At 41.8% G+C, this 72,089-nt stretch overlaps 1 protein-coding gene across 2 annotated transcripts; it reads right to left on the bottom strand.

Annotated features, from left to right (window-relative positions):
- Positions 1 to 46,084: 46,084 nt before the first annotated feature.
- Positions 46,085 to 68,551, bottom strand: ZNF280B (zinc finger protein 280B). Of its 2 annotated transcripts, XM_004088483.3 has the most exons (3): positions 68,434 to 68,551; positions 52,556 to 52,673; positions 46,085 to 47,998 (listed from the first exon to the last, which is right to left on the bottom strand). In XM_004088483.3, the coding sequence occupies exon 3, from the start codon at positions 47,928 to 47,930 to the stop codon at positions 46,299 to 46,301; it is 1,632 nt and encodes a 543-aa protein (XP_004088531.2). In that variant the 5' UTR covers positions 47,931 to 47,998; positions 52,556 to 52,673; positions 68,434 to 68,551; the 3' UTR covers positions 46,085 to 46,298. The 2 variants fall into 2 exon arrangements, with proteins under 2 accessions (XP_004088531.2, XP_030671811.1); XM_030815951.1 differs by lacking the exon at positions 52,556 to 52,673 and having other exon boundaries at positions 68,434 to 68,529.
- Positions 68,552 to 72,089: the final 3,538 nt, after the last annotated feature.

The following is a 72,089-nucleotide window of genomic DNA, read 5'->3' as shown; positions in this document are numbered from 1 at the left end:
GCAATTAGAATTTTACAACCAGAATTCCACGTTGTGAGTGCCACAGTGTATAGTTCTATTGCAAATAGTAGTGTGACTGTAACAATTCCCACAAGACTGGCATAGTAAATAATTTCCATTGAAAACGTTACTTGCCAAGATATAACATTTCCCTTTGGGAATCTACAAAGTTACAAATGCAATTCTATGAATAATCAAAATCTCCCTGCAAATATGCATTAAAAAGAAGTTCTAATATTTGGTGGCAAATTTTTAGAGGAAGGGATAGAAATAATAAAAAGTGGACAGGCGTGGTGGCTCACACCTGTAATCCCAGCGCCTTGGGAGGCTGAGGTGGGCAGATCACGAGGTCAAGAGACTGAGACCATCCTGGCCAACATGGCGAAACCCCAACCCTACTAAAAATACAAAAAAAATTTGGGAGGCCAAGACAGGTGGATCACGAGGTCAGGAGATCGGGACCACCTGTAGTCCCAGCTGCTCAGGAGGCTGAGGCAGGAGAATGGCGTGAACCCGGGAAGCGGAGCTTGCAGTGAGCCGAGATTGCGCCACTGCACTCCAGCCTGGGCGACGGAGCAAGACTTTGTCTCAAAAAAAAAAAAAAAAAAAAAAAAAAAAAAAAAAAAAAATCAGCTGGGTGTGGTGGTGCACGCCTGTAGTCCCAGCTACTCCGGAGGGTGAGGCAGAAGAATCGTTTGAACCCAGGAGGCAGAGGTTGCAGTGAGCTGAGATCATGCCATTGCACTCCAGCCTGGTGACAGAGCAAGACTCTGTCTCAAAAATAATAAATAAATAAAAAGCATCTGGTGAGGTAGAAGTGGGACTGAGTAGGATGAGTAGCCCTCACTCAGTTACTGATCTTTTATGATTTTCAGCTTAAGATCTTCTATTTCTCCACTTTGATATTCAGGACGTTCCTCTGGGCTGTCAGGGATTGCTCCCTCAGGCATTCAGGCTTTGACTTGAGTGTGATGTATTCAGAAGTTGATACCTGTAACTTTTGCTGCCAAGGGGGTTGAAAGAGAACAGTGTAGGGCCCTTCGCAGCTTGGCTTAGGGAAGGAGAGAGAGGTGAGAGTTTTCACTAGTACCAAATCTGTGTTAAATAAAGGTGGTTCTATTTCCTGGGGTTGGGCTTCTGCCAGTTGTGTCAATTTCTGTTGGAAGTGAGGTAGAGAGGTTACATGCTTAACCGATTTATAGGTTTTCTGCCTGAAAACAGTCTCTGAGCACATTGACAAATTTTATCCTTTCCTAAGTGAAAAGCTTGGTGAAGGATTTTAAGAACTTTCCATTGGCTGGAGGCTGGCAAATGGAGTTTGCCATCCTCTGGCTGTAGCCATCCTGAGAGATAAAAAGCATACCCTTGAGAAGTGGCCTATTCTGTTTCTGCAGGAAAATACTGAGGTTTAATTTCTGTTATGGAGCATTCCTAGATTAGAAGGGGCTTGAAGTGTGTTAATGCCTTGAGGCTTCCTTGCCTTTTACTTAGCTGCCTGATTAATCTATTTCCTTTGGCTACTTTATTTGTTGCCTTTTGGTGTTCCTATAATGCATCCCTGCTATTTCTCATGGAATAAAAAGTGAGGATAATAGCCTGCTAATTTTCTGGTGATATTTTACAGGAAATCCATTAGTGGTAAGACGATGTCTTTCCTTTTAAATGGCAGCATGAGTATGGAGAGCTAAGAAAGCATACTTGGAGTCCGTGTAAATGTTGGCTACCTTTCCGTTGCTTAATTGAAGTGTTTTTGTAAGAGCTATTAGTTCAGCTAATTAAGTGCTTGTGTCTGGGGAGAGATGTTATTTAGAGTGACTACTGCTTATCCTGCCTTATGTATTTCTTGCTTTACCGGCTGTTAGTTAAAAGCGCCCCCTGAAGGACAGTAATCCTGCCACATTATGTGGGGTGTAAACAGTTAAGTTCTTTCCCAGGATTAATTTGGAGGCTTTTCTAACTAGTAAAGCTATCATGACAATGGCTTGGAAGCATGTGTAAATAGGTCCTCCTAAATGCAACTAAGGTTGAGAAAAATATTGTACTAGAGTTTTTCCTGAGATGCTCCTTATGGTAATGCTATGAGAAGAGGGGAGGCCTGGATTAGAGAGGAGAAAAGAGAGATACTGGCTTTACTATTTAGAAGGACGTCTACTTTCCTTCCTTTAATTTCCAGAATCACCCAGGTCCTGGCACCCTGTTAAATGTGCCACCCATGGTTGCAAGCGTGACCTTCCAAGCCATGGCACCAGAGGAACTAAGCTTTTGGGCCTAGTCGCGCTACCCCAAGCAGCTCTAGTCCTCTGCCTATGATTTCCCTTTGACTTCCTGGACTTGTGTGATCTGTGTGTCTCCCCACTCCCCCCACCCAAAAAAAAGATCTTGGCAAAAACTATAGAAGGAAAGCCTCCTTTAATGGAGGGAATGTGCTAGATTGCCTGCCATTATAGCCTGTGCTAAAGCATTTACCCTTAGAAAAATGGTTCCAGTTAACTTCCAGACTTAAAATCTCCTTACTAATTAAGTACTGTTTTAATCGGAGAGAGAATGTGTGTCTTGAACACGAGGACCTAATGGCGATTTTCCTGTTGATGGGACAGTATCGGGGCACAAATTTGGCTGCAGAGGAATTTTACTCCTAATAGTTGAAAGCAGAATTTTCCCGTTCACAGGAGCAGCATAAATCCTGGTTTCCAGTAGAAAGGTGCAACAAGAAAAAATTGGGAAGCTGTGGTGTACCGCGGAGAACCAGCAGTGTGTCTCATGAAAAGGATTTTTATTTCCACTAGGTGGCGCTGTTGGCTTAGAAATACCATGTGCTCAGCAGCGGACCCTTTTTTTTTTTTTTTTTTTTTTGAGACGGAGTCTCGCTCTGTCACCCAGGCTGGAGTGCAGTGGCGCGATCTCGGCTCACTGCAAGCTCCGCCTCCCGGGTTCACGCCATTCTCCTGCCTCAGCCTCTCCGAGTAGCTGGGACTACAGGCGCCCGCCACCACGCCCGGCTAATTTTTTGTATTTTTAGTAGAGACGGGGTTTCACCGTGGTCTCGATCTCCTGACCTCGTGATCCGCCCGCCTCGGCCTCCCAAAGTGCTGGGATTACAAGCGTGAGCCACCGCGCCCGGCCAGCAGCGGACTATTAAGGAGCAACCTCACTGTGGGGGAAAGGGAGACTTCTGTTCCTAGAAGATTGCAGTGGCATTTCCCTGAGCTATCTCCCCGGTTACTACAGCATTTTCTGATCTTACCTACCAGGATTACTTTCCTACGCTGTAAAAACTCCCGCACATTTGACACACAGAGAGAGTAAGAGACATAACGACCACGGATAAAAAGGAAGAAAGTTTTGCGTCAGGATAGCTAGGGATCCTTTACCAACATCCAGAGCAGGCTGTTGGAAGCTGGGTCCAGTCCAGAAACCTTTGAATAACACCAGGGTGTGCCCTGGCCAGAAATTCTCAGTTGCTTCAGAACTTTTCCCAGCCTCACGCGATGGCTAAGTGTAGCTGGGACTGCAGGTGCATGCCACCACACTCAGCTAAAAAAAAAAAAGCATTTTAAAAGCACAAGAAGAAAGGACATTTAAAGCAAACCTTCTGTGTTGGAGATAAGATGGTTGATATCCTTCAGGTTAATATCGCCAGAAACACTGTTTATCTTCTCCTCTGACAGAAATATACAAATTAACAAGATTCTGTTTACATGAAATTTCCAAAGGACATGTAGATTTCGGAAGCTCTCCATGTTACACCTCCCATCTAGTCTTTCCTGAAGGGGGATCTATTTTCCCTCTTTCATTTTCTCAGGCATTGTTCACTCCACACCCTGTAACATAGGGCTTCAGCCCACCCTCCCTGCCAGCCCCAGCAGATCACAACCCACCAGTCAGCAAACTCCTTGACAGGACAAATGTCATCTTCCTGGATTACTAAAGCACTGGTCCTGCCAAACTCCTCTTTTCCAAATTCTAATTCCTGGGCTCCTGGTAGCCCCTTCACCTGGGTCTTATCATTCATCTCTGTGTTGCTCCATCTATACCCACTTCATGAACTTCTCATCTTCACTTGAACCCAATAATTATTCCTTCAACTCTGTTTGTTGTTTGTTTTCTGAATCCCTCCTCCACTAGTGGCCCCACTTGTCTCTCTGCCTCCAATGGTGAAGGTGAGGAACGGAGGCCTTCTCTATGACTCAAACCCTGTATTTCCTCATCAGGATCAGCTCTCTGAGGCAGAGACCAGACTATCTGGCTCAGCCTGGTATATCCACTGCTGAACAAAACACCCAATTCAAGATAGGTGCTTAATAATTATTTACCAAATACACACCTGTCTCTCACCACACTAGTCATGTGGTACTGGGCCCAGGATGGGGCTAGGCTGGGAGAGTCAACTGTGGACCTGCTCCTCTCTGTGCACTCAGCCCGAGAGGTGAGAGGGAGAGCACTCATGAGTCGGGAGGGGACATGGGTAGCCACATCCTGTGTGAGAGACACTGCTGAGCCTGTATAAATCCCTCTTTATGAAAGTGAGAGAAAAAGGAAAACATAATTCACTCCGAAAACCACTGCATCATCAAAGAGGAAGCAGTACTAAGAAAACACAGATTGTAGGCCAGGTGCAGTGGCTCACGCCCAAAATCCCAGCACTTTAGGAGGCCAAGGCAGGCAGATCATGAAGTCAGGAGACTGAGACCATCCTGGCTAACACAATGAAACCCCGTCTCTACTAAAAATACAAAAAATTAGCCTGGCGTGGTGGCAGGCGCCTGTAGTCCCAGCTACTTGGGAGGCTGAGGCAGGAAAATGGCATGAATCCAGGAGGAGGAGCTTGCAGTGAGCCAAGATCATGCCACTGCACTCCAGCCTGGGCGACAGAGCAAGACTCCATCTCAAAAAAAAAAAAAAAAAAAAACAGATTGTAAGCACATGTTTGTATTACATGTTTGTATTGAAGCAGAGGATATAAAAAGAAACACAAGTTTTGTTCCTTGTTCTGTTCTCCTAATTACTTTTGCAAGTTTTGTAAGTCCCTGTTTTTCCCTTCTGTGCAGCGACAAGGTCACAAGATACATTTAAGTTGCAAAACCTGTCACTGTTTGACAAACTGCCTTTGTTCTGGTTCTGTAAGCTTGCTTTCCTGCCCTACAGGTTTTGTGCCGTCAAACTGGCCAGTCCCCTTTTGGATGCATGTATAAAATCAAGTCCTGTCTTTGCTCGGGGCTCAGCCTTTGGATGTTAATCTGCTGAGCCGATGCACACCTCATAAATCCTCCTGTCCCACCCATTGGTCTCTCCTGTCCCTTGATTCCCAAAACACTACATGGTCATGAATAAGATTTCATAAAATACCACCTGTGTGCTTCAAACAGTCAAATTTTAAAACTGCCTGTTAAAAAATAAGCATGATTTAAAAATAATATTACAGATCAGGTTATGCTTACAAATGCAAAATTAAAACGTGCCAGATTTTCTTTAAGATAAATATTTAGACCTACTTTTAGGTGACTACTTTAGATATTCACTAATTTGTTTTTTAAAAATATAAAAACAGTGAATTTAAAATCTCACAGTACTAGGACTGCATTGTGACACACTCATCAATAGAGATGTCAAACTGAAAATCTAGCTGTTCTTCTCTAAGTCATGTGACTTCTCAAAACAAAATAGGTTATACACTTCTACAACTTTTCTAGTCATACCTTTGTTTCTTCTTGTGGTTTTGGTAAATGGATTTATCTTTTTGCAGAAGCTTGAATTTTTTGATAAAATAGTACCTACTATATTTTGAGGGTGGTCAGATATTAATGTTTTCTCATTTTTAAACAGATTGACAGCACTGATTCTTGAGTATGAACCTTTTTTTTTCCCTTAACCCTCTATTTGGAGTGGTTGAACCTAACAGTTCTTACAAATCAGGTTCATCTGGGACCAGGCACTGGTACAACTAATTTAAACTTTTAACTCATTACATCGTCAAACCTTCTGTGTTTACCACCCTTACTGGTCCTAAGTAAAATACTGAAAATAATGCCATTTCACATGACTCTCTGCAAACTGTGTTTTGTTTTGTGTTTGGAATAGATTACTAAGAATCAATCACTGGTCACAGTACAAAGATGACCATTGTGTTCAAGTACGTGGAAATAGAAACAGTAATGATGTCCACACCATAACTCTCTAGGAATGCACACTTGGCTTCTCCCCCATAACTTCACCATCCATAGGCAGAAAAGCTCTTTCTCTTCAGTGCTGCAGGGGATCCACCAAAGAAGGAAACCTCTGGCCACCAGAGAGGAATCACATGAAAGGAAAGAACCTGGCTTCAAGTGCAGCCATGGAAGTGTCTCCATGAAAGCCTCTGTCCTCCAGAACTGACCTTGATCTAGGAAGATTTTGTATATGAAACACCACTTCATTCATAATCCAATGAACAGCCAAGACAGCCATGGACACTTTTACCTGTGAGCAATCCAGTAGAGCATGAACTGCCCTGAGGTAATGGGGAGGTCACATAAGGGGCCTCCTAGCCTGATTCTGAGGCAGAGTGCAGTGGACAGAGCAGTGGGGAGGCAGGGCTGGTGCTGGGGGGCTCTGGCCACCATGTCAGAGAATGGTATTTCTGGGTCTGGACATCATGGGTTACTCAGAACCCATTCCTAAGGGTCTAAGAGTGATCAGAGAAGGTAGCAGCCACCTACCCTGTCTGGTGCCTTCTGCTCAGGGCTCACAGCTGTGATCTGCCCATCCCTGGGACCACACAGCCCCATCCCTGACACCCCTGCTAACATCCTCAAGCAGAGGAGCCTGACCCAGGGCTTAGGATGGGATCAGAAAGCTGAAAGGGTCTGATTTGTATGGGTGGACCCTCCTCTCAGGGTATAAAGAGGAGAAAGGGAAGATTTGGGGGCAGCTCTGCTTCAGCTTTGAGTACAGAAGGCAGGACTGGGGACAATCTCCAGCATGCCCTGGTCTCCTCACCTCCTCACCCTCCTGGCTCACTGCACAGGTGACTAGATATAGGGCTATAGTTAAAGTGTGTAATTAGTTATAATTAGATATATTTTGATATTTTATACATCTTAGAAAACATCAACACAATCAATATAATGAATCTACCCGACACCTTAAAGGCCTCCTTATGCCCATTTGTAACTCCTCCCTCCTATTCTTTCGCTGAAGCCCACTGATCTGCTTTCTGTCACCATGGTTTGTGCCGGGTCTGACCCACAGACACTGACCAAGCGACGGATGAAAAGATGAACTCAGACACAGGAATCCAGTGAAAGAGTGGGCTAGGGGTATTGGCTGCTCACAGAAAGAGTTGTAGCAGCCACAGCCCTGACAAGCCAGTGCTGCAGGCATTTATTCAGTACAGATTTAATGACAAAGGCCTTGAGTCAACACACTTGTAGGTAATTAACATGGTTTCCCCTACCCCCTGAGAGCAGTCCTGCCTGCAGATGATTAAAGGCCAGATTCCAAGGCCTAAGTAAACTAACTAGTCTAGATCAATTTCTTTACATCCCCTTGTTATCTAACCTAAGTTTTCAGGCACCGGATAAGAGAATCTGGCTGCCTTCAGCCAAATCCTTTTCCAATGCTTTTGTAAAACCTCCCAGCCTTCCAAGAAGGTTTGCATCTTTCTACAATTTTTCCCACCAACCTGACAGATCTCCTACATCTCCCCCTTTTCTGTTTTTAGCATCAGGTTTTGTTGATTGAAGAGTACAAATGTGTGCAGCAACAGGTTTTTCAGGTGTGGCAGTCATTGCTTGTATTCCAGCTTTGCATCCTAGAATTAGTAAGTAACACAAGACAAACATGGGTATAATTAGCAACATTCATTTCCAATCAAGAAGTGTCCCCCAAGGGTGGGGTTCTATCCAGGAGAGATGTTCTCGCACACCCTTCCATATGGCTATTTGTTGGGCATGTAGATCTATGGCATTTAGGGATTCTAGAATATTAGTTTTAAGTTGCTTTAAGTCTGGTGTTAAATTGTCATGAAAAGTTCCCCAGAGGTGTTGTTTCATCTCATCCCAACCATGTATTGGTTGATTCCATGGTAGAGAGGTGACACAGATGTGCTTATGCTCCCAGTCAAAGTTTAATTGCTGTCAGAATGCCAGTGCATCTTGTCACTCCCCCAAATGTTCCAAGGCAGCCTCGAGGGCTTGCAGACCTGCAAGAATCTTTTGATCTATACCCTGCTGTAAAAGAAGTTCATTAGACATGTTTCTGGCCAAATTATCTACAAAAGTAGTTGTTTGTACTGATTCAGTAATAGATGCTACAGCAATGCTAGCAGTTGCTAGAATGACTATGGCTGAGACTATAAAGGCTATAAGTGTGACTATGAATCTTTTATGTCTGACCTGGGACAGGGCATGTTCTAAGGTGGCAAGGGCAGGGGAACCTTGCCAATTGCGTGTTAAATTGACTGGTAGGAAAGCCTCAGATTGTCTCCTCAATACCATGATACTAGTAATATTTAAATTAGATATAATTAGTGATACAAGAGGCGAACCAAGCCTGTCCCTGCACTCGGGTCACAAACGTGGAATTTTGGGGTGACATGGAAATATTGGTTCCCATAAGGAAAACCTATGGATGAGTAGTGCAAATCAGGCACTGATCAGTGTGATTATGCAAGAAGGTCATATTATGACTGGAATTATGATATGTCCCATGCCAGGTGTTAAGGGGGGTGCTAAGATGTCCCAGGTACCATAAAGTGTCTTGGGGTGGCATGGACTGTACTTGTGGTCTGGGTTATCCCACACCCCTATTGGCCCAAATTATATGGGAACAAGATGTGGCTATGAAACTGTCATTGATGCCACAATAGGCACGAACCATCAGTATGATCGCCCTGCAAATGGCTGTGGGGGGCTCCAGTCTAAGATGTTGTAATTGCCTAACTGGAAGCTACGAGCCTGTTCCCCATGACAGACCTCCCAGCTAACGTGTAATCCACTACTTTCCCAGCTTTGTTCTTTAGCACCGGGAGGAATGTTTGGGAAAGTGGCATTGATTGCATTGCCCGGTTTGAGGCTACCTGGAACTAAGACTGTTAAGGCATTTCCTTTGCCACAATGTAGCCATAATTGTGTTTGGGCAGGTATACAGTAAGGGTTAGAACTTTTATAACTTACACACAGTGGGAGGATAGTGGAGTGATATGTAGTGTTGCCTGGCACCTTAGCCCAATGTGTGCGGACCCCACTGGGGGTAAATCTAGCCCTCCTAGACAAGCACTTACGTTATTAGAGGCTGGGAAGAGGGTGTCTGCCCAGGTGATGGGGTGAAAGAAAGGTGGATCTAAGATATTAGCCCAACTGAGTGTAGCAGGTACAGGTTGCGGACAAAGCAAGAGCATAAAAAGGATCAATACCCTATGCGAGTTGCAATGTACAACAGAGAGCATAGCAAGGAACAAATTATCTGGAGTGAATGGTGTCTGTGTCCAGAGCAGGATTCGCTCAGCCTCCTGGTAATGTCCAGGGCTTGTATTGTCCAAGAAAGCCGCATCATCTGGGGCTGTAGATCCTGTAGGGTAATTTTCTAGCCATGCCATGGTATGGTTTGATGCGTCGTGCTGGAATCCAAAGAGGACCTGAGGGGGTGTGAACACTAGCATATCCTCTTCCCCAGGTTAACAATTCATTTGGACCACATCACACATTACTGTTTACATCTTTCCATAAAACTGTGGGTTTTATGTCTTGAGAGGTTTTAGCAAAGTGCTTTTCTACAGCTGATTGACATTTATCATCTAAATTTTAAAAATTAAGGGTAAATAAGGCTTGTGCTAGTAATGTTGCAGGGTCCTTACACATATTGCCCCTTTTTTGTTTTTTGAGCATATTTTTAAGGGTGGAGTGGGTATGTTGTACTATGGGCTGTCCTTGGGGGTTATATGGGATGCCTGTGGAATGTTGGATCTTCAGTGTGTGACAAAATTGTTGAAATTGTGAGCTGGCATAAGCTGGACCATTATCAGTTTCAACTTTTATGGACTGCCCCATAAATGCAAAAGTTAAAAGAAGATGTTTAATGAAATATTGGGTGGACTCTCCTGGAAAGGCATGAGCGCTAATTAAGTGAGAATTGGTATCAACAGATACATGTACACATCTAAGTTTTCCAAATTCAGGGACGTGTGTAACATTTGTTTGCCATAACTAATTACGTTCTAGTCCTCCAGGGTTAACACCTGTTGAAGGAGGGGACGTGCCTGTGAGCTGTCCAGATTATTTATTCTAGACAACAATTGTATTATTAGGAGTCCAAATTAAGATCCCATATGAAACAATTGCAAGAATCTCTAAGTAGTATGAAAGAAAACTTCAAAAAAGGAGAAAGATAAAGAAATTAAATATCAAGAAGTCAAATCAAGTAGACAAATGGGGAGTTTATTTTTTGAATTATATTTATCAGGGTAGGATAAGAATGAAGAAGAAGAGGATCTAGGAATAAGGAGATCTAGGAACAGGAGGACCTAGGAATAGGAAGATAGGAAATCTCTGTGCATTGAGTATAAGGTGACTAGGTAAGTGACATTGATTGTAGTTTTGTCCTTAGAGCTTTCCTGGGAGATGCTATCTTGAATTTAACATTATAAATGGGTATGCATCTAACAACAGAGCTTTAAATACAGGCAAAACCCAATACAGCTATTAAACACTATTCTCTCAATAACTAGTAGAACAAATTGAAAGAAAATCAGTAAGGCTTAATGAAGTTGCCTGAACAATACAACCAACACACTAAACTTAATTTACTTTATAGAACATTCCACTGAACAACAGCTTAATACATAATCTCCTACTGTACCTGGAACATTCACCTAAAAGGCCTCACTAAATTTAATAGAAAGCAAAAGGTAATATTGTGAATGATAACAGAATTACACTCGACATAAATAACAAAGATATCTGGAAACAAATTTGGAATTGAAACAACACACTTATAAATTGCCAGTGAAGTCAAAGAAGATAAATGAAGAGAACAAAATTTATTTTTAACTGAATGAATATTAAAATGCAAAAAATTAATATTTGTGGAATTCAGTTGAAGTAGCACTTAGAAGGAAATTAATAGCATTACATGCTTATATTGAGAAAAAATAAAAACATAAAATTGTCAACCTAAGCTTCCACCTTGAGAAACTAGAGAAAGTGCACAGTAAGCCTAAAGTAATCGGAAGAGAAAAAAAAATTGAACTCAATTAAACTTAAAACAGATAAACAATAGAGAAAAATCAATACAACCAAAAATTGGTCCTTTGAAAAGATCAATTAATAAACCTCTGACCAGGCTGACTGAGAAAACAGAGAAGTCATAAATTTATCTATGTCAGGAATTAAAGTGGGGATATTACTACTTATTCCCCAGATATTAAAAGGGAATAAGAGAAATACTAAACACAACTCCATGGACATAAATTTGCAAACTGATTTGTAGTGGATGAATTCCTTGGAAGGTGCAAACTACAAAAAGAGAACTTTGCTGAAATTTTGATCACCATTGAATATAAAGATTAAATTGGTGATAATTGGCATTTTAGTAATACTGAGTCTTTCACTACATGAACATTTTCTCTCTCTCCACTCACTCAGCTCTTCCTGGATTTCCTTCATCTGTGTTCTGTAGATTTCAGTGTATGGTTTTGTAGATTTCAGTGTATGGTTTTGTAGATTTCAGTGTATGGTTCTTGAACATATTTTGTTAGATTTATGTCTAAGTACTTTATTTGTGGCTGTATTATAAATGGTAATTTTTTACTTTAAATTTCAATTGTTCATTACCATTATATAGGCTTTGTGTTTATCAACAAGATAACAATTGACTTACATTTTCACCTTGTACACTGCGATCTCTCTAAAGTTGCCTATAAATTCTAAGGGTTTTTTTCTCTAGATTCTTAAGGTTCTTCTTCAAGAGTACGTCTTCCTTTCCAATATAGGATTTCTTTTTAGTGCTTTATTACACTGGCCAGAATTCCCAGTACAGTGCTGAGTAGGAGAGGTGAGAGAGGACATCCATGCATCTTATTCTTCATTGAAGGAAAAACATTCAGCATAACACCATTAAGTATGGTATTAGCTGTAGGTTTTAAAAAGATATAATTTTCTATGTTAAGAAAGCTCCCTTCTATTTCTCATTTGCCGTGAGATTTTTTGTCATAAATGAACGTTAAATTTTGTTGATTTTTAAAAATTTGTTAAGATGATCATATGATTTTTAAGTTTAATCTGTTAATGTAGTGAATTACATTAACTTATTTTTGAATGTTGAACCAGCCTTATATTTCTGAATAAACACCACTTTTTTGATGTATTACTCTTTTTATATGTGGCTGGATTTCGCTTGGGAATGTTGTGTTGAGAATTTTTGTGTCTGTGTTCACAAGGGATATTGGTCCATAGTGTTCTTTACAAATAATGCATTTAGTATTGGTATCATTAAGAAAAAACCATGAGATCTGTGGAGAAAAAAAATGAAGTATTTTATTTGCTATTTTTTTTTTTAAATCAGCAGATTAGGGAGGTAAAGCCTTCAGTACAAGCAAACGTGCTCTCCAAAGAACAAGAATAAAGGAAGGGTTTGGCTTAAGTAAGGAAAGTTCCCACCCTGGTTCTCAATCAGGCGGACTTACGCAAATAAAGGATTCAAATATGTTCAGTTCTGATTGGTCAAAATAGTCAAGCCCTGATTGGGTGGCTTCTCAAGCCCCAAACCAAAAGTGTCTGTCAGATGCTTTCTTTTAAAATGAGCAGTGAGGGGGTTTCTGGCTGCAGTTTTTCTTGGCAGTAATCACAAGAACTTTTCTGGCTCAAGGGCATAAAGCAGGATGTTTGCCAGGAGCTGCCTTTTCCAAAAACAAAGGGCACATGACTGCTCTTCTCTCACCCTGCTATGGCTTCACGGTTCTGTTATCCAAAATTAGGTGTCTCTATTAGCCACAGGGAGTCCGTCTTGTCTGGAGAGCTTGGGGTCTTATTTGCAGTTTCATTTTATAGTATTAGAGTTAAAAAATGAGATAGAAAGTATTCGTATCTCTTCAATTTTCTGGAAGGGATTTTTATACAATGTTTATTATTCTTTTTTTCAGTGTTAGGTGGAATTTACCAATAAAACTATCTGAGCATGGAGTTTCCTTTCCTGAAAGGTTTTTGGCTACAAATTGAGTTTCCTTAGTAAGACTATTCAGATTATTATTTTTTACAGTTAGATTTAATATTAGGGAAAACTGGATGAAGGATATATATATGCAATATTTATGTATATTTAAAATTATTCTAAAATAAAATTGGCAGGGCACAGTGGCTTATGCCTGTAATCCCAGAACTTTGGGAGTCAGAGGCAGGAGGATTGCTTGAGGCCAGGAGTTAGAGACCAGCCTGGGCAACATAGTGAGACTCCGTCTCTACAAAAAATAAAAATTAAAAAAATAAATTAGCCGGGCATGATGGACCATGCCTGTAGTTCTGGCTACTTGGGAGACTGAGGTGGGAGGATTGCTTGAGCCTAGGAGGTCAAGGCTGCAGTGAGCCATGATAGTGCCACTGGTCTCCAGCCTGGCCAGGAAAGCCTGTCTCTAAAAAGTAAATAAATAATATAAAACTATCCCATTCCCTTTTCCTGAATGTAACCACTAACATCTGTACTGGACTGAATCCTAGGCCTGGCTATAAAACTCCACATTTGATCTTGCATGTACGTCTGTTTTCCAGGTAATATTCTCCAGAGAAAAAAATAAAAATAATTCCCACACTATGCCAATTTTTCATTCATTCAGCTTGAAGTTCAAAATAATTACCTTCAACCAAGGTTTGTGGTCAGGATTACAACATTTTTCATCGTTCAAAATAAACAAATGAAAATAGATTTAACGAATTTGAAAAACAGGCATTAGAGTGTGTTTTTGAAAAGAACTAGAAAAAGAAGTGAACTAGAAATAGGAGTGGGCAAATAACAAACTACCTTTGATATTGGACTGGCCTGAAACATACAGCAGAAAATGTCAGAAAGATTGAACATTTATTTGTAGAAAGAAAGGGATACAATTCACCTGCCTATTTTCTGTCACTACTCACATTCTCCAGAAGATGCCACCAGGGGGTGCTGTGGGTCTTCTTGAAGACAAATTGCGCCTGAAGCAAATTCATGGGCTTCAAGGATTCCCAGCCAGGGACGCTTAGTCGTTGATTAAGACTGTGAGAACTTACAGCAGCTGCTTCCTCTCTTGGGGCAAACTTGACAGCCATCTAAGGCAATGAAGCTTCTTTTACAGCTGAAAACTTAGAATTGGGTATGGATATGAGGGCAGGTAAAGAAATGAGATTTGCCTACAGATCCTTACCAACAAACACCACCCACACGCAGGTAACTCAGAAGAAGATAAAAGAGCCAGTAGAGAGTTCAGTACCAGCTGTGTGGCCAGGAGGTCTTTGGGAACATCTGCATCATGACCTAGACTCCTCTTCTTTTCTTTCTCCTCATTCACTGGCCAGCTTCATGGAGATTTCAGAGACTGACATTTCGAGGGACCCTCTGCTTCCTTTCTTATTGCTAACATGTGTCTGTTTTTTGTTTTAGAGTCCAGTTCTCAGGGTGCGGTGACTCAGGAGCCCTCACTGACAGTGTTCTCAGGAGGGACAGTGACTCTCACCTGTGGCTCAAGCACTAGAGCACCTACCAGTGGTCACTCTCCATATTGGTTCCAGCAGAAGCCTGGCCAAGTCTCCAGGACATTGATTTATAACACAAACAACACACACGTATGGACGTCTGCCTGGTTCTCAGGCTGTCTCCTTGGGGGCAAAGCTGCCCTGACTCGAGGCCCAGACAGAGGATGATGCTGAGTACAACTGCTGGCTGGTATACGGTGATGTACCACACAGTGGCAGATTCAAATCAGAGACTAGAACAAACTCAGCCTGAGTCTATGAATGAATTCATGAATGAAGGGTCAAATGATCAGTTGCCTAAGCTTTCTGGGCAGTCTAAATGAGACAAAGCTGAGGAAAGACACTCGAATAATTCTTACCCCACTTTGAGCACAAAATATGAGACATCACAGTGACTGATTTGGGAGGAGCTTTTCCAGAGAAACCAGAGCTCAGTTATTTTACAATCCACAAGGAATAGTAAAGTCTGGGTCAGCTGAAGGGACTGGTGTCAAACATTTTTCTTCCATTAAGAAGTTTCCAGTTGGGTGTGGTGGCTCATACCTGTAATCTTAGCACTTTGGGAGGCTCAGGCAGGAGGATCACTTGAGCCCAGGAGTTCAAGAGAAGCCTGGGCAGCATAGCAAGATCCCATCTCTACAAAAAATAAAAAATAAAATAGCCAGGAGTGGTGATACATGCCTGTAGTTCCAGCTACTCAGGAGGCTGAGGTTCGAGGATCACATGAGCCCAGGAGTTCAAAGCCACAGTGAGCTATGATCAAAACACCACACTCCAGCCTGGAGGAAAAAGAAAGACTCTATATCAAAAAAAAAAAAAAAAGTGAAATAAAGATATTCCCAAGTAAACAAAATATGAGTGGGGCCAGGTGTGGTGATTTATGCCTATAATCATAGCACCCTTGAAGACGGAGGCAGGAGGACTGCTTGAGGCCAGGAGTTCAACGCTGCAGTGAGCTATGATCATGCCACTGCACTCCAGCCTGAGTGACAGAGCAAGACCCTGTTTCTTAAAGAGAAAACAAAAAAGGATGAGTGAGTTCATTTCTACTAGATTCACCTTACAATAAATGCTAGAAGGAGTAGCTTCGAGTTAAAATGAAAGGACGTGGACAATATCTATATGAAAATAATTTTCCAGTGAATGTAAATACATGAATAAATATAAAAACCAGTATTGTAAGTTTGGTTTAAAACTCTACTTTTTAAATTTTTATAAGATTCAAAAGGCAATGAATAAATATAATTATAGATCTATGTTAATGGGTATACAATTCGTAATTATGGAATTTGTGACATGTATGACATGTATAACATAAGTGGAGGTAAGCTGTAAAGGAGTAGAGTTTTGGGTGTGATTGAAGTTAACTTTATTTATTTATGTGTTTATTTTTATTGGAGACAAAGTCTTGCTCTGTTGCCCAGGCTGGAGTGTAGTGGCACAATCTTGGCTCACTGCATCCTCTGACTCCTGGGTTCAAGTGACTCTCCTGTCTCAGCCTCCAGAGTAGCTGAGACTACAGGTGTGAGCCACCACATTGGCTAATTTTTGTGTGTTTTTAGTAGAGACAGGGTTTCACCATGCTGGTCATGCTGGTCTCAAACTCCTGAGCTCAAGTGATCAGCCTGCCTCGGCCTCCCAAAGTGCTGGGATTACAGGCGTGAGCCACAGTGCCCAAGCTGAAATGGATAATCATACTTTAGGATATTATATGTAATCTGCATGGTATACTGAGAAAACATCTCTAGAAAATACATAATAGAAAAATGAGAAGAAAATATAAATAAATAAAAATAAAACAGAAAAGGCTGGGGGTAGTGGCTCACGCCTGTAATCCCAGCACTTTGGGAGGCTGAGGCGGGTGGATCACAAGGTCAGGAGTTTGAGACCAGCCTGGCCAACATGGAGAAACCCTATCTCTACTAAAAATACAAAAATTAGCTGGACGTGGTGGTGGGCACCTGTAATCCCAGCTACTCGGGAGGCTGAGGCAGGAGAATTGCTTGAACCCGGGAGGCAGAGGCTGCAGTGAGTCAAGATAATATAAAAAAAGGACTTTTTGTGCCGTACTAAAATTTTCCTATATTCGCTTGTTTTTTTTATCTAGTTACAGTCTGTTGCCACCAGCAATTCTGACACTGCCCCACTTCTTCCAGATGCTATATTGTTCCTTCTACCACTGGCCTCAGGGTCCCCTGAGATGTGGTGCTGTTTTCTCTGTCTACTCAGGATTCACTTTACAAACTAGGAGCTCCTTGAGCAGTGGTCATTCTGAGCATGGTGGAAGGTGCAGGAGCAAATGACCTGCTAGCAGGCTTTCAGTGCCCTATGAGCCCAGGCAGAAACCTCTGGACTCCTCTGCTACAAATACAGGAGCTCAAAAAGCTTCAAGGATGTGGAGGGCTCAGCCCTGCCTCTGGTGGTTCCTCCCATTCCATGGGAACAAGATGACCTACGAGTCTAGCATGAACTTTCCTCTTGAAGAGGAGAGAGGTCCATAGATATATACACAAAACTTTGCCAGGAGCCTCCAATTTGTAATATCATTATTTTATGTATCACCCTATCCCAAGCTCTCCTCCTACTCAAAAAGAAAAGAGCCCTACCTATCCTTTTCCTCCAAGAACGAAGTGAATTGACATGTTAATATGACACCCTGTTCTCTTCTTCAAGACCAAGACTCTCCTTCCTCCAGCTACCAGGAATGTTGACTGCTCATGGCTCTCTTGGACTTCCCCAAGGATTAAATGAACTGACCTGCTCAAAATTACACCCTTTACCCAGGGGCAGCCACATGAAAGGATTGCTTGTTGCAAGAGTATAACAGACACTCCTGCCACAACTTGTAGTAAGTTTGAAGGACCCTCCCAGCTCCATAAATTCACATGGGGCCAGCATAGATCTCTATTGCAACTCCATTGAAGATCAACTTCGACCCTCTTTGCCATCCTCTTCCCTCCCTCCTTATAGGTCATTCTCAATAAAACCCCTGCAGGAAAATAACTCAGAGACTATTTCCTGAGGAACTCAAAGTAGGAGAGTTATATTACATATAGCCATTGATCTGGTGAAGGCACACTTTCCCATTCCTATCAAGAAAGAATATCAAAAGTAATCCATACACATGGAATGAGCAAAAGTATACTTTCAAGGTTTTGTCCCAGGGACATGTTAACTCTTCCACTCTGTCTACATACCTGAACCGTCTGGACATTCCATAGAACATCACACCAATCCACTATATTGGAGAAATCATATTAATCAAACCAGATGGGCAAGCAAGAGGTGGCATGCAGTAAAGACCTTGTGCTCCAGATGGGAGACAAACACTATGAAGTTTCAGGGGCCCATGACATTAGTGAGTTTTCCGGGGGACCATAAGTCTGTGGTATGACAAGGTATTCCCTCCAGCATAAGACAGATTCTTGTATCTCAAAATTCCCACCCTTAAGAGAGAAGCACACACTTAGTAGGCCTCTTCAGTTTCTGGAAGCCTGTATTCCACTGATGGGAATACAGCTCCACCAAATTACCAGGTGACACAGAGGCTACTAGGTTTGAGGAGGCCCAGAGAAGACAAGTGCTTTGCAGCTGATACATGCAGCCCTGACATTTGAAGCATACGACCCGACACACACACACACACACACACACACACACACACACACACACACACGAAGTATTCGGTAAGCCCTATGAGAAAAACCACAATATAGTCCTCTAGTTTTCTGGAGCATCAGCGAACTAAACATCATTCACAGATATAAACTATAAAATGCTCCTGGGCCCTGGTAGAAACTGAGCATCTGACCATGGGACAACCAACTGCCTCTGTGTCTAGATATGCACATTATGGTTGGGTTCCTGGAAAACCCACCTAAGCTAAGACACAGGAAAACCTAAGATCTAAACTCCTTTACTCAACTAAGATGTTGATGTGTATAAATTGGAGTAATGAAGAGAGGCAGAGATTCATTCAAGCCTCTCCTTCCTAAAATTCTTCCATCCAGTTTCTTGCCTGGCCATTCACAGGCACTGAATTTGACCTACCAAGAAAACTAAAAACTCCAGACCTAAGGGAAGAGGGGGTGTGAATATGGAAAGACCTGCAGGAGGGCATCCTTCCATCAGCGGTATTTCCACCATGGACACTAGATGGGGCTGTGGGCTGGGCATCGGAAAAGCAAGTCAGCTGTGAAATCGTTCTCTAGGCTCTGGGGTCCGTTAACACGTGGTCACCGATGTTACTCCTGAGATTTGGTAGCTTTCTCTTGGATTATTTGCCCTGGGGCTGGGGGAGGGGGTGTAAGTACTGTGTCCTGGGGCAACCCAGTGGAGAAGCACAAATGGTGAAGAACCAAAACCTGCCAATAGCCATGTGAGTGGGCTCAGAAGTGGATCTCCCCACCCCAGCCAAACCTTCAGATATATGCAGCCCCTGCTGACAGCTTGCCTGCAACTAAATGAGATATCTTGAGCCAGAATCACCCAGCTAGGCAACCCCTTTATTCCTAATTCACAGAAACTGTGAGGTAATAAATGTTTTAAGTCACTACGTTTTGGGATGCTTTGTTACACAACATAGATAATAAAGAGATTGACTAAGATATACAAGGTTACTTTAATCATGGAGAAGGAGACTGAGCCCCTGCCTGTGCATATGGACCACCTCCACCTCCACCTCCACAGGGACATGCTGGGACCTCTGCTAGGGTGTGTTGAAGGAATGGTTGTGACAACAAGGACTTCCCTGCCAGTCTCAGACATCTCCTTCGGCAGGTAAATATGTGTGGCAGTGACATGGGGAATACACCTTCAATGAGGCATGGACAGAAGATGAAGTTTTCCTGGCTCTTTCAGTTCAAAAGAAAGAAAGGTATTTACATTTTTTATACAGGACAATGGCTTTGAGGAACAACTCAGTCTATTGGATGTGTGGCTTTCAATTGTTGCAAAGGTATTAAAATGCGGAGACTGGTGAAAGATTCTAAGCTCCTCAGGCCCCAGCCTAAAAAAGGGGGGACTCTAAACGCTTGATGGGAATGTAGAATATTCAGTGAAAACAGATATGTAGTCTGCACTTTGAATTCTCACAGTCACCAGCTCCCTAACCCACACATACATGCACCTAATTTCCTGATCTGGGTTCCAAGATTGGGCTGAGAACCTCCCTTTTCCCATAGTGTTGTCTTTTCTTTTGCTTTTTGATTGGTACAGGTTCTAGTATTTGAGTCATGCTGACTTCAAACAATTCATTGAGAAACTTTCCATCTTTTTCTTTCCACCAGACATTCTTACTTTGAGTGATTTCTTCTATTCATTTGTATATGCACCTGTGTGTGTTGGGGGGTGGGTCCGATTATGTATGTACGTCTTGGTATGGACTTGGGCTCATAATAGAAATACATGTTGGTATCTTGCCTTATTTGTTTATTAGTACACAGAGACTGTTTTACATTTTCACTAAATACTCTTTGAACACAGAGTTTTCAAAACTACGTCAAATGGATACACCCCAATGTATTAAAATATTCCCTTCATGGTGAATATGTAGATAATTTTCCATTTTACTCTAACATAAAAAATAAGAGCCTCTAAAAACCTTTGAGAACTAAAGATGTTTATCATCCTCGTCAAGTTATTCACTTGAAAAATATTTATTGAGGACATAACTAATAATTATGCCAGGAAAATTGTGCTAAACAAGAGTGTCCTGGCTAAGTGGGAAATACTCAATGCATATGTTTTTTAATTAATTTAATTTTTAAATTTTAGGTTTATTGAAATGCATTTTACATACAATAAAATATATTTTTTTATGTGATCAGATCAGCGAATTTTAACAAATGTACTTAATTATACAGCCACCACCACAATCAAGATATACAACATTCTCTCTCTCTAAGATGTGCCCCCATGCCTCTTTGCAGCAAACCACCTTCCCTAAGCCCTAGCAACCATTAATTGGTTTTCTGTTGCTATAGCTTTGCCTGTTCTAGAATGTCATGTAAATAGACTCACCGAATATTCAGTCTGTTATCTCTGGCTTCCTAACATAATGCTTTTGATATTCTTCCATCTTGTCGTGCATGTATCAATATGTTTTTTCCTGAACATAATTACATTCTATAAATGTATTACCATATGTTTATTCATTCACATTGATAACCATGTGGGTTGTTTCCTATTTGGGGCTAGTATGTGTAAAACTGCTAGGAAAAAACACTATATGTCTTTTTGTAAACATATGTTTTTATTACTCTAAGGTAAATACCTCAGAGTGGGATTGCTGGGCCATTTTTGCATTTCTACCAACAACGTGATGAGAGGTCTAGTTGCCCCTAGTCCTTGATACAGTAAATATTTCACATTTTAGCCCTTCTAGTGGCGTTTACTGGCATCTCATTCTGGTTTTAATTTGCAAGTTATATTTATCAATATCTTCATCTTCCCTGAGGTAAAGCAAGCACTTTGGCAAGCTCTTAATTGTTTTTTATTCCATTCCCAACCCCAAAGCATCCTCACTCCATAGGTATCTTCTGTTATTTTAGGTCTGGATTGATATAAACATATTTTCCATTTTCTTCTTTCTTTCTTTCCTCCCTCTCTCTTCCCCTTTCTACTTTCCTTCCCTTTTTACTTTTTGCTCTTACTTCTTTATGTAATACATTTGGAAGTGAATTTGTTATCCTTAATTCCCATATTTCTTGTACCATCTTTATTTATTGATTCCATTCAAGCATTTTTTCAATACCCACTAAGAACTGACAACATTCTAGGTGCTGAGAATACAGTCAAATACAGACAAATGCCCTCAAGGAGAATATAGTCTTAGTAGGAAGAAAAAGATAAGAAAGATAATGTATGCAATATGTAAGAAGTTGGCAAGTGCTAGGGATAAAAATAAAGCAGAATATGGGAATAAGCAATAGCATGAGTATACAATTTTATTTTATTTATTTATTTATTTATTTGAGGCGGAGTCTCGCTCTTGTTGCCCAGGCTGGAGTGAAAAGGCACAATCTCAGCTCACTGCAACCTCCGCTCCTGGGTTCAAGCGATTCTCCTTCCTCAGCCTCCCGAGTAGCTGGGATTCCAGGTGCGTGCCACCATGCCCAGCTAATTTTTTGTATCTTTAGTAGAGACAGGGTTTCACCATGTTGGTCAGGCTGGTCTCTAACTCCTGACCTCATGATCCGCCCACCTCGGCCTCCCAAAGTGCTAGGATTACAGGCATGAGCCACCACGCCCGGCCAAGTATACAATTTTAAATAATCTGGTCAGTATTAGGCCACATGAAGACGGTATTTCAGCAAAGATTTGAAGAGGCGGGGGAGAAAGCTATGCAGGGCGCTGAGGATCACTGTCTTTTGGTTCAACAAATTCTTAATAGTTTATTACCATTATTCCTCCTTACATATTTGAGAATTATATATATTTTGCACTTCAGCCTGGATGACAGAGCCAGATCCTGTCTCAAAATATATCACCCAGGTTGGAGTGCAGTGGCGTGATCTAGGCATACTGCAAGCCCCACCCTGGGCTCAAGCCATCCTCCCACCTCTGCCACGGAGTAGTTGGGACTACAGGCGAGTGCCACCACACCCAGCTAAGCTTTGTATTTTTTGTAGAGATGAGGTTATGCCATGTTGCCCAGGCTGGTCTTGAAGTCCTGGGCTCAAAACGATCTGCCCGCCTGGACCTCTCAAAGTGCTGGGATTACAGATGTGAGCCACCTCGCCTGGCCTATTTTTACATATTTTTAAATCTTGATATTCTACTTCATTAATTCTGATTCATGGTAAAAAATGTTCAGTTGATGCCACTCTTTCTGTAGTCTGTGCATTTCTATAGGGGTCTGTTTACCTTTGTGGCCAATCCATAGGATGTCAGTTTATTCCAATTAGAAAGGTTTAAGCTTAAGGAGGCACTAAAACCCAAGCCTTAGTCTGTGTTAGTCCTGGTGAATTTAAGTAGTGGGAGGTGATCTGCCCAGGAAGAGAGGTTTTATGGTGCAGTGAAGTAAGTCCACACTCTTCTTTCCTTTGCAGATAGGCCCCCCACCCCGTCTTCCTTAATATCCTCCTGAGATTGATTTCTACAGCTTTTTTTTTTCCTGTAAACTTAGGACCTAGAGAGATATGAGGAGAGAATGAAATACAGAAACACTGCCTGCTAAGCCATTGATCCCTGCTGCCCTATTGTTATGCTGCAAACTCGATTTGGCCTGAGCTGCCCTTTTTTTTTCCAATTTCTGGCAGCCATCCAGCCAGGCAGTGAGGGAGAGAGAAAAGAGCCAAACTCAAAGCTCTTTTGCTAGCTATTGTCCTCAGAAGGAAGCCTGGTTTTCCAGTCCTGTGCCCCATGATACGGCTTTCCAAACGTAAACAAAGTCTCTAACACTCTGACTCCCACCTTGTCCCCTCCTCCGTTTTTGTACTTTCTTTTTACATTATTGCCACAAACCGATACCATGCTAGTTTGCTGTTGTACCCAGGGCTCTCCCATTCACTCTTCAGACCTCTGCCAAAGGACTTCCCCTTTCATTAGCTCCTGAAACGTTCTGGTTAGTATCAGGAAGGAGATTCTAATTGACGACTTCACAGGTGCATTTTATTTTTCATCTTACTTGCCTCCTCATCAGCAGTTGAAAGTACCGGAATCTTTCTCGTGGAAAGTGTCTTCTCCATAAGAAGACTCTCTTCCACCTTTCTCTCTGGCCTATCACCTTTACTCTCCTTTTCCTTTTTCCTATCCAGGCCCCTACAATCTGTATTTCATACCATATTGAGAATGTTTTCCTAAACTACAAATATGCTCCTGACTCTTTTTCTTTGAAAAGTCACATACATCAAGAATCTAAAACATCAAGTCCAAACTCCTAAATTGAAGCATTCTCTTCTGAGTACTACTCCATGGTTCAGCCAAGTTACTTTTAGTTATTCAGATAACTTTTGTTTTCTCTAATCCTTTATGTAGGATGATCTCTCATCCAGAATGCACCATCCAACTGACCAAAGTCCCCAGCACTCCCGCTACATCTACCTACATGCTAGTCTTTCTCAAATATCAGATTTCATTCAGATTTCACCTCCTCTAGAAAGCTTTCCTTGACCTCATGGATCACCTGAGGTCAGGAATTCGAGACCAGCCTGGTCAACATAGCAAAACCCAGTCTCTACTAAAAATACAGAAATTAGCCAAGCGTGGTGGCACATGCCTGTAATCCCAGCTACTCAGGAGGCTGAGGCAGGAGGATCACTTGAACCCAGAAGGCCGAGGTTACAGTGAGCTGAGATCGTGCCATTGCACTCCAGCCTGGGCAACAAGAGTGAAACTCCATCTCAAAAAAAAAAAAAAGAAAGAAAGAAAGAGAGAAAGAGAGGAAAGAAAGAAAGAAAGAAAAGAAAAGAAAGAGAAAGAAAGAAAGAGAGAGAGAGAAAGCAAGCAAGCAAGCAAGCAAGCAGGCAAGCTTTCCTTGACCTCTCCAGGCAGATTTACCCCCACTTACTCATGTGTCACAATAACATATTTTCTGACCTATATTTTTATACTCTCTATCTAACTCTAAATTTTTTCCAGTCTCTTTTCTCAAATAGACTCTAAATTCTAAGGGTAGAACTTGTTTCCAATTCATCTTGTATTTAACAAGTAGTAATAATTTTATAAAGTTTAGTGAGTGAGTGAATGAATGAATGGATAGGTCCTTTAGGTTCCTAAGGTTCTATTGTTGTATCATCTCCATGACTGGTATTCTATACCCCAGGAAAATCCAAGCAATCATAACCTCTCATTTCAGAGATTGTCTAATGGCAGTTGTGCTTCTAGACTGTGCTTCTAAACCCCTTCATGAGAGGAACTGCTACCATTCTGCTCTCTGATATATTCTTTTTTAATTTTTTTGAGACAAAGTCTCTCCCTGTTGCCCAAGTTGGAGTGCAGTGGCATGATCTCAGCTCACTGCAACCTCCACCTCCCGGGTTCAAGCGATTCTCCTGCCTCAGCCTCTGGAATAGCTAGGATTACAGATGCCCATGCCCGGCTATTTTTTGTATTTTTAGTTGAGACGGGGTTTTGCCATGTTGGCCAGGCTGGTTTCAAACTCCTGACCTCAGGTGATCCACCCACCTCGGCCTCCCAAAGTGCTGGGATTAGAGGTGGTGAGCCACCACGCCTGGCCCTTGCTCTCTGATATATTCTTCTGGTCCCTCAAAGAACACCTCTAGTATAGAAGCCAATGAGTTTTAATTGAATTAGTGAACTCATACCTTAATGTTTGCTTGAATGGCAGATTCTGCTCTCAGGGTGCACCCATGGATTGCTCCGTTTTAGTGGATGACTCTCCCCACAAGGGTGAATAAAGAGGCCAGAACTAGGTATGCGAATCCTGGGCCTCTGGAAGAATATTTATTTCTTTTGTGCCATCCTAAAAATATGATGATTAAGTCTTTTTTTTTTATTTTGTTTTGTTTTGAGATAGAGTCTCGCTGGGTCACCCAGGCTGCAGTGTAGTAGCATGATCTTGGCAATAAGCCTGTGTTTAATTCATGATAAATCTATCCTCTCACAGAAAGTGTCAGCTTAGGCTGTCATGGTTTAATGACTTATTGTTACATAAAAAGTAACATACACGTTACTGAAAGCTTCCTTCATAAAAAGCCATTAAAATGTACCAAGAAGATCTGCAAAATATTTTTATGTAAGAGACAAATTTCATCTAATATTCCTCATCGAGGTGAATCCTGAACTAAATCAGATATTTAATTTTGGTTCAAGTAAAGGACATAAAAATTGGAAAGGAAAAAGTAAAACTATCTCAATATTTGAAATATATTAAATATCTCCAAGTTAATATATAGACACAAACCAGTCCTGATCAAAATTCCAATAGGTTGGCAGAAATTAAGTGATTTTAAACTTTTATGGAAATGCCAAGAAACTAGTAATATGCGAACTTTCAATAAAGCTACACTAATTAGGACCATATGGGATTGGTAAAAGGACACAAATTGATCAGGGGAATATAATAAACAGTTCAGACATAAACCAACACATATACAGTCACCTGATTTTCAACAAAGGTGCCAATAAAATTTAGTGGGGAAAAAGTATTTTCAGTAAATGGTACTAGAGCCACTGGATATCTGTATGGAGCCGAGGTCGAGGGGCAGGAAGGAGCCTTGACACCCTACCTCATATCATACACAAAATTCAAGATGGATTATAGACCAAAATGTGAAAGCCAAAACAACAAAGCTACTAGAAGAAAAACAAAAACCGAAGAGAATTATCTTTCATGGCCTTGGCCTAGATAAGGGACAAAGATACCAAGGGTATAAGAAAAATTTGCTAAATTGAACTTCATAAAATGCAAACGCTTCTGTTCGTCAGTCGATACCAGTAAGAAAGTAAAATGGAAGGCACAAGTTGCTGCAAAACAATCAAACGCATTAAAACAATATTTACTTTATTCGTTGAATAAAAGAACGGGCAACCCATCACCATTCACGTTCTCTTGAAGAAGCCACCAGGGGGTGCTGTGCACCCCCTCAGAGGTAAGCATAGTCTGTAACTAAGGGCTTCAAAATCTCAGGCACTTTGAACTCAGTGACCAGTGTGAAAGGTTTCTTCATCGGGTAAACTCAGAGGTCACAATCTATCAACTTGTCTCCTGGCAATGGATCTGTTTTCTGAGCTGAGGACACAGTTGCAAGGAGTGGCAAAGCTAACAGATTTACATCACACACATACCCCTCATCCAGGGCATTCAGGAGAGAATGCAAGAACCAGCAGAGAGCTCAGCATCAACTCTGGGGCCACTGAACCCTTGGTACTTTGTACCATGGCCTGGACTCCTTTCCTCCTCCTCCTACTTCTTACTCACTGCCCAGGTTCATGGGGATTTCACAGACTGGGCTTTGGAGTGATTCTTCTGCCCTGGTTTCTCATTTCCTAAAATATCTGTTTTCTTTTCTTTTCTTTTTTTTTTTTGAGACGGAGTTTTGCTCTTGTTGCTCAGGCTGAAGTGCAACAGCGCAATCTTGGCTCACTGCAACCTCTGCCTCCCGGGTTCAGGTGATTCCCCTGCCTCAGCCTCCCAAGTTGGAATTACAGGGGCCCACCACCATGCCCAGCTAATTTTTGTATTTTTAGTAGAGACGGGGTTTCACCATGTTGGCCAGGCTGGTCGTGAACCCCTGACTTCAGATGATCCACCCACCTTGGCCTCCCAAAGTGCTGGGATCTCAGGCGTGAGCCACCATGCCCGGCTGTTTTCATTTCAGAGTACAATTCACAGGCTATGATGACATAGGAAGCCTAACTGACCACCGACCATGTCATTAGGAGGGACCGTTACTCTCACCTGTGGCTTCACACTGGAGCAGTCAACAGTGGTAACTATCCATACTGGTTCCAGCAGAAGCCTGAACAAGTCCCAGTACACTGACTTATGAGACATACAGGAAATACTCATAGACCCCCTCCTGGTTCTCAAGCTCCCTCCATGGGGACAAAGCTGTCCTCACCCTCTTGGGAAATCAGTCTGAGGTTGCTGAATATTACTGCTAGCTATACAAGTTACTGGTAGTAGCAGTTAGTAGGTTTGTTATACAAGCAGTATGAGTTAGCAATTATGAATCTATGTAATGTGCTCTCTAGAACTGAGCAAATAAGAAAATATAGTGTGGTTAATGGGAGCTAGTTTTCTCATTTTCTCACTAAAAGACAATATATAATATGGAAAAGCAGAAGGCCAGAATGAATCCAGGAGTGTTGGGATTAAATAGGGGATATCAGTATAACCCCTTTCAATAGATACTTACGGAAATACTATACACACATACACACAGCATACATGAGAACCCAATGACAGGGTTCTTCTCCAAGGCCAAGTACAGAATATAAAAATTTGCATATAAAGATTATGTTATTACCACCAGGAAGTGAATGCAGACACTAGAACCTAGAAGGGAAGTTTCCTGGCTTCTCTTGAGCATTTTGGTTCTTCCAAACCAAAGAAGTTCTACGTATAGTTATACCCTGAGACCAGAACACCAAGTCCTGACTCGGGCTTCCAGGGAGCATATTATGCACATGTCATGCTGTACTTACCCTATTGTAGCAGCTATCACGGTTCATTTAAATTGCCAATTTACCGATGTAGACATGGCTATATGCTCCAAGAATGGCATACCGGCTGGTTTAGTAGATTGAATTATTAGCTCCAAACATTACTCCTACCTGTGTCCGTGTATCTTTGTCATGTGACTTATCCCCCTTGACTTTGTGCTTGGCCCTGTACTCACTTTGAGTAATGGAACATTTGTGGACCTTATGCAAGCTTAAGTTTAAATGTCCTTGCACCATTTGGTTTGCCCTCTTTTGTAACTCTCATTACTAAGATCTTGTCCTGTATCCAGGACTATCGTGTTTGGCCCTTCATGCTGGGTTTCCAAATAAACACGTGTGAGTAATAAATGCTGATACTTGTAATTGTTACATAGCAATATATGAATTATACATCTAACATAAAGCAGACACTGGATGTTGGTGTGGTGAGTGAACACATGCAGGCTTGTATGTAGGTAGATCCCTCTCCCGCAGAGGGCAGTCATCAATATTATCAACTCAACTAAGAGGAAGATTCTTATTTGGTGCAGTTTCTCTAATTCCAAGAGCAGTGGAGAAGTCTAATACCAGGGCAGTGAGCATGAGCATCTGAACAACCCTTCCTTTTATGCTGGCCCTGACGCATCCTAACAGGCCAAGAAACTTGGAAGTGCCTCCCTGGAGGCAGCTGGGAGAGTGATGACAGATCGGGCTACGTGGGTGATTTATTTATACTCTTCTATTGTCTATGATGGATATGTTTATTTAAAATTGGAAATAACTGCTATTATTAAAGCATTGAATAAAACTAAAATTAAGAATTAAAAATTTATATATTCTTCAACATCCTGTCAGTCAAAGAAAATTACAGGTGGGTATTAAATTGTCAGATAAAAGAAAAACTTTCAGAGCAAAGGAAAGAAATGAATATTTATAATCTCCAAGCATTGCGTGTATATTTTCTCTAATTCTACCATTTGGCTACTTTTTAAAGTGCCCTAAAATTTGCTTTTTTGAAATTTTTTTTTGCTTTCCAATTCTATCTCATTATCGCCCATGAAGTCCCATCTTTAATTTTTTTAACAATAAAATATTAGGAGAAAATTGATCATCATTTAATCTATTTATTTTTATTTATTTATTTTTGAGATGGGGTCTTGCTCTGTCATCCAGGCTGGAGTGCAATGGCACAATCACGGCTCACTGCAGCCTCTACCTCTGGAGCTCAAGTGATCCTCCCTCCTCAGCCTTCCGGGTAGCTGGGACTACGGGTATGCGCCACCACACCTGGCTGAGTTTTTAAAATTTGTATAGAGATGGGGTCTCACTGTGTTGCTGAGGCTGGTCTCAAACTCCTAGGCTCAAGCAATCCTCCCACCTCAGCCTCCCAACGTGCTGGGATTATAGGTGGGAGCAATAATCATTTAACCTAAAATTCTCTCAGGTAAGTAGGTATGGGAACATTTTTTAAAAATAACAATAATATTAAAATAATAATATAATCTAAAACCTTCTTTTCACAAATATATCTCAGGCCCAAATTTTCATCCATCCATCCATACATTCATCAATTCATTCACTCAACTATCACACATTTATTTATTTATTTATTTTGAGACAGAATCTCACTCTGTCACCCAGGCTGGAGTGCATTGGCTCAGTCTCCACTCACTGCAGCCTCTGCCTCCCAGGTTCAAGTGATTCTCCTGCCTCAGCCTCCCAAGTAACTGAGACTACAGGTGTAAGCTACCACACTTGGCTAATTTTTTGTATTTGTAGTAGAGACAGGGTTTCACCACGTTAGCCAGGATGGTCTTGATCTCCTGACCTCGTGATCTGCCCACCTCTGCCTCCCAAAGTGCTGGGATTACAGGCATGAGCCACCACACCCAGCCCATCAAACATTTATTAACAGCCCATTCTGGGTGACATATTATGTTAGGTTGGACTGTGAGGGTATAAATACAGGACAAATGAGAAGGGCTCCTTTTGTCAAGGAGAACACACTCGAAGATACTAGAAATAAAATAGAAACTTCTATGCTAATTACTATTACAGAGAATTACCAGATTTTTGAAAGCTCAACTAATAAAGCAACTACTCTTTTCTGGATATATCGGGAAAGTGTCTGCCTTGGATATGGGATCTTAGAAAAAGAAGAGTAAGTATGGAGAAATGAGGTCATCTCCAACAGAGGGACCATGTGATAGTATGGACTGCATATTTCTGTCTCCCCCAAAATTCTTAGATTGAAACCCTAACCCCCCATGTGATAGTATTTGGAGGTAGAGCCTTTGTGAAATAATTAGGTTTAGAAGAGGACATGAGAGTGGAGCCCTCATAATAGGATTAGTGTACTTATAGGAAGAAAAAGAGACTAGAGCTTTCTGCCATGCCAGGCTACAGAGAAAGGTGCCATCTACAAACCAGAAAGTGGACCCTCACCAAGAACCAAATCTGCAGGCACCTTGATCTTAGACTTCCCAGCCTCCAGAGCTATGAGAAATAAAGGTTTGTTGTTTAAGCCATCCAGTCTTTGCTATTTTTCTTATAGCAGCCTGAACTAAGACAGCCTGGCAAACACAGGAAAGGAAGCTACAAAAGGGCACAATGAGCTGGGTGCAGTGGCTCACGCCTGTAATCTCAGCACTTTAGGAGGCCGAGGCAGGTAGATCACTTGAGGTCAAGGAGTTCGAAACCAGCCTGGCCAACGTGGTAAAACTCCATCTCTACAGAAAATACAAATATTAGCTAGGTGTGGTGGTGGAAGCCTGTAATCCCAGCTACTCAGGAGACTGAGGCAGGAGAATCGCTTCAGCCAAGGAGGTGGAGGTTGCAGTGAGCCGAGATTGCTCCACCGCACACCAGCCTGGGCTACAGATTGAGACTCCATCTCCAAAAAAAGAGGCACCAATGCCTGTGTGCTGAGTGACTAATTGTGTTGAGCCATAGAGGAAAGATGTAGGCACAAGTGACTTGTCCAGGATCAGGGATGACACACTTCTTTTTCTTGATAGCTATTCTGTCCTCTCCCAGACATGTTTTTTTTTTTTTTTTTTTTTTTTTTTTTTTTTTTTTTTTAACACTGCTGTCACCCAGGCAGGAGTGCAGTAGTGCAGAGGTGGCTCATTGCAGCCTGAACCACCTGGGCTCAAATCTCCCACCTTAGGCTCTGAAAGAGCTGGGACCACAGGCATGTGCCACTATGCCTGGCTATTTTTTTTTTTTTTTTTATGTTTCATATAGGTAGGGTCTCCCTATGTTACCCAGGCCAGTCCTGAACTCCTGGCCTCAAATGATCTTCCTGCCTTGGCCTCCTAAAGTGCTGAGATTACAGGCATGAGCCGCCTCACCTGGTCCCTCTCCCAAACTTTCTTTTGAGGTTAAATAATGTAAAAAGGAAGAGTGTGTAGAAAAGTAATAGCCAATGTAAAAAAAAAGTTTAAGGCCGGGCGCGGTGGCTCACGCTTGTAATCCCAGCACTTTGGGAGGCCAAGGCGGGCGGATCACGAGGTCAGGAGATCGAGACCACAGTGAAACCCCGTCTCTACTAAAAATACAAAAAAAAAAAAAATTAGCCGGGCGTGGTGGCGGGCGCCTGTAGTCCCAGCTACTCAGAGAGGCTGAGGCAGGAGAATGGCGTGAACCCAGGAGGCGGAGCTTGCAGTGAGCCGAGATTGCGCCACTGCACTCCAGCCTGGGCGACAGAGTGAGACTCTGTCTCAAAAAAAAAAAAAAAAAAAAGTTTAAAACAAAAATTATCCATATCTCACTACTTAGAGGTAACCATTACATATATTTTGACAACAAATACCCTTCCAGATTTCTGCATTTGCTATGTGAGATGTTAGTTGAGGTGGGACAGAGGAAGGGGTTAAGGGAGGAGGCAAGGAAAGAAGGGTTCAGACTGCAATTTATCTTGCAATCCGTTTTCCCATTTAGTAATACATAATCAACATCTCTGCATGTTTTCAAGTATATAAAGCTACTTAGATCACTACTTATTCATGTATTACAGGGATTCTATATTTTCTCTATTATAAACTACATGTTGTTGAACTTCTTCCAAACTACATCTATTCATACAGCAATCACCTACTTTGTAAAAATTCCTAAACTTAAATATCTGGTTCAAAACAAGTGTGCAAAATTTTGTACAGATTTTATTTACCATAGAACTATGGCTACAAATTAAATGAAAATAATAGTAATAAATTATAATAATATAGGAGTCACCTCACAGATGTTTCCAGTCACAAAGTAAGGCTTTTCCTGCTTTGTACTTAAGTTGAAATCCCCCCAAAGTGCATAAAGGCGGATACATCCTTTCTAGGGTCCTCTTTTCACCCTGTAGATGAACCCTGACGTGGCCAACTGATCTCCCGACAGTAGTACAGTCTAGATGTCTTTTATTAAAATAATAGATAATAGAGTAATCCACAAACTAGGACCTTACACACATACACACAGAGCAAAAGCTCCTGAGGTGCAGAGCCTACAGGAAACCTCAGCAAAAGCTCTGATGGCTCCTATCGATGAGCACCTTTAGGAGGGGCTGCTATTGTCTTAAGTCAGAACAGATAGTTTGTGCCTCTCCGTTTTGAAGTGCTCCAGATTTCCCTTCCCTGTCTTGGTCTCTCAGAACCTAATGTCCGTGCTGGACTAGCATAGTCAGTCTTTGGTTATGTGTCGGTATTTTCTATTTAAAGTATTCTAGGCTAGGTGCAGTGGCTCACACCTGTAATCCCAGCACTTTAGGAGGCCGAAGTGGGTGGATCACGAGGTCAGGAGTTAGAGACCAGCCTGACCAACATGGTAAAACCCCATCTTTACTAAAGATACAAAAAATTAGCTGGGCGTGGTGGCGCATGCCTGTAATCCCAGCTACTCAGGAGGCTGAGGCAGGAGAATCGCTTGAACACGGGAGATAGAGGTTGCAGTGAGCTGAGATCACACAATTGCACTCCAGCCTGGGAAACAGGGCGAGACTCCATCTCAAAAAAAACAAAAAACAAAAAAAAAAACTAGCCGGGGTGGCAGCGGGTGCCTGTAATCCCAGCTACTCAGAAGGCTGAGGCAGGAGAATCACTGAACCCAGGAGGCAGAGGTTGCAGTGAGCTGAGATCGCACCACTGCACTCCAACCTGGGTGACAGAGGGAGACTCCGTCTAAAAAACTAAAATAAAATAAGATACTCTAAAGTAAATTATTTAAACAATTCTCATCTTAAGCAAGCAGTTTATTCAGCATGAGGTTCAAAGTAAATAACTTCAAATCAGATGGTCATGAATATAACTTCTTCAGTCATTCAAAACACTCAGACAAACAAGACGGATAACACCGAAATGAAATACAGACAATGCAGTGGATTTTCAACAAAAACTATAAAAAGGACTGAACAAAGAGACAAACAATGAATGTGGGCTTGCCTAGGAAATACAGTAGAAATGTCAAAAAAAGTTAAATGAATGAGAGGGGTACTACAATCCTCCACCCCAGGAAACCACAGCAAGGTGCTGTGGATCCTCTCTGAAGCCTGACGTTCAAGTGGTTCATATTTTAGGTACCCTGGACACTTGCTCATAGGTCCTGCAAGAGGTTACAGCAGCTGTTCCCTCCCACAGGGCAAAGCCAGAGCTCACAGCCACCTAGGCCTCCCCATGACAGTGGAGTTGCTCCCTGGGACAAAGACCAGAATGGGAGGAGGAGGGAGAGATAAAAGGCTCAGATTTGCATAATGTGTCCTACAAATACCTAATCTTTATGCAAGAGGTGAGGAGGGCATAAAAGAGCCATTAGAGAGTCCAACACTAGCTGTGAGGCCAATGGGCCCTTGGAACTTCAGCACCATAGTTTAGACTCCTCTCCTCCTCCTCACTCAGTCACTGCCCAGGTTTATGGAGATTTCAGATCAGCCTTTAGAATGATTCTTCTGCCTTCTTTTGGGAGAAAGTGGGTCTAGGAAAAATAGAATGCAAATATTTTTCCAATCCATAGGGAACAATAGGAGGTATACTAGACGAAGAGTTTATGGTCAAATATTTTTTCAAAAAAAAAAATCTCTCTATGATGTAATTCTGATTGATAATAGCAAAGAAAACAAGCTCTTTATTTTATATAAAATTTTTTTTTTTTTTTTTTTTTTTGAGACGGAGTCTCACTCTGTTACCCAGGCTGGAGTGCAATGGCACGATCGTGGCTCACTGCAACCTCCACCTCCTGGGTTCAAGTGATTCTCCTGCCTCAACCTCCTGAGTAGCTGGGATTACAGGCGCCTGCCACAACACCCAGCTAATTTTTGTATTTTTAGTAGAGACGGGGTTTCACCATGTTGGTCAAGCTGGTCTCAAACTCCTGAACTTGTGATCCGCCCGCCTCGGCCTCCCAAAGTGCTGGGATTACAGGCATGAGCCACCGCACCCAGCCTAAAAAGTTTTTCAAAACAATGCAAGTTTACTACATTAAATCTGGTCTTTTTTTTTTTTTTTTTTTTTTTATGATGTGGTCTTGCTCTGTCATTCAGGCTGGCTGGAGTGCAGTGGCACAATCCCTGCTCATTGCAGCCTTGACCTCCCAGGTTCAAGCTATCGTCCCACCTCAATCTCCCAAGTGGCTGGGAACATAGGTGTGTGCCACCACACTTGGCTGATTTTTATTTTATTTTCTGTACAGCCTGGATCTCCCTGTGTTGCCCAGGCTGGTCTCGAACTTCTGGGCTCAAGCTATCCTTCCTCCTCAGCCTCCCAAAATGCTGGAATTACAGGCGTGAGCCACCATGTCTGACCTAGAAGTATTTTTTTCAAGGAGCATATTTAACTACCCCGTAAAGATCAAATAGTTCAGAAGTTAGATGTTACAATTTTAGTCTCTTTTCCTTCTTCTTCTTCTTTTTTTTTTTTTGAGACACAGTCTCACTCTGTCACCCAGGCTGGAGTGCAGTGGCGCAATCTTGGCTCATTGCAATCTCTGCCTCCTGGGGGGTCAAGCAATTCTCCTGCCTCAGCCTCCCAAGCAGCTGGGAGTACAGGCATCTGCCACCACGCCTGCTAATTTTTGTATTTTTAGTAGAGACGGGGTTTCTCCATGTTGGCCAGGCTGGTCTCGAACTCCTGAGCTCAAGTGATTTGCCCTGCCTCAGCCTCCCAAAGTGCTGGGATTACAGGCGTGAACCACCGCGCCTGGCTGTTCTTTCACATATTTTCTCCATAGTTCAGATCACAGTGTATACAAATTTTTTTCCTGCTAGTTTCTTTCACATTACTGCAATCTATCTCTTTTAAAAAAGTATATTGTGGCCGGGCGCGGTGGCTCACGCCTGTAATCCCAGTGCTTTGGGAGGCCGAGGTGGGCGGATCACGAGGTCAGGAGATCGAGACCATCCTGGATACCACGGTGAAATCCCGTCTCTACTAAAAAAAAAAAATACAAAAAATAGCCGGGCGTGGTGGCAGGCGCCTGTAGTCCCAGCTATTCGGGAGGCTGAGGCAGAATGGCGTGAACCCGGGAGGCGGAGTTTGCAGTGAGCTGAGATCGCGCCACTGCACTCCAGCCTGGGTGACACAGCGAGACTCCGTCTCAAAAAAAAAAAAAGTATATTGTGCAGCTATTTCAGCCAGCCACGGTGGTTCATGCCTGTAATTCCAGCACTTTGGGAGGCAGAGGCGGCTGACCACTTGGGGCCAACGAGTTTGAGACCAGCCTGGGCAACGTGGTGAAACCCCATCTCTACTAAAACTGCAAAAAAATAATTATCCGGGCGTGAGGGCGGCTGTAATCCCAGCTCCTCAGGAGGCTGAGGCAGGAAAATCGCTTGACCGCGGGAGGCGGAGGTTGCCCTGAGCCGAGATAGTGCCACTGCACTCCAGCCTGGGCGACAGAGTGCGTGAGGCTCCGCCTCAAAAAAAAAAACCAAACCAAAACAACAACGAGAAACAACAAAAAAAGTATATTATGCAGCTATTAAATGAAAAGTACAGAACTTTTCAGTTTCCAGGCATTTAAAATTATTTCTGGCCGGGCCTGGTGGCTCACGCCTGTAATCCCAGCACTTTGGGAGGCCGAGGTAGGCGCATCACCTGAGATCAGGAGTTTGAGACCAGCCTGACCAAAATGGAGATACCCTGTCTCTATTAAAACAACAACAACAACAAATTATTTCTACTTTACATTTACATTAGTACAACCAAAGTATTGATGAATTATCTTACATACTCAATTTTGGATATATACATAAACATTCATTCTGTAAATTTTTATTGGATATGTTTAAAGCATCCTATGAGGCCGGCAGTGGCTCACGCCTGTAATCCCAGCACTTTGGGAAGCCAAGGCAGGTGGATCACCTGAAGTCAGGAGTTTGAGACCAGCCTGGCCAACATGGTGAAACCCCATCTCTACTAAAAATACAAAAAATTAGCCGGGCATGGTGGCAGGTGCCTGCAGTCCCAGCTACTTGGGAGGCTGAGGCAGGAGAACTGCTTGAACCCTGGAGGTGGAGGTTGCAGTGAGCTGAGATTGTGCCATTGAACTCCAGCCTGGGCAAGACAGTGAGACTCTGTCTCAAAAAACAAACAAACAAACAAAAAGCATCCTATGAAAAAAATGAAATTATTACCTTTTTATTCATATATTTAAATAACTTCCAAAAAGGCTTATGCCAATTGAAACTCCTTTTAATACACCCTCACTGACAGTAAACATTACAATTTATATAATATTCATCAGTATGCTACCACTGCTTTAATTTCCATTTTTGTTTTTGCTATGGAGACTAAATATTTTGCATTTATTTACTAATCAGCTATATTTATTCTTTGTGAAATGGACAGAGATTTTTTCTTTACAACAATTTTATAATAGTGCATTACAGATTTTTCTTGGTAATCTTTTTTTTTTTGAGATGGAGTCTGGCCCTGTCGCCCAGGCTGGAGTGCAATGGCGCGATCTCAGCTCACTGCAACCTCCACCTGCTGGATTCAAATAATTCTCCTGCCTCAGCCTCCCAAGTAGCTGGGATTACAGGCGCCCACCACCATCATGCCCAGCTAATTTTTGTATTTTTAGCAGACACGGGGTTTCACCACGTTGGCCAGGCTGGTCTCAAACTCCCGACCTTGTGATCTGCCCACCTTGGCCTCCCAAAGTGCTGGAATTACAGGTGTGAGCCAACACACCTGGCCCCCAATTTTTCTTAGTAATCTTCGGAAACACTTCAGAAATATTTTTAATTATCCCTTTCATAATCTCAGGCTATAATTTTCCTGTTTATATGCCATAAAATGTGAACATGTTACACCGTCAAATAAAAAAAGCAAGGTGCAGAAGACTGTGCATAATATAGATCAGTTATTTTAAAAAAAGAAAAGAAAAAAGAAACTATCTGAAAGGCTAAAAAAAGAATCTGAGTTGTTACTTTTTTGATGTTTGAAGAATGTGAATATATTATATACTCAATGTTTTAAAATAAAAGAACTTTAAAAAGAATCCTCTCAAAATGGTGTCAGCCACAACGGCACACCAGAGAGTGGGAAGGTAACACAATGACCATGAACTGCTGCCTTCCTTGTATCATAAAATCTTCTAATGTTCCGTTTTCCCTGTGGTAACCTCCAAGATGGCCTCCGGTGATTCCCCACCTCTGGTATTCCTATCTGTATATGGTCCATTCCCACATAGCATCAGGGTTGCTCTGCGTGACCAACAGTATACAACAGAGTGAAGTTATTTTACCTCCAAGGCTGTTATAAAAAACATCAATGCCTTCTTTGTTCTCTCTTGGATCACTCATTCTGTAAGAAGCCAGCTGACATGTCATGAGGACCATATGACAAGGAACAGAGGGAGGCCTCCTGCCAATACCCAAGTGAGTTGGAAAGCCCTAGTCAAGCCTTTCAGATGATATAGCCCCAGTCAATATCTTAACTGCAACCTCATGAAAGAAGCTGAGACAGCACCACTCAGTTAAGTGACCCCAAATTCCTGACCCTCGGAAATCATGAGATAACAAATGGTGGTTGTTTTAGTTGGTAAGTTTGCAGCAATATATTATACAGCAATAGGTAACTAATACAGATTTTAGTACCTGGAAGGGAGGTGCTGGTGTAATACCTAAAATGTAGGAGTGGCTTTGAAACTGGGCAGTGGGCAGAAGCTAAAAAAACTTCAAGGAAATTGTTAGTGCAAGCCTTAGTAGAAAACTGGACTCTGAGAAGGCTCTGGTGTAGCTTAAAATGAAGTGAGGAACATGTTACTAGAAAATTGAGCATGTTACTAGAAAAGGGGTTACACAGTTACGTAGTGGCAGAAAGTTTAGTGACTATCACCTAGTCAGGTGAAAGTAGAAAATGTACCTGAGTCATCTAATTGAGATTTCCAGCCAGAATGCTGAAAGTGCTGACTGGTTTCTTCTTGCTGCTTATAGTAAAATCTGAGGGGACAGAAACAAGCTAAGGGAAGAAGTGTTAAACAAAAAAGAGCCAAGAGCCAGTACCTGCTGGTTTTGAAAATTCCCAGTCTTTCCGGATGGCAAAAGATGCTAAAATTAACTGCTCCCAAGCAAAGGTTATAATATCCAGGGCACTAAAGAAAGGTGCAGAAATATGAAAGATGAGGGTAAAAATCCTTTTTACTTTTTCTTTGAGACAGAGTTTCACCCAGGCTGGAGTGCAATGGCTCGATCTCGGCTCACAGCAACCTCTGCCTCCTAGGTTCAAGTGATTCTCCTGCCTCAGCCTCCTGAGTAGCTGGAGTTACAGGTGCAGGCCACCATGCCCAGCAATTTTTTTTTTTTTTTTTTTTTTTTAAGTAGAGATGGGGTTTCATCATGTTGGCCAGGCTGGTCTTGAACTCCTGACCTCAGGTGATCCACCAGCCTTGGATTACAAGTGTGAGCCACTGCACCCAGTCAGAGGGTAAAATCCTTCAATGCTCTGAAAGATCAAAAATGATGCTTCAGAGTACAGTAGTCTCCTTTATCCATGGTTTTACTTTCCACGGTTTGTTACCCACAGTCAATTGTGGTCCAAAAATATTAAACGGAAAATTCCAGAAATAAACAATTCATAGGTTTTAGTTTATTTATTTATTTATTTAATGACAGGGTCTTGCTCTGTCCCTCAGGCTGGAGTGCAGTGGCGTGATCTCGGTTCGCTGCAACCTCTGCTCCTCGGGCTCAAGCAATCCTCCCACCTCAGCGTATTGAGTAGCTGGGATTACAAGTGCCCACCACCACACACAACTAACTTTTGTATTTAAGTAGAGATGGGGTTTCACCATGCTGGCCAGGCTGTTCTCAAACTCCTGACCTCAAATGATCTATCTGCCTCGGCCTCCCAAAGTGCTGGGATTAGAGGCGTGAGCCACCGCACTCAGTCAACAATTCTTAGGTTCTAAATTGCATGCCATTCTGGTTAGTGTGATGAAATCTAGTGCAGTGGCACTGAGTTCCATTCAGGACATAAATCATCCCATTGACCAGCATCTCTATGCTGTGTATGCTATGCTCTTGTGGTGTTATAATATACATTGGTTTTGTCCACGGTTCATAACTCCCATGGCCCTTGTTACAGTCTTTTGTTATAACGTTCAGTGTTAGGCCTCAGAGGCAGGCTTCTGACCGTCTGCCATCCTTTTACCTGCCCCAAGGCAGGACTCTGATCTTTCTGATTGTGGGTTCTAAGACCCTCCCAAGAGAGAATCCTGCCCTATACTCTAGTGGGAGAGAATGCTTAAGTCATGAAGCTTCCATAAAAACCCAAGAAGACTGGGTTCAGGGAGCTTCCAGTTAGCTGAACACTTACTTGGAGGTTCCTAGAGGTTGGCGCACTCAGGGAAGCCATGGAAGCTCCATACCCCTTTCCACACACCTTGCCCTGTGTGTCTTTTCATCTGTATCTTTTGTAATATCCTTTATAATAAACCAGTAAACGTGTTTCCTCAAGTTCTGCGAGCTACTGCAGCAAATTAATGAAACCCAAAGAGGGGGTTGTGAGAACCCCAATTTGAAGTCAGTCAGAAGTTCAGGATACCCAGACTTGCGACGGGTGTCTGGGGGTATGGGGGCAGTCTTGAGGACCGAGACCCTAACCTGTAGGATCTGACACTAAGCTGTTCCAGGATTCCTGACACTCAGAGACTATGTGAGTTAATGTTTAAGCTGTTAGTTTTGTGGTAACCTGTTATGCAGCAACAGATAACACATTCCCTTCCGTTTGCAAAGCACACAATCCCACCCATCAAAAAACATGGAAAAATGGTACTAAGGTTTCGATGTGTATGTTCCTACACACCCATACACACATCCCTCAGACAGCTGTTCTGTCATTTCTGACATTGTGTCTCTTTCTACTGTTTTGGATTCTATCAATCCCTGGATAGGATCAAAGAATAACCCCATCCCATTCACATCCGAAGTTCTTCTAAGCCATTAGCCCACATACATGATTACAGGGGAAGACACAAATGAGTCTAAGTTATAACTAGAGCAGGGTTCAGCAAACTTTTTTCTATAAAGTGTCAGGTAGTAAATATTTTAGGCTTTGCTGGGTGTATATGGGTCTCTGGCTCTAACAATGTTTTGAAAATTTAAACTTAGCCTAAAAGCCACAGTTTGCCAATGCTTGCCCTAAAGCTAAGAAAGACTTGCGTCTTAGTGGCAGTCTTCCACACATTGATAATTGTTCTCATTTCAATCTCATAACCAGGAAGGAAAGAGTCTAAGATGGCTAACCACTGAAATGGAATTTACTTTGTTTTATTTATATGATGAATGCTTTTAAAAGACAAAATAACTCACTTATATAACACTTGTTTTTTTGACAGTCTCGCTCCATTGCCCAGGTTGGAGTGCAGCAGGGTGATCTCGGCTAAGCCTCCACCTCCTGGGTTCAAGCGATTCTCCTGCCTCAGCCTCCCAAGTAGCTGGGATTATACACCACCATGCCCAGCTAGTTTTTCTATTTTTAGTAGAGACGGGGTTTCACCATGTTGGCCAGGCTGGTCTGGAACTCCTGGCCTCAAGTGATCCGCCTGCCTTGGCCTCCCAAAGTGTTGAGATTACAGGTGTGAGCCATCATACCTGGCCAGCATTTGAAAGAATAAAAATCACTATGGGATTAAGTAAACTCAATTGTATTTAGAATTTATCATTCTTTTCCATAGATGTTATCATGAATAATTACAATTGCAAAATACATGTAACTTTGTATGTTCCTTATTTTGCATTATAGCCAAATAAAATTGTGTACTGCAATAGCTTCTATAATCACTACTTTTGATAACTGAATACTGTCTGTAGTAGGTACATATTTAATAATTTGACTTTCAGTTTGGTTTCCAAGTTTTGTTTTTTGTTTTTGAGGCAGCATCTCTTGTCATCTAGTGGTACAATCATAACTCACTGCAGACCTCCTGGACTCAAGCCCTCCCGCCCCATCCTCTCAAGTAGCTGGTCAGACACGTCTTTATTATTATTTTTTTTTGAGACGCAGTTTCACTCTTGTTGCCCAGACTGGATGGAGTGCAATGGCGCAATCTCGGCTCACTGCAACCTCCACCTCCCAGGTTCAAGTGATTCTCCTGCCTCAGCCTCCCGAGTAGCTGGGATTACAGGTGCCCGCCACTACGCCCGGCTAATTTTTATATTTTTAGTAGAGACGGGTTTTCACCATTTTGGCCAGGCTCGAACTCTTGACCACATATGATCCACCCACCTCTGCCTCCCAAAGTGCTGGGATTACAGACATGAGCCACCACACCCAGCTGGTTTGAATCCTTTGTTAAAGAAAATAAAAAAATAGGTCAGGCATAGTGGCGCACACTTGCAATCCCAACACTTTGGGAGGCCAGGGCAGGAGGACTGATTAAGCCCAGGAGTACGAGACCAGCCTGGGCAACATAGCAGAACCCTTTCTCTACCAAAAAACAAACAAACAAACAAAAAACAAACAAACAAAAAAAACTCACAAACAACAATGCTAAAGAAAGCGAACGAGATATAATGAATAAAAACAAAAATAGATAAAACAAAACTAAACCAAATAGGGGGGTTGCTTCTTGGAAAAAGTAAATCAGAAACATTGATAAAACCAGGACGAATTAATGACAGGAAGAGGAAACACACTTTAATATTAGAAATGAGAAAGGAAGTGGGATTTCAAATAGTTAAAACCATATCCTACCCCAAATAGAACTACTTTTGCTTCAGGAAAGGAAGGTTTCTAACAAGAAAGCTGTAAGTGCAACCAAGTAAAAACTTGGGTTAGTAAAGAAAATGATTGTCTTAATAGATGTTGTAAATTACAAAACTAAATAATTCTCTTTAAATATTCTAAAAAATAGAAATCGATTTTTTTTTTTGAGACAGCTTCGCTTGTTTCCCAGGCTGGATGCAACCTCCGCCTCCCAGGTACAAGTGATTCTCCTGTCTCAGCCTCCCAAGTAGCTCGGATAACAGGCATGCGCCACCACACCCGGCTAATTTTTTTGTATTTAGTAGATAGGGGGTTTCACCACGTTAGGCTGGTTGCAAACTCCTGACCTCAGGTGATCCACCCACTTTGGCCTCCCAAAGTGCTGAGATTACAGGCATGCGCCACCACACCTGGCCCCAAAAATGGAAACAGAAATTATTTAAGCAATATATTTATTACCTTTAAGGGCAAAGCATTTCTCATTAAAGCCAAGAACAAAGAAGCCCATTAACTCCATCTTAAATATTGTTTAGAAGTTCTGGCTGTAGCAATAAGGCTAAAAATGAACACAAGTGGCACAAAGGCAAAGATTATACAGTGGTACTCAATAAAAATTACAAACTAAAAATAGGCCAGGCATGGTGGCTCACTCCTGTAATCCCAGCACTTTGGGAGACCAACGTGGGCGGATCACTTGAGGCCAGGAGTTCGAGACCAGCCTGGCCAACATGATGAAACCTCGTCTCTACGAAAAGTACAAAAATTAGCTGGGCATGGTGGCAAACGCCCGTAGTACCAGCTGCTCGGAAGAATCACTTGAACTCAGGGGGTGGACATTGCAGTGACCTGGGATCGTGCCACTATACTCCAGCCTGGGTCACAGAGCAAGACTCTGTCTCAAAAAACAAAACAAACATCCCATTTTACTTATGGTGGAAAGACAATACAGCAACAATACAGCAACAGCATTTTTTTCACAAAACATTTTATTACTATAATTGATATTTTACTTATAATTTTTGGCAACATTAATAAAATAATAAATTTCATCTGAAAGAACAAGCGAGCAAAATAGACAAGGAAATTCACTAAGGGTAATAACAAAATACTAATCTTGACATATTCAATATATTTGTAAACAAAACAAAGTGACATTGCCTTAAAAATATATAGAGGTATCAATAGAAAAACAGAGAAAGCTCCTGAAAGAACGCACTATATTAATTTTCATTTGGTTGCAGGCACAGAAATTGACTCAAGCTAGCTCAACTCTAAGACAGAAGCAAAGCCCTTGATGATGATCGCTTTCCAGCTTTTTCATGAAAACCTAGGAAATTTAAATACTTTGAAGAGGAAGAGTGGGGAGAGAGTAAAGTGCCTTTAAGAGGAAAAGTAAAAGTTTTGTTTTTTTTTTTAAGGGAGATCTCATTGTCAGTGGCATTTTAAGAGCCTTGAAGCTCAATGAACCAAAGGAAGTGTCAAACAATTGAGGTAGCAAGCCATGCAGGCCTAGGGGAAGGGCATTCTAAGAAAGATAATAGCATGTGCAAAGTCTTTGGATTGGGAAGAATGTGATTTGCTTAAGGAATAGCAAGGCCAGTGTGTCAAAATAGTGCATCATTGGGGAAAACAGTGGAGAAGCATGACACAGAATGAAAAAGAGAGGAAGGAGGTAGGCAGGGGCCAGATCACTGGAATCTATAGTTGGCAATTAATGACCATATGTACTCCTTAAGAGCATGCTTTAATGAAACAGCAAACAACAACAGTGTTGATAATACCAACCACTCAACATACAACTAAAACATTTCATATTTTTACCACAGAAACAGAATACGGGAGGTAAGTATGAAAAGTCTGTAGATCTATTTATACACAGTAGGAGTATCTACCTGAGACAAGAAAATCTGGCACACACATACCCACTTGCACACACATACCCTTTCTTCAACTAAAGAAAGGATTCAGGCTGTAATTTTAGCAAAGTGTCTTAACCCAAGCAAAGTAACTGAAAAGACCTAGTATAGTGTTCAAGGTGCAAATCAATCAAATGAGTGTCAGGCAAATAAATACAACAGAATCTACGGATCTACAGTCAGAAAATTTTCTATAATGTAGATAATATACTCACAACTTCTTTGTTATCTGTACTGCCTTCTACTCTAAGAGGGATGCTAAGCTCTTAATTATCTCTTCCCAGATTTTTGTGAAAGCTTAGGAAACTTAACTAGATTGAGGAGGGAAGAAAGGAGTGGGGAGAGATAAGGTACCTTTAAAAAGAAATCAAGGAAAAAGGGAGATATTTCTCCAGACCTATGTCTACAGCCAAGATGGCAGATTCCTTGACTGGTGAAGATAGGCTGCTGGGCACCTTGGTTGGGGGTGGAGGAACAAAGGATGGCACCAGAACACAAGCAGGGAGACAACTCCGGGAGTCCACAGAGGCAGCCAAGGCTGCTGATGCTCAGGAACCAATACTCAAAAGGTACTCCAGAATACTGTGAAACAGCCCCTGGGGAGGGCAAGGGAAAAAGATTCACCCATAGTACAGATTAGATAGGATAGATCAGATGAAGGACATTAACTCTAAGTCTTAACACCTACTGAATTAGAGAGACATTTCTTGCACACTGGTGTGTGTCAGGTAAGACCCAAACAGCATTAGTGTCAATAAACTGGGAAACTATACATACAACAGAATAACTGCAAGCTGTAATACATTCATGTCCAAGGCAAGACATAAAGTTGCAAGCTTCACATGTTCAATTAGGGTAAGATATATATGCACAGAAAAATATAAAGCCATTATGGGCTTAAATTCAGCCAGTCACCCTGGGCTATTTTTGTCCACTGTACCTACTGTTCTTGGACAGTCCTCACTCCAGCTTAACAGTGGGAAAACTAAATTTAGCCCAGTCCAGGAACTGGACAGACACCACTTGTTTGGCCCTTTTCAGTTAAAACTATGGGTCCAGTATAGTTCAAATTATAGATATTAGGGCTTCTTCCCCTTGGGAAACTTGCTTTACAGCTGTGGCTGAGAGGAATATGGCCAGTTCATTCTCCACTAACGGCTAGCCAGAAGGGAGAGGAGAGGGAATGAATCAAATTCACCTTTAGATCACAGAACAGGAAGTCAGCTAGTACCAGGCACCATTCTATTAATTTTATTGCTATTTCATCTCAAACCAATGATACATGGCGGCTGTTTGATGTCTGCAGGGGCCCCTCACCAAAGAAAGCATGTTACTTTGAATGGTTTGGCTTCCTTTGATGTTTTCAGGTAGGTAAAGACACTCTGAAGCAGTGTTCCTTTTGACCTGGCCCCAAGACCAGAATGAATGTGTGCCTATCCTTCAACTAGAACAAAGAACCACTGCTCTCCCTCAACTAACCTCTGCCTTCTTGGTTTCTGCTCATGCAGCAGCTTCTCTTTCAATTCCACATCCTGGCTTTTTAGAATCTTTTCAGGTTATTTTATGCCAGCACAGCAGAGGCACTTCTGGGAATTCGGCAGCAAGTGCGCCAGGGCATAACAAAGCCATTCCAGTCTGACTAGAGTTAACCATGAAATGTTGAATGCATGAAAAAAGCTGTAAAGAAAACTAAGTATTTCAAAAATTCTATGAATTCTGTATATAGAAAAAAGAGCTTTCAAGCTTAGGAGTAACATGAAATACCAAAACAATAAATAGGTGCCAGGGGCAGTGGCTCACACATCCCAGCACTTGGGGAGGCTGAGGCAGGAGGCTCCCCTAAGGTCAGGAGTTCGAGATCAGCCTGGGCGACATAACGAGATTCCATCACTACAAAAAATTAAAATAAAAAAATTAGCTGGGTGTGGTGGCTGCGCCTGTAGTCCTAGCTACTCTCCAAAGGCTGAGGCAGAGGAATGCTCGAGCCCAGGAGTTCAAGGCTGCAGTGAGCTAGGATCACGCCACTGCACTCCAGCCTGGGTAACAGTGAGACCCTGTCTCTAAAGTAAAAAAAAAAAAAAAAAAAAAAAAAAAAAATTAAAATTAAAAAAATAAATTAATACCTTTTTCTCTCTCACACATACACACACAAACACCTTTTATGTGTTAAGCCAGATACAGTTAACATGAAAACCAGATGTTTTAAAATATATAACTCAAAATTCAGATCAAATAATATATATCCTAAATCTTGTTTAAAAAGTCATGTATAATCCACTAGTTTCACTATTTTTGGTGCTACTGAATAATGTATGGTTTGTATTTTTTGTTTTATGAGGTTTTTAAATTTGGTTTGAAATACTTGCTTTTTAGATTTACTGAAACTAGAATTAATGGGACTTTTTTGAAATTTTGCTTTTAGACCTAGGGAGTGACGGTTCAGAGTCAGATGTGCTCACAGTTATGGATGCTACGTCCACTGATCCTGGCTGAAGAGGTTCCAGCGACACTTGGATAGTAACTTTTGTTTCAGGAGGTAATCCTTCTAGTTGCTTAGGCTTCTTAAACATTTGATGACACTGGGTCTTGTGCTCCATTTTCTCCTTGAAAGTTAAAAACTGTAACCGGCACTTGGAACACTGGTGTGCACTCTTTCCCCAGTGGCCCCTATAATGACACATGTATGGTGTTGCTGTTTTGAAAATTTTGAGACAAAAGGGACAAAGCAAATTCTTTGTGTTTTCATGGCATGTTCTAAAATGTGTTTCTACATCAGCAAAGACCGACGATCTGTAATGGCAAACCTGGCACACATAGGGCATTTCGCCAGGCTTATGATGGTCCTTCATGTGTTGTAAGAGGACCTGATCTGTTTCAAATGACAACTCACAGATCTTACAGACAGCAGAGGGCTCCTGGGCAGTGTGGACATTTTCGATGTGACACTGTAGCTGGAAGGGAGTGGGAAACTGCCGGTGGCAGTGCTGGCAGGTGGTATGGTTTTCCCAGCTGTCGTTCCTCTGCTTCTCAAATTCCAAATGATGCTTCACGTGATTCATAAATTTAACATTTTTTAGAACTTTCACGCAGCTGAGGCATTTAAAGGTGGTGTGAGTCTTCTGTTCTGGCTGCACATCTCCTTTATGCTGTCCATAGTAAAAGTCACTAAGTAACACAATGGGATTTTCTTTCTTGGGATCAAAGGTCTTGTTTTGACTTGTTAGACTCAAAATGTCTGTTTTTGCCAATTCATTTTCCCTATCAAGATTTGTATTTATAGGCTTGAAATGGATATTGTCCTTTGGAAAAGCTGCTGGAAAAGGTGCTCCATTCTGAACATGGCTTAATGAGGTATGAATATTGTTTGAGGGTGTACTTTGCTGAGTATTCATTGTATGAAAGGTATCTGAAGGGGACGAAGCTGAAGAATTTCCTTCCATAATTCCATCCCTGAGTTTAGCCCTTTTGGGATTTATGCTGTTTACTTCGAAAGTAGAAAGTCGCTTTGATACATGAGGACTTTCATTTATACCTCCTACTGAAAGTGCTGCACTTACTGGATGATGCAATGAACCTGTGAATGTAATCAAAGGAGAAGGTAATTCTGAAGAGTTATTAGGCACAACTTGTGGTGAACTATTTCTATAATCAGGTTTAGACAAAGGCTCAATAATAATAGGACTATCTGTTGATCTCGATTCAAGTTGGGAAGCTGGCAGGACGGTCACTGCTTCTGATGTAAGGGTCTCATGACTTTTAGGCTGCAATTTGTTAGCAGTATCTTTTCTAAGGTGACCATACTTTTTTCTCCTTGACCATGAACCCGGGGTGACTCTGTTCAAAATGTTTGAAACGACTGGTTTTGAATTTGAAGTCACCCCAACAAAGATTAGCTCAGCATCTTCATTTACATGTTCCACACCAACAAAGATGAGCTCAGCATCTTCGTCATCTACTTGTTTGGTTTCTTTTATGTTCTTCTGTGGTTCAGGCTCTTTCTCTTCTTCACATGATTGTTCCATTTTCTAATTTTTTTATTCTTGAATGGTGTGGCCACAAGTCCCAATGCTTCCTTTATATAAACTGCCACCTAAGTACAAACATACATCAGTAAGTACAGGAAAATGCATTACCTTATTTAATTCTCCTCCAAAACATTGTTTTTATAAACATCACTATTTTACCAACAAGGACACTGAGACTGAAACAGCTTAAAACCTATGATAAAAGATCAGGTTCCTATGAATCTAGAATCATAACTTTGCTGTACTGATTGTGCTCTATTCCATTTTTTTTTTTTTTTAAACCTACCAGTAGCTAATCACTAGGCAAAATCATATGGAAAAGGACACACATTTTTACAAGGGCATCATTGTGCAGTGTTTAGAAACATGGGCTTTGGAGTTGAAGAGTAAGCTGGAATCCTTAGTCTGCCACACACCAGCTGCTTCCTCTTTAGCAAGTTTTTTACTTTAAAATGTATTTTCCTACCTTAAAGGCAAAAATTCTTATTTCTTAGACTTACAGTAATAGCTGGTTTTTTAAAAGCGCCACCTATTCAATGGCAGCTTGATTTGTAGTGGAAATGGAAGAAAATTACATTAAAGGTACATATCTCAATTGATTCATATATAGTAATCTCATAAACATTAATATAGAAAAGAGGTATTAAATTTATAGAGTTAGAGTACCTACACATAACCAACAAACAGCATAGCACAATGTCAAGTGCCAGGCAGATAATCTCATCCCAACTCATGGCCTTATAATCCATTCACTAATGCCTCCTAAATTTTCCCCTCCAGTTCTGACTTACCCACTGAACTTAAACACAACAGTGCTTCCTCCTCAATCTCTTCTCCACAGAGCAAGCAGATCGATTGTGTTAAACAAAGTCAGACTGTATCATTGTTCAGCTAAAAACCCTCCAATGGCTTTCTGATTAACTGAGAGTAAAAGACCAAGTATTACCAATGCCTAGAAGACTACACTACCAACCACACATACTGCTCCTACACTTAACTCATACTACTCTCCACTATCCACTTCACTGTAGCCACACTAACCTCCTTGCTATTTATTTATTTTAATTTTTTAAATTAAATTTTATTTTTTTGAGATGCAGTCCTGCTCTATCACCCAGGTATATATTTCAGTTCACTGCAACCTCCATCTTCCAGGTTCAAGTGATTCTCGTGCCTCAGCCTCCTGAGTAGCTGGGACTACAGGCACGCAGCACCACACCCAGCTAATTTTTGTATTTTCAGTAGAAATCAGGTTTCACCATGTTGACCAGGCTGGTCTCGAATTCCTTATCTCAGGTGATCCACGTGCCTTGGCCTCCCAAAGTGCTAGGATTATAGGCGTGAGCAACTGCACCTGGCCCTCCCTGCTACTTCTTGAACATACTAAGCTCTTTTCCTTGCTCAAAGCCCTTGTTCTTTCCAATATGAATGATCATTTGGGTATCTGCATGGCTAGCTCCTCACTGCCCTTAGGGCTCTATTCCAAGTATCCCTCTCGGTGAGGTTCTCAAATATTCCAGCCAACCTCTAACCCACATTCCTAATCTCTTTTCCCTTTTCTTTCATCCCCAAAGCCCTATCACCATTTAACATATTACAATCCTATTTATCTTGATTATTTTCTATTGTCCATCCAGTGGAACATAAAACTCAAAAGGGCAGGTATTGTATCTTTTGTTGACTGTTGTATACCCAGCACACAGGACAGGTGCTCAACAAATACAGAATTTGTTAAATGAATCAATAAATAGCGACTCTCCTTCATAAGATCCTTTATTTTTAAAGAAGACTATGCTCCATTAATTCCACATTTTCTATGAATTTACTCTGAGAACTTTATCCATTGGAAATTCCATAGGCCAATAAAAGACTTAAAGCTGCTAGCTTTTTACAAATATTTGACCACAACCAATAGTTTAAAAAAAGTTATATGGAGTCCAATTACACAAGCACATACACATAAATAATAACTACCTTTACTACACAGGCTGCATTCTAAAATTTTCTATTTCATTTTTCTTGTCTTTTTCTTTTTTTTTTTGAGACGGAGTCTAGCTCTGTCGCCCAGGCTGGAGTACAATGGTGCAATCTCAGCTCACTGCAACCTCTGCCTCCCAGGTTCAAGCAAGTCTCCTGACTCAGCCTCCAGGGTAGCTGGGATTACAGGCACATGCCACCACACCCAGCTAATTTTTGTATTTTTTAGTAGAGACAGGGTTTCACTGTGTTGGCCAGGCTGGTCTTGAACTCCTGACCTTGTGATTCACTAGCCTCGACCTCCCAAAGTGCTGGGATTACAAGCATGAGCCATGGATTACAAGCCTGAGCTGCGCCCGCCTCCTTTTTCTTAAATTAACCACTGACCCACAAAATCAGTTAAGCCTCATCACTAGGTCACTACTAGTTGTTTCAAAAACTGGTCTAATGCTAGCAAAATGTAGGCACTAGAAACCAAGGTTCAAAACTCACCAATTTCTAAAAACATATCAAGATTCACTGTATCCCATTGTGGACCCTTCAAATCAACATAATCCAAAGCATAAAAATTAAACTGATATCTAATACAAGCCATGCATATTGTTTCAATTTTAATTAGGATATCAGTATCTAATTTTGGAACATATAGACAATATTTATTCCTATAAATATGTGTATCACCTTGGAAGTGAATTTAAAAAGGAATACAATATTAAGCATTGTCAACTATATACAAACTGGTGTATCATGAATAGTGATTTACAACTTAATTAGTAGATATATAATGCCAGGAAAAACATAAGGCAGATATGAATACACTGCTCTCTGGAGTCAACTAAAATTGGTTTAGTCTGTCTATACACAACTTCAATCGCCTAACTCCAGGATGATGCCACCTAGCCCAGTGTTTCCTAAGCATTACTGACATTTGGGACTGGATAATTCTTTGCTGGGGGCTGTCGAGAGCACTGTAGGATGTTTAGCAGCATCTGTGATCTCTACCCACTAGAAACCAGCAGTAGTCCCCCAGGGTGGCAACTAAAAATGGCTCCAGGAATTACCAAATGTCCTGTGGGAAAACTCCTGCCCAAATCCAATCTTCTTCTCAGGATCACTTCCACATTTCCAGTAACTACCTTCTAGGTAATTCTAAATGTATTTTCTAACATCCTCTCTAAAGAAAATACCTGGCTGGGCACAGTGGCTCATGCCTGTAATCCCAGCACTTTGGGAGGCCAAGGCAGGTGGATCACAAGGTTAGGAGTTGGAGACCAGCTTGGCCAACACAGTGAAACCCTGTCTCTACTAAAAATACAAAAAATTAGCTGGGCGTGGTTGTGGACACCTGTAATCCCAGCTACTCAGGAGGCTGAGGCAGGAGAATCCCTTGAAGCCAGGAGGTGGAGGTTGCAGTAAGCTGAGATCACGTCACTGCACTCCAGCCCAGGTGACAGCGTGAGACTGCATCTCAAAAAAACAAAAGAAAATATTCTAATTCACAATCATTAATATTCTCCAATATCCTAAAAAATCAGACTATAATCTGACAACATGGCCATTAGATTTATCTGAAGATTAATTAGTTTATTATTATTATTATTTTTTCTTTTTCAAGACGGAGTCTTGCTCTGTCACCCAGGCTGAAGTGCAGTGGCACGATCATGGCTCACTGCAACCTCTGCTTCCCAGGTTCAAGTTATTCTCCTGCCTCAGCCTCCCGAGTAGCTGGGATTACAGGTGCGCCACCACGCCCAGCTAATTTTTGTATTTTTAGTAGAGACGGGGTTTCACCATGATGGCCGGGATGGTCTTCATCTCCTGACCTCATGATCTGCCCACCTTGGCCTCCCAAAGTGCTGGGATTACAGGTGTAAGCCACCATGCCTGGCCAATCTGAAGATTAATTTTTAAAGCCCCCAAAAGTTTATGATTTACTAAAGTTATATGGAGGGTTTGTAGACAGAGTTAGCATTAAGATGCCTAATTCCTGAATTCTGGTTTTGTGCTCTCTCTGCTAAAACTGACTTAGTGCACACCTATTTCTGATGATATTGCTGTTAACTGCTTAGTCTTCAAGAATTAAAGTGTCTCATTGGATTCATTTTTTCACTCTCTATTTTTTAAACCTGTTCAAACCTCCTCTACCTCCCAGAAAATGTCAAAGTACCTTATAAGCCATTTTAAAGAACTTTTAGAGCATCGCTTATTCTACCTTTCATGTCCATTCCTATTAATGGCCCCCAGCCCAGGCCGCAACTTCTAGGTTTAGGTCCACTGGTTACTTCATTTTTGTACACTTGTACTAGACCCTAAATTGTTCTGTCCTTTTTCTCTGTCCTTCAAATTATATAACACACCACCACAAGATGGATCTTAAAACACAACTGTAATTATATCACTCTTCTATTCCTAAGCATTAAATGATTCCTCCAATTCTAGAGAATATTTTAGGTATACATAATTTGGGTTACGCTATGGGCTGAACTGTGTTCCCGCCATCCCAAATTTGTATACTGAAGCTATAACCCCCAATGTGATGGTATATAGAGATGGGGCCTTTGGGTGATAATCAGGTTAAGATGTATTCATGAGGATAGGGCCCTCATGATGTGATTGGTGCCCTTATAAGAGGAGATACCACAGACCTTGCTTCCTCTTTCTGTCATGTGAGAACACAGCAAGAAGGCTGTCATCCACCAGCCCAGAAGAGAGCCTTCCCTAAGGAACCAAATTGTCTAGCATCTTGATCTTGAACTTCCCAGCCTAAAAATGTGAGAAATGAATTCCTGTTGTTAATAAACCATCGAATAAGCAAAGAAGAAAAACTTAAACTGGGTTCTAATAACACTGCTGGACTTCCTAACCAGTTGCTCTTGGTTAGATATTTGGCTGTTGTCCATACTGCTTAACCCTCCATCCAACCATCATTCAAGATGAAAAAGAGGAATAGAGCAAGGATCAGGAACAAAGCTAATAAGTTAATAAACAAATTCATTAAGAACAAGAGTAGTATTAGACCATGAGAGTTTTCTTCTCCTCTAGATGTCCACAGACCCTTCTCTACAAATGTCCACCAATGGATGAATGAATGCTTATTTTCCAGTTTGCCAGAATCTTGAGATACTGGGGTAGGGAGGTTAGACATGCAAAGACATATCAGATCTAATGGATTTGTCCTCAAAAGTCAATTCACACCCCCGTGATGGAGAAGCCAATAGGAGGGCTTCAATTCCAAAGAAAGCTGAGAGATCAGTGGATGATAACCCACCTTCTAGATTATTTCTGTGCATTCAAACAATGGCCCTTCTAGTAGATCACTGTTATAGCCACACACAAGTTTTTTTCAGGCATCAGTCCTACTTGAGTAACTTCTGTGATTAGATTTTAGGCCACCAGGACTCCTATGGTACCTATCCCCACCATCTTCCCTTGCCTATCACTTTCTTCACCCCACTGCTTCTTTCTCGAACTTGTCCCCCACCCCCACAAATAACTCTACACATTTGCTATCTTAGAATTGAATGCCCATTAAACAGAGATCCTTGCAGTAAATGGGAGTCTTATAGGATCCTTAAAACTACAGCAAACATTTGTATTCCATCTCAGGGCAACTAAATAAAACAAAAATAACTTTTTCATAAATATTTTTTAATAAATACTTTTTCAAAAGTAAGCTGAGGATGGTAGTGGAGTGTAAAATAGGGTTGAAACTAGCCTGAGAGGCCAGGTGCGGTGGCTCACGCCTGTAATCCCAGCAGGGGATTACACCTGGAGGCCAAGGTGGGTGGATCACTTGAGGTCAGGAGTTTGAGACCAGTGTGGACAACATGGGGAAACCCCATCTCTAATAAAAATACAAAAAGTTAACCAGGCATGGTGGCACACACCTATAGTCCCAGCTATTCAGGAGGCTGAGGCACAAGCATCTCCGGAGAAGTTGCAGTGAGTTGAGATTGTGCCACTGCACTCCATCCTGGGTGACACAGCGAGACTCCATCTTTAAAAAAAAAAAAAAAAAAAAAGGCCAGGCTCAGTGGCTCACACCTATAATCAGAGCACTTTGGGAGGCCGAGGTGGGTGGATAACCTGAGGTCAGGAGTTCGAGACCAGCCTGGCCAACATGGTGAAACTCCATCTCTACTAAAAATACAAAAATTCGCCAGGCATGGTGGTGGGCGCCTGTAATCCCAGCTACTTGGTAGGCTGAGGCAAGAGAATCAATTGAACCTGGGAGGCAGAGGTTGCAGTGAGCCAAGACTGTGCACAAGACTGTGCCATTGCACTCCAGAGCCTGGGCAACAAGAGCAAGACTCCGTCTCAATTAAAAAAAAAAAAAAAATCTAGCCTGAGAGTCTAGGAGGGGAGTAACTATTAAACCAAGGTCGTTCCTTATCAAAAGACATGACAATTTTCACAGACTAGACTGAGAGAAAAATGAAGAATTTACAGATCCGTACTACTATTTCCACTCTTGCTACCTCTCTGACCTTTTATCCCCTTCAAGTGCATGTCCAAATTTACCTTCTCCATAAGACTTACTCTGACTACACTATGTAAAATTACAATTCTCTTATACCTCCTCAACTTCTAAGCCTGCTCTATTATTTTTTTCCTAATTCTATAACATCATCTTCCATTTCACCAGAGAATTGGCATTTTTATTATACTTACTATCTTTCTTCCTCCACTGGACTATTTGTTAGTTCCTTCTGTTGAAACAGTTTGTTTTGTTTTTGTTGTTCATTTTTGTCTGTTATGTTTTCTGATTTCTCTCAAGTGCCTAAAGCAGTGCCTGGCACATAATAAGCACTCAAATATTCATTAATGGCAAAAGGTTATCTAGAAGTAGTCAGAAATCAATTCAAAAAGGTAGACTGAGGGAAAAGTGGAAAATGTTCAAATGTGGGAAACAGCCAATTTTCTTCAAGTCTGGGAGCTCCTAAGGTGTACTGTTAGAGGAAATGTGACAGCCCCACAATCCTGGGGTTCAGAAGAAAAATATGTATGGCCAGATCTCATCATAAGGACAATAGTTTGGGGAAGCCTTTCCTCAGAAGAGTATGTGTGTGGTTAAAAACTCGTGTGTGGTTATAACAATGGTTTACTAGAGGCTGGGCATGGTGGCTCATGCCTGTAATCCCAGCACTTTGGGAGGCCGACGCAGGCGGATCATAAGGTCAGGAGTTTCAGACTAGCCTGGCCAACATGGTGAAACCCCACCTCTACTAAAAATACAAAAATTAGCCAGGCGTGGTGGCACCCACCTGTAATCCCAGCTCCTCAGGCAGGAAAACTGCTTGAACCCGGGAGGCAGAGATTGCAGTGGGCTGAGATTGTGCCACTGCACTCCAGCCTGACTGACAGAGCAAGACTCCGTCTCAAAAAATAACAAAGAAAAAACAATGATCTACTAGAAGGGCCATTGTCTGAATGCATAGAAATAATCTGGAAGGTGGGTTATCATCCACTGATCTCTCAGCTTTCTTTGGAATTGAAGCCCTCCTATTGGCTTCTCCCATCATGGGAGGTGAGAATTGATTTTTGAGGACAAACCTGTTAGATCTGATATGTCTTTGCATGTCTAACCTCCCTACCCCAGTAGGAGTGGGATCTACTCTTTTTTTTTTTTTTTTTTGGGAGTCTCGCTCTGTCACCCAGGCTGGAGTGCAGTGCTGTGATCTTGGCTCACTGCAACCTCCGCAGTTGCTGGGTTCAAGCAATTCTCCTGTCTTGGCCTCCCAAGTAGCTGGGACTACAGGCACATGCTACCACGCCCATCTAATTTTTGTATTTTTAGTAGCGATGGGGTTTGACCATATTGGTCAGGCTGCTCTAAAACTCCTAACCTCGGGTAATACACCCGCTTTAGCCTCCCAAAGTGCTGGAATTACAGGCGTGAGCCACCGTGCCCAGCCTGGGATCTACTTTTAAGCAACAGAGAAAATCAGTCATTTTTCCCCTTTTCCTTCCCTTCCTCCTATGAGCAGAATCTTGGTCTCCATCTTTAAAAAAAAAAAAAAAAAAAAAAAAGGCCAGGCGCAGTGGTTCACGCCTGTAATCCCAGCACTTTGGGAGGCCGAGGTGGGCAGATAACCTGAGGTCAGGAGTTCGAGACCAGCCTGACCAACATGGTGAAACTCCATCTCTACTAAAAACACAAAAATTCGCCGGGAGTGGTGGTGGGCGCCTGTAATCCCAGCTACTTGGTAGGCTGAGGCAAGCGAATCAATTGAACCCGGGAGGCGGAGGTTACAAAGGAGATTTGACAGGGTGGCAGTTCAAACTAAAAGTGGTCTGATAGTTCAGAGTCAAGTTTCTTCACTAAAGCTGAGTTTTTAAAGGCCTTGAAGAATGATTTAAAGACGGGTTGTGGAGGACCACAAAAAAGACAACTAAAAAAAGGCATAACAAAGTCAATTTGTTAAATGCCCAGCAACAGGGTGAAGTTAAGGGGAATGGTGGAATAAGGACCTACAGATAGCTGCTGCTTCATAAAAGCAAAGAGAACACTAGCAAAAACTACAAAAATCACGTTTTTCAGATCCTGGAAATTAAAAAAAGCTTGTAAAAATCAAAAGATTTTATTACAAAATGGTTTGGCAGTTCCTCAAAATGTTAAACATAGACTTATGATCCCACAAATCTACTTCTAAGTATACACTCAAAGATATAAAGGTACTCAGGTACATGTATACATGTTTATAGCAACAATCCATAATAATCAAAAGGTGGTAAACAACCTAAATGTCCATCAATGGATGAATGGATAAACAAATCACGGTATATATATATAACAGAATGTTTATTCAGCCATAAAAGAAACGACATACTGATACATGCTACAACAGGGTAAACCCTGAAAACATACCATGTGAAAGAAGTCAGGCAGAAAAGCTCATATATTGTATGATTTCATTTACAGGAAATATCAGAAATAGATGAATCCATAGATATTAAACAAAGATTTGTGGTTGCCAGAAGATAGGAAAGGGAAAATGGTGAGATTCTTAATGGGTAAAGGGGTTTCACTTTGGAATGATGGAAATGTATCAGAACTAGATAGAGGCAGCACACGTATAATATTACAAATGCACTAAATGTCACTAAATTGTTTATTTTAAAATGACTGATTTTAAGTTATGTGACTTTCACTTCAATGAATTATTTTTTAAAAATAAAGAGGGTATATTACTACCAACTACACAGAAATAAAGAGAATTATAAAGGAATACTATGAAAAATTATCTGTCAACAAATTAGATAACCTAGATGAAACAAATTCCTAGAAAGACACGAACTAATGAACTGACTCAAGAACAAACAGAAAATATGAATGGATCCAAAACAAGTGATAGAATTAGTAATCAAAAAACTTCCCCAAATAAAAGCCCAAAATCATCGATAGCTATGCTAGTAAATTCTTAACGTTTTTAAAAGAATTAACACCAATCCTTCATTAACTCTTCCAAAAATTAGAAGACAGAAAACTTTGCACATCTTTCTATGAGGCTAGTTATTACTCTTATACCAAAATCAAACCAAGAAATCATATAAAAAAAGAAAACTGGCCGGGCGCGGTGGCTCACGCTTGTAATCCCAGCACTTTGGGAGGCCGAGGCAGGCGGATCACGAGGTCAGGAGATTGATACCACGATGAAACCCCGTCTCTACTAAAAATACAAAAAATTAGCCGGGCGTGGTGGCGGGCGCCTGTAGTCCCAGCTACTCGGAGAGGCTGAGGCAAGAGAATGGCGTGAACCCGGGAGGCGGAGCTTGCAGTGAGCCGAGATCGCGCCACTGCACTCCAGCCTGGGCGACAGAGCGAGACTCCGTCTCAAAAAAAAAAAAAAAAAAAAAAAAAAAAAAAAAAAAAAAGAAAAGAAAACTACAGGCCAATATCCTCTTTTTTTTTTGAGACAGAGTCTCACTCTGTCGCCCAGGCTGGAGTGCAGTGGCGCGATCTCGGCTCACTGCAAGCTCCGCCTCCCGGGTTCACGCCATTCTCCTGCCTCAGCCTCTCCGAGTAGCTGGGACTACAGGCGCCCGCCACCACGCCCGGCTAATTTTTTGTATTTTTAGTAGAGACGGGGTTTCATCGTGGTCTCTATCTCCTGACCTCGTGATCCGCTCGCCTCGGCCTCCCAAAGTGCTGGCTGGGATTACAGGCGTGAGCCACCGCGCCCGGCCAATATCCCTTATAGAGGCAAAAATCCTCAACAAAATGTTAGCAAACAAAATCTAACAACATATGTAACGATTACATACCATGACCAAGTGGGATTTATTTAAAAAATACAAGGATGGTTCATTCTATGAAAATCAACCAATATTAATTTTATTTTTATTTTTTTAATTTTAATTTTTTTTTTTTTTTGAGTCAGAGTTTCATTCTTGTTGCCCAGGCTGGAGTGAAATGGCACAATCTTGGCTGACCACAACCTCCGCCTCCCAGGTTCAAGCAATTCTCCTGCCTCTGCCTCCCGAGTAGCTGGGATTACAGGCATGTGTCACCACGCCCAGCTAATTCATTTGTATTTTTAGTAGAAACGGTTTCTCCATGTTGGTCAGGCTGGTCTCAAACTCCCGACCTCAGGTGATCCGCCTGCCTCGCCCTCCCAAAGTGCTGGGATTACAGGTGTGAGCCACCATGCCCAGCCTATACCATTTTAATAAAGGACAAAAACAACACCTGCCTGCAGAAAAAACACTTGACAAAAGCTAACATTCTTTTATGATTTGAAACAACAAAACGATTAGGAATAGAAGGAAACTTTCTCCACCAGACAAAGGCATCTGTATGAGACTCACAGCTATTATAGTATCATACTTAATGGTGAGACTGAAAGTACCCCTGCCCCTAAGATCAGGAAGAAGACAGATGTCCACTTTAACCACTTCAACTCAACACTGTACTGGAGGTTCTACAGCCAAGGTAATTAGGAAAGAAAAGGAAGCAAAAAGCATTCTGATTGGAAAGCAAGAAGTAAAACTATAATGGAGATGACAAATACAAATAACTCAATTTTTTAAAAGGGCAAATAACTTGAATAGACATTTCTCCAAAGATGATATACAAAAGACCAAGTAAATATATTCAGTGTTATTAATCATAAAAGCAATGCACATTAAAACCACCATGAGATACCACCTCACACCTACTAGGATAACTACTATTAAAAAACAAACATTGTTGGAAAGAAATTAGAATCCTCATGCACAGTTACTGGATTGTAAAGTGGTATAACTACTACAGAAAACAGTACAGAAATTCCTCATAAAATTAAAAACAGAACTACTATATGTTCTAGCAATCTTACTTCTGGGTATACATCTAAAAGAATTGAAAGCAGGGTCTCGAAGAGATATTGGCACACCCATATTCACAGAAGGACTATTAAAATAGCCAAGGGGTAGAAGCAACCCAAATGTCTACCCAAAAATGAATAAACAAAATATGAGATATATATATATACAATAGAATATTATTCAACCTTAAAAAGGAAGAAAATCTGTCACATGCTACATGTTTAAACCTTGAGGATATTATGCCAAATAAAATAAACCAGTCACAAAAGACAAATACTTTTGTATTTGTGTAATTCTACCTATATGAGGTAACTAAAATAGTCAAATTCATAGAAACAGAAAGTAGAGGCCAGAAGCAGTGGCTCACACCTGTAATCCCAGCACTTTGGGAGGCTGAGGTGGGCAGATCACCTGAGGTCAGCAGTTCGAGACCAGCTTGGCCAACATGGCAAAACTCTGTCTCTACTAAAAATACAAAAATTAGCTGGATGTGGTGGCAGGCACCTGTAAACCCAGCTACTTGGGAGGCTGAGGCAGGAGAATTGCTTGAACCCAGGAGGCGGAGGTTGCAGTGAGCTGAGATCACGCCACTGCACTCCAACCTAGGCGACGAGAGAGAAACTCTGTTTCCAAAAAAAATTAGCTGGGCGTGGTGGTGGCACACACCTGTAGTCCCAGCTACTCGGGAAGCTGAGGCAGAAGAATCCCCTGAATCCAGGAGGCAGAAGTTGCAGTGAGTGGAGATCGCACCACTGCACTCCAGCCTGGGCAACACACCAAGACTCTGTCTCGAAAAAAAAAAAAAAAAAAAAAAAAAACAACAACAACAACAAAAAAAAACAGAAGGTACAATAATGGTTACCAACAGCTAGGGGCAGAGGAAAAGGGTGAGTCTGTTGTTTAATGGGCATTGTTCCAGTTCTGCAAGATGAAAAAGTTCTAGAGATCTGTTTCACATCAATGCAAATATATGTGAAACTATTGAACTATTAATTTAAAAATGGTTAAGGTGGTAAATGGTATGTGTTTTCACCACAATAAAACAGTTCATTTTAAAAACAGGCCCCAATCGGGCATGGTGGCTCACATCTATAATCCCAGCACTCTGGGAGGCCAAGGTGAGAGAATCACTTACAGTCAGGAGTTTGAGACCAGCCTGGCCAACATGGCGAAACCCTGTCTCTACTAAAAATACAAAAATTAGCCGGCATGGTGGCATGCGCCTATAGTCATAGCTACTCAAGAGGCTGAGGCAGGAAGAATCACTTGAACCCAGGAGGCAGAGGTTACAGTGAGCCGAGATCATGCCACTGCACTCCAGCCTGGGCGACAGGGTGAGACTCTGTTAAAAAAATAAAATAAAAATAAAAAATAAAACATAAGCCAGACACAATGGCTCATGCCTGTAATCCCAACACTTTGGAAGGCTGAGATGGGAGGATCGCTTGAGACCAAGAGTTGAAGATCAGTCCAAGCAATGTAGTGAGACCCCTTCTCTACAAAAAATTTAAAAACACAGGCACAGTGGCTCATACCTGTAATCCCAGTATTTTGGGAGGCTGAGGCAGGAGGACTTAGTCAGCTCAGGAATTCCAGACCAGCTTGTACAACACAGTGAGACCCTACCTCTACAAAAAATTAAAAAATTAACCAGGCATGGTAGAGTATGCCTGTGATCACATCACTGCACTACAACCTTGGTGCCAGAGCAAGACTGTCTCAAGAAAAAAAAAAAATTTAAATTTAGCTGGGCATCGTGGCACACGCCTGTAGTCCCAGCTACTCAGGGGTGGAATGAGGCAGGGTGGCAGCTGAGATGGGAGGACTGGAGCCTGGGAGGTCGATGTTGCAGTGGGCCATAATTGTGTCACTGTACTGCAGCCTGGGCAACAGAGCGAGACCCTGTCTCAAAAACAAACAATAAAAAAATGGGCAAAGGATTTGAACGCTTCTCCAAAGATACACAAATGGCCAAGAAGCACATGAAATGCTGTTCAACATAATTAGTCATTAAGGAAATGCAAATCAAAATCACAATGAGCTATTACTTCACATCCACTAGGTTAGTTATAACCAAAAACAATCTCAAGTGTTGCAGAGGATGTGCAGCTATCTGAACCCTCATATACTGCTGGTGGTAATATAAACTTGTACTTTGGAAAAGTTTGGCAATTGCTCAAAATTTAAATATAGAGTTACCATGTGACCCAACAATATCACTCCTAGGTATATACCCAAGAGAACTGAAAATATAACACATATATAAGCTAGCTGGAATATAGCCATAATGCTGCTACAAAGTGCAAACAATCAAATGTAAATTAATTGATGAATGAATAAACGAACTGTGGTATATCCATACAATGAAATACTATTCAGCCATAAAAAAAATTGAAGTACAAACAGGCACACAATATGGTGTACCTTGAAAATACACTAAGTGAATAACACCAGACACAAAAGGCCACATATTTTATTATTTTACTTATACGAAATGTCCAGAATAAGGCAAATTCATACAGACAGAAATAAAGTAGCAGCTGCCATGGGCTTGATGAAGAGGAATGAAAGGAATATAGTAGATTTGAAAAATGGCCCCCAAAATACCAGGTCCTATTCCCTTAAGCCTGTAAATGATACCTTATTTGGAAAAAGGATCTTTGCAGATGGGAAAATTATCCTGGACTATACAGGTGGGCCCTAAATGCCATCACAAATGTCTTTGTAAGAGAAGCAGAGGGAGATTTCACACATACTCTAGGAAAAGGTGATGTGAAGACAGAAGCAAAGATTAGAGTGACATGGTCACAAGCCAAGGAACGTCACATCCACAAACTAGAAGATGCAAAGAAGGGATTCTCCGCTAGTTTCCCAGGGGAGGACAGCCCTGCCAACATCTTGATATAGGTCTTGTGAAACTTATTTTAGACTTCTGACCTTCCGAACTAAGGGAGAATAAATTTTTGTTGTTTTATGCCACCAAGTTTGTGATAATTTGTTATAGCAGCCATGGAAAAGTAATATAGGGAGTGACTACTAATGGATACAAGGTTTCTGTGGTTGATGAAATGTCTTGGAATTAGATATTGCTGATGGTTGTATAATTTTGTAAGTATATAATACTAAAAACCATTCAATTTCACACTCCAAAGGGTGAATTTTATGGCATATGAATTATATTTCAAAGAAAAAAATGCCTAGCAACAGGCTGGTATAACCCTCCATCTCCCAACAACCGCTGCTAAATTTTCAAAGCACCATTAAGCAGACTCAATTCGTAACAAGGATAATGGAACAATGCAAGCTAATCTAGCCAACAAAAAGAATTAAGCTAGTATTAGGTGGTCAATTTATAAATTGTAGTGGGAGTCATACATTCCCAAGGATGGAACAGTTATATCTCCTTGCAGAGTGAACTCTTCTCCGATACCAAGGACTTGGAAGACCAAATAAATTATATGTAGGATTACCAAATATGCTGGTATGACCAAGACAGTTGCAGTTTAAACTTCTATCTCTGTGTAATTATGGATAGTGCCACTCTTCAATCTTTAATAAGTCCTTCAGTTTAGATGATAAATTACATAGTCAACCTAGTTATAAGGAATCTAGAGGTTGTAAAAAGCTGTGAGAGCATATTCTATGCAGACTACATAGGTCCTCTCATGACTCCCTGTGTAACTTGGGTCTCTGCGACTGAGAAGCTCCCAGGGGAAAAAACCCAGTTAAGACTTCTGCAGAGCATTCACATTTTGTTTCAAACTTATACAACACTAATGCTTAAGCTCAACTCTCAGAATTGTATTATTCAGTATTATCCAAATGACTGATTAATTTATACACTGAAGGGAAAGAACGAGGAATGGACCTATACACACTTGTAGTTTACAAGCATAAGAAGCTAACAAAGAATAAGATTAAAATAACTTGTGCCAGGCCGGGCGTGGTGGCTCACGCCTGTAATCCCAGCACTTTGGGAGGCCAAGGCAGGTGGCTCACGAGGCCAGGAGTTTGAGACCAGCCCGAACAACATGGTGAAACCCCACCTCTACTAAAAATACAAAAACTTAGCTAAGCATGGTGGTGCACGCCTGTAATCCCAGCTACTCAGGAGGCAGGAGAATCACTTGAACCCGGGAGGCGGAGGTTGCAGTAAGTTGAGATTGTGCCACTGCACTGCACTCCAGCCTGGACAACACAGCAAGACTCTGTCTGAAAAAAAAAAAAAAAAAAAAAAAAAAGGGCTTCCACACTGTGGAAGCTTTGTTCTTTTGCTCTTTGCAATAAATCTTGCTACTGCTCTCTCTTTGGGTCCACACTGCTTTTATGAGCTGTAACACTCACCGCGAAGGTCTGCAGCTTCACTCCTGAAGCCAGTGAGACCACGAGCCCACCAGGAGGAACGAACAAATCCAGATGCACCTCCTTAAGAGCTGTAACACTCACCACGAAGGTCTGCAGCTTCACTCCTGAGCCAGCGAGACCACGAACCCACCAGAAGAAAGAAACTCTGAACACATCCGAACATCAGAAGGAACAAACCTCGGACCCACCGCCTTTAAGAACTGTAACACTCACCGCGAGAGTCCGCGGCTTCATTCTTGAAGTCAGTGAGACCAAGAACCCACCAATTCCAGACACAGAAGGATTCGACCGCAATCCACGTTCTTAGCAGGACTATTTCTCACTTTTGCCTTTCTCCTCAAACCCCCACTTTCTCCTCATTCTCAGTGGATGCCTCTTCATACTTTACTAAGAAAACAAATACTTTCTCTTCAGCCATTTGTATCTCTAATCCCATATAACACTTTCCCCTCTTCCCCGCTTCTAATAAATACAAAAAAAAAAAAAAAAAGCTTGTGCCCACATTAACTAAGTGTTAAAAGCCAAAAGGTGAAAGTCACTATTCTCTTTTCACATATCAAATTGACCCTAAGGTAATATTGCTGCATTAGAACTGAGCTGGTGGGAGGGATGTTAAGAAATTAGGGAGAAATTGTTAATCTGCAGAAAGACCATCATATAAGGTTCTGTGTGTAGCCAAACATACACATTTGATGTTCTGATGTTTGCTATTTTAGTGGAACTATAGCTATAAAATGTATTCAATCAGTAGAATTAAAACATATTCCAGTCCACAAAAAACTAAGAGAGAAATTATACAGGAATGATCAAGAATCTGCACAGTTCTGATAATCTCATGACTACAGAGAAAAGGAGAAGGGGAAGCATCAAGGTGGTATTTGAGAGGAATTTAAGAAGACCATTCATTCAATAAAAGTTTGGTGGGCCAAAAAGGTGCCATGTATTGGTCTGGCGATATAGCAGTGATCCAAAGTCCTTCACTTCAGGGAGCTGACATTCCAGAAGGGGTAGTCAGAAAATAATTTTTTTTTAACAAAAAGTAACATGGTTATATAAACACTAGGGAGAAAAATAAAGTAGGAAATGGAGGCAGGTTGATACTCATGTAACATGAATATGGCTATCTGGGGAAGAATACTCCAACAAAGGGAACAGCAAACACAAAGGCTCTAAGACTGGAGCACTTAACACATGCAAGGACTGATCAATAGGCTAACATAGGTGGACCAATTAAAAGGGTGACAAGTTAGAAATGAGATTAAAAATGAGCTGTTTGTGGCAAAGGAAAGCCAAGATCATGTAGGCCATTCTAAATTCTTCAGCTTTGGCCGGGTGCGGTGGCTCACATCTGTAATCCCAACACTTTGGGAGGCCGAGGCGGGCGGATCACCTGAGGTCAGAAGTTCGAGATCAGCCTGGCCGACATGGTGAAACCCCGTCTCTACTAAAAATACAAAACTTAGCCAGATGTGCTGGCGTGTGCCTGTAGTCCCAGCTACTCGGGAGGCTGAAGCAGGAGAACTGCTTGAACCCAGAAGACAGAGGCTGCAGTGTGCTGAGATCGTGCCACAGCACTCCAGCCTGGGTGACAGAGCAAGACTCCGTCTCAAAAAAATAAATAAAAATAAAAATAAAATAATAATAATACAAAAATTAGCTGGGTGTGGTGGCGGGCACCTGTAATTCCAGCTACTTGGGAGGCTGAGGAGGAGAATCACTTGAACCCAGGAAGCAGAGGTTGCAGTGAGCCAAGACCGCACCATTGCACTCCAGCCTGGGTGACAGAGAGAAACTCCATCTCAAAAAATAAGTACATAAATAGATAAAAAATAAAAATAAATTCTTCAGCTTTTACCCTGAGTGCGATGAGAGATTACTGGAAGGCTCTGAGTGAGAAGTAATATGATCTGATTCATTTCATCAGGATTGCTGTGGCTACTGTGTGGAGAATAGACTTTAGAGAGTAATAGGGGAAGCAGGAGACAAGAAGCTACTGAAATATTATAAACAAAAGATGATGGTAGTATCAGACAGGGTGCAGAAATGGAGATACTAAGAAGTCGGACTCTAGATAAAAATCTAGAAGGCCCACAAGGTTTATTGATGGATTGGGTTTGGGATGTGAAGGAGAGGAGAAGGACACACAAGAGGTAATGCTGAGCAGGTAAATCTATGAGATCAGAGCCCAAGAAAGTACTGAGGTAGGTACTTAAATTTTGAAGTCTTCAGTATGTAGTATTATTTAAAACACAAGACTGGATGAGATCACTCAGGGAAAGAGGTCTGAGATCTAAGCTCTGGGGCATTCCATTGATGAGAGGTCATGGAGATGAGAAGGAGCTGGTAAAGGAAATTACCAGAAAAAAAGGAGCTGGTAAAGGAAATCACCAGAGACTGAGAAGGAGCTGGTAAAGGAAATTACCAGAAAATAAATTGAGGTAAATTGGTAAATTGAGAAGGAGCTGGTAAAGGAAATTACCAGAAAAAAAAAAAAAAAAAAAACAATTATTCACAGCCATTCAGGTGGGAGGAGAATTGAGAAAGAGAAGCATCCCAGAATCCAATGAGGAAGAGAAAAGGAACAACTATAATATATGCTGCCAATAAATCAAATAAAATCAAGAAAATCAACTAAAACTGACTAATGGATTAAGCAAAGTGGAATTCATTGGTGACCTCGACAACAGAGGGTTTAAGGAAGAACGAGAACAGGAGATAGCAAATATGGACAACTCAGGAGAAATTTTCCTGTAAGGACAAGCAAATACAAAATAAAACAAGCAGATGGGAGATGTGGCATCAAAAACGAGATCTTTAAGGTGAGGTGACAGTACAATCAGTATGTTTGCTATTAATATTAATATTAATGATCCGGAGAGACAGAAAACCCTAGACAAAGAGAAGTCTTGCTAGAATAATATCCTTAAATAAACAAGTGCACATGTAGAGGCTCTGGCCTTAGCAAGAAGTCAAATTATTCACCCAGAGTAGCAGGACAATGCTTTGAGATCCTATGGAAAAGGGTTAAATGGTGGATAAATGGCTGTAGTGGCCATCCTCCAAGATGGCCCTAAATGAATCCCACTTCCTGGAATTCACATAGTTGTAGCCCTCTCCCACTAACAGGGTTGGCCTGTGGGATCACGCACATACAGCAGGAAGTGATGGTATGCCACTTCAGAAATTAAGTCATAAAGACTCTGTCCTTCATCTTGGGTACAAGGTCTCTTGAATCATTTGCTCTGAAGTAAGCCAGCTGCTGTGACACGAACAGCCCCATGGAGAGGCCCACAGAGTGAGGAACTGAGGCCTCTTGCCAACAGCCCCGTGAGTGAGCTTAGAGGCAGATGATCCAACCCAAGTCAATTCCGCAGAGACTGACAATCCAGCCAAAAGTTTGACTGAAACCTCATGAGAGACCCTGAGCCAGAACCAGTCAGCTAAGCCACTCTTGGATTCCAGACCTTCAAAAACTATGAGGTAATAATTTTTTTTTAACTTTAAACTACTAAGTTTTCAGACAATTTGTTACACGGCAATAGATAACTAATACAATGGGTCTCACTGAGCTGTAATCACAAATTGCTGGGCACAGAATTCACTATAATCTCACCTACTGGCATGCAATGACTTCAGATGACCGCCCCTGTCCTGCTGCATGCAATTACCTCATGAAATACAGTCGTTGAGAAAGAGGGTAGGATAAAAGAAGTCAGCTTCATATAACTTAACATCCATGATGCTCTTAGTTTTTTTTCAAGAGATCTGGTAAAAGAATGCCACTACCACCCTCTCCTTTCTCAAGAAAGCAATTTAGAGGGTTCCCGAATGACCTACATCAACAATTGGCCTGAACTAATCATACGCATCATTCGGATTCCCTCAGTAAAATATTAAATACTCAACAGGTATGTTTTAGCACAGGAAAGGGCAAGAGAGCGAAACTGAAGGAAAAAAGATACAACTTTGGTCCTTATCAGGGAGACTTCTCTTTTCTTATCTCAGGTTTATTACAACGCAACTTTTAAGAACTTGAACTATTCCAGGCAGAAGGTCACATCCTTGAGGTAACCAGAGAGAAGCATTAGTTACTTACATGTCACAGGAATATTTTCGATCCCACTGCCTACCTGACATTGCCATTTAGGTGTTTATCAATCATCTCACACTTAACCAGAAAAGTGAACTGAACTCCTTTCCCCCAGATCTGTTCCTCCAATCTACCCTACCTTAGCAAAGGAAAACATCCCACCCGCCAACTGCCCAAATCAAAAGCCTCCAAATCCCCTCAGGTCCTGGCTCTCACGGGAGGGACTCCATTAGAGTCCCAGGGGCTGCATTAAGAGTCCCGACAGCCACGCAGTAAATAAGACAAGACGCTGCGGTAGGGGAGACAGACCGATACATTCAAATACCTTAAGGGGTCTGGGCCTACAGGTCTCCAGAACGGGGGAGGGCCTGGGGTTACAAAGCAGTTTTCAGATTTTTAAATACATTGAGCGCCAAAAGAGACCCCGCGGGGGCGATGGGGGAGGGGAGCGCACTGGGAGCCAGGAAAGGCCCCTTCTCCAGGAGGCCCGGGCCCAGCCCGGGGGTGGAGGCGTCTGCGTGAGGGAGTGGAGGCTGATCTGAAAGTGGCGCCCGCTGAGATTAGGGAAGGGGGTGTGCGTGAGGGGATCGTGGGACCTGCTTCTGCCCTGCACTCCCCACAGAAAGCGGCTGCATTGCAAAGGCCGCTCCGGCAGCGCACAGCCAAGCGCGGTGTCGCGACCCGCAGGGCTGCGGCTCACCATGAAATCCCTCAAGTCTCCCCTCAGGCAACGCTGAAGCCGCGCCACGCCCCCGTCCTTACCGGTCCGGATCAGCTGCTGTTCCCGAGCTGCCGGCCACGCACCGGCCCCGGAGGCGCTCCCGGGGCAAAGCCGGCGGCGACTACGCCTCCTCAGGCCCCCGGCGCCGCCGACGCGCACGCCTCCACACGCGCGCGTCCAGTGGAGACCTGCGATTGGCTGCCAGGTGCCGGCGCGAGATCGGCGCGGCTCCGAGCTGGGCGCATGCGCGCGCTCTGACGCCCCTGGTGGCGACTGCTGGACGCAGTGTCGGGTTGAGAGGGAGGAGGGCAGCAGCAATTCCCCTGAGGCCCTGGAAGGATCTTGGGTTCCGGATCAGGGTTCCAGGCAGTCAGGGTTCCAGAGCTGAGGGGGCATCCAAGCAGTCAGGGTTCCAGAGCTGAGGGGCATCCAGGCAGTCAGGGTTCCAGAGCTGTCGCAGCCAGGGCTCGGGGTAGGGGGTAGGCTTCCAGTCCATCAGAGGATGGTTTGCCCACCAGAAGGCCAGCTGTTATAATTCTCAGGGGTGGTCCCTTTGTTGACTGTCCATGCTTAAGGGATTGTGACGAAACAACTGAGCCTAACATCTGTCCTCTTCTAGCTACATCTGGGACCAGTTGAATCCAGCCCGCCACCTGTTTTTGTACAGCTGGCAGCAAGCTAAGAACCGATTTCACGTTTTTTTAATGGCTAAAAAAAAGGAGAATAATATTTTGTGGCATGTGAAAATTATATGAAATTAAAAATTCAGTGTCCATAAATAAAGTTTTATTGGAACAACAGACATGCCCATTCCTTTAGGTATTATTTATGCCTGTTTTCCTGCTTCAACAGCAAAAGTTGATTAATTGCCAGAGACCATGTATGAAAAGCTTAAAATATTTACTATCTGGCCCTTTACAGAAAGTTTGCCCACTCAATTTACTTGCAGCTTTGATTTTTTTTTAATTGACCAATTCTGCCAAAAGTCTATTTTAGCCATCTTTTTGGGGGTGGGTAAATCGCTTTTGGTTTCATTAATCTATAATGTTATTTTCTTATCTATTTTATCCATTTCATTCTGTTATTTCCTTCCTTCCTGACTTCATAGGCTTGCTCTGTTACTTCTCTTTACAACTTTTGGAGAAAAATGCCTACCTCGTTTGCTTGTAAACTTTTTTATTTCTCTTGTATTTAATGCTATAAATTTACCTTTAAGTACCAGTTTAACTGTGTCCCACCAGTCCGCTTAGTAATATGTTCATTATCCTTCAATTAGTTATGTCCTAATTTTCCTAGTTGTTAGAAATGCTTGTTCCCAGTGCTGCAAAGAAAGAGCACTTGAACATAAATTTAATTTTCTCAGCAAGGCCATTTTTACTTTCTGCAGAAAGGGTACACTTGCCAGCAGTTTTGCCACGAGAGTACCCCAAACAAAGGATACAGGGTTATTTATAACCTGATGCATCCACCCTACTGCTGTGTCCGGTTTCCATTGGCTGGAACAGGACCTCACATTCTGTGTTTGTCCCGATTGGCTAACAACTTAGAACTTTCTAAAAGAGGCAAAGGCAGAGGAGAACAAAGGAAGGAGGATGTAACTTGTGGAATGCTGAGAAAGGTAAAAACACCTCCAAATAGGAAGAGGAACAGGCTATGACCTAATGCTTGCTTGGACCAGTATAAACGTGCCAGGGCAAATATTTAGGCTAAATTGTGGGAGCTAAGAACACAAAGTATATTAATTTATTACGGCTAGCAGATATCTAAGAATGTTAGCACAGGTCTTTGAATAAATTTTACTTCTTTTTTATTTATTTATTTATTTATTTATTTTATTTTTATTTATTCTTTTTTTTATTATTATACTTTAGGTTTTAGGGTACATGTGCACAATGTGCAGGTTTGTTACATATGTATCCATGTGCCATGTTGTTTTGCTGCACCTATTAACTCGTCATTTAGCATTAGGTATATCTCCTAATGCTGTCCCTCCCCCTCCCCCCACCCCACAACAGTCCCCAGAGTGTGATGTTCCCCTTCCTGTGTCCATGAGTTCTCATTGTTCAATTCCCACCTATGAGTGAGAACATGCAGTGTTTGGTTTTTTGTCCTTGCGATAGTTTACTAAGAATGATGTTTTCCAGTTTCATCCATGTCCCTACAAAGGATATGAACTCATCATTTTTTATGGCTGCATAGTATTCCATGGTGTATATGTGCAATATTCTTTTTTTTTTTTTTTTTTTATACTTTAGGTTTTAGGGTACATGTGCACAATGTGCAGGTTTGTTACATATGTATCCATGTGCCATGTTGATTTCCTGCACCATTAACTCGTCATTTAGCATTAGTGTATCTCCTAATGCTGTCCCTCCCCCTCCCCCCACCCCACAACAGTCCCCGGAGTGTGATGTTCCCCTTCCTGTGTCTATGAGTTCTCATTGTTCAATTCCCTCCTATGAGTGAGAACATGCGGTGTTTGGTTTTTTGTCCTTGCGATAGTTTACTGAGAATGATGTTTTCCAGTTTCATCCATGTCCCTACAAAGGACACGAACTCATCATTTTTTATGGCTGCATAGTATTCCATGGTGTATATGTGCCACATATTCTTAATCCAATCTATCGTTGTTGGACATTTGGGTTGGTTCCAATTCTTTGCTATTGTGAATAGTGCCGCAATAAACATACGTGTGCATGTGTCTTTATAGCAGCATGATTTATAGTCCTTTGGGTATATACCCAGTAATGGGATGGCTGGGTCAAATGGTATTTCTAGTTCTAGATCCCTGAGGAATCGCCACACTGACTTCCACAATGGTTGAACTAGTTTACAGTCCCACCAACAGTGTAAAAGTGTTCCTATTTCTCCACATCCTCTCCAGCACCTGTTGTTTCCTGACTTTTGAATGATGGCCATTCTAACTGGTGTGAGATGGTATCTCACTGTGGTTTAAATTTTACTTCTAAGAGAAGTCACTATTTATTCCTAATTAGACAGGGAGGAAAGCCTTTGAAGAGGAACCTCTGCTTTACTTTTTACATAGTGATTCTTTCTAACACAAGGGTTATATAGTATATGTTATTTTTGAAATCTATGATATTTTTAAAAGATTTTTTAATTGTATTATAATCAAATCACATGGCCTAAATATTACTCACCCTTGCATTTGAAGATTTCTGTTCAGTGAAGTGTACCATAGTCAAAATGAAGAGATCATAGATGTAAAGAAGATATTTGCAGTATCTAAAATGTATATATGAGGCTGATATGTAAAGAAGATATTTGCAATATCTAAAATGTATATAAGAGGCCGGGCACGGTGGCTCACACCTGTAATCCCAGCATTTTCGGAGACCAAGGCAGGCAGATCACTTGAGGTCAGGAGTTCAAGACCAGCCCCAACGTGGTGAAACCCCGTCTCTACTAAAAATACAAAAATTAGCTTGATGTGGTGGCACATGCCTGTAGTCCCAGCTCCTCGGGAGGCTGAGGCATGAGAACTGTTTGAACCTGGGAGGCAGAGGTTGCAGTGAGCTGAGAATTGCACCACTGCACTCCAGCCTGGGCAACAGAGCGAGACTCCATCTCAAAAAATAATAAAATGAAAAATAGGCCGGGCGCGGTGGCTCACGCCTGTAATCCCAGCACTTTGGGAAGCCGAGGCGGGCGGATCACGAGGTCAGGAGATCGAGAC

This window comes from Nomascus leucogenys, chromosome 7b (assembly GCF_006542625.1).
Source record: "Nomascus leucogenys isolate Asia chromosome 7b, Asia_NLE_v1, whole genome shotgun sequence".
NCBI classification, from domain to species: Eukaryota; Metazoa; Chordata; class Mammalia; order Primates; family Hylobatidae; genus Nomascus; species Nomascus leucogenys.
The sequence above is the reverse complement of the archived record's forward strand: the minus strand, read 5'-3'. Positions and strand labels throughout refer to the sequence as shown.

Bases quoted from the DNA above. Each gene is read 5' to 3' on its own strand.
- ZNF280B (XM_004088483.3), bottom strand. From the start codon at position 47,930: ATGGAACAATCATGTGAAGAAGAGAAAGAGCCTGAACCACAGAAGAAC.